General features: G+C 35.5%; 1 protein-coding gene and 1 long non-coding RNA gene across 2 annotated transcripts; one reads left to right on the forward strand and one right to left on the reverse strand.

Moving 5' to 3' along the window:
- The first annotated feature begins 17,943 nt into the window (after positions 1 to 17,943).
- Positions 17,944 to 21,649, forward strand: LOC121727257 (cell wall protein PRY3-like). The gene is made up of 5 exons (XM_042114983.1): positions 17,944 to 18,250; positions 18,880 to 19,001; positions 19,542 to 19,802; positions 20,253 to 20,448; positions 20,553 to 21,649. Exons 1-5 carry the CDS (start codon positions 18,175 to 18,177, stop codon positions 21,239 to 21,241), a joined length of 1,344 nt encoding a protein of 447 aa, XP_041970917.1. The 5' UTR covers positions 17,944 to 18,174; the 3' UTR covers positions 21,242 to 21,649.
- Positions 21,650 to 43,963: 22,314 nt separating this feature from the next.
- Positions 43,964 to 44,500, reverse strand: LOC121727347. The gene is made up of 2 exons (XR_006035653.1): positions 44,275 to 44,500; positions 43,964 to 44,060 (listed from the first exon to the last, which is right to left on the reverse strand). It is a non-coding gene; the product is annotated as an uncharacterized LOC121727347 (long non-coding RNA).
- Between the last annotated feature and the right edge of the window lie 27,589 nt (positions 44,501 to 72,089).

The raw sequence follows: 72,089 nt of genomic DNA on the forward strand, positions 1-72,089 counted from the left end.
TATTGTTTAGAACGGATGTTCCAATTGCGTTCTACTGAAGTCTGAAATGCATTTATTGCCTGGGAACTTTACTTACCGGGACAAAACCATCCCATATCCTTTCCTTTGACGACTTCTCATGACTCATGTTGCACGTTTTCCGAAACGATTTTAAAATAGCACCATATCAGTACCCTTTTAATGTATTAAGAAATACTAAAAGCACATTAAAATGTTGCTATCAACAGAATATAGTATCCAATTGATACCTTTAACTGCCTTTAAGTAAATCAATTAACGATGTCTTTAATAATTTGCACCTTTTAAAAGTCCTACATTAAACACTCTAAAGCCATTGTCTCTCAGATGCTACTATGTCATATTCTGTTAGCCAGTTCTTGGCAATATAAATATTTTTAAAAAATCGGGATCCTTATGTAAGCTACTATTGGCCTACATCATGATCACTGTTTTTTTATCACAGGCAGAGTATACTTCAAAGTGATCAAACATATTACAGAGATGAGAAGTGAGGATTTAAATCTGCATTTTTAAAACATTACATCGTCATAAATTATTATCTGCCTACCTACTTATAAATACATGTTTTTGCATTCTTATTTGTTGATATTATTATAACTCGTTTAATCGATTAAAGCGTAATTAAATTTAATTATAAAGTGTGTTTTTTATAATTTTGCATATTATTATATTTCTCATTACTAGCATTTCAAGTATTTAATATTTATTTGTTATCAAATTATGTTAATTTGCAGATTTGAAAATAACCTTTTGGCTCCATTTAGATAACGCCGAAAGTATACACGAGGCCACCATTAAAACCCTTTCGTATTTGTTTATTTTTAGGTTAAATTATCACAATTTTACATCTAAATTGTTTATTAATAAGTTTTATTAATACATTTATTGTAACCTCAATTTTCTTTAGCTTACAATTAATACAAAAGACAAAATACCTAAGGCAACAAATATACAATTTCTATATGATACTGTTTGTTTAATTAATACCCAGTACTTTTAAAAGGAAAAAGTTAGGAAAAGTGGTGGCACGTCACACGGACACACGGACAGCAGAGAGTAATTTATGCGGAAGTCGTCCGGAGTTCCGCGGAAACCGTGAGGATATCATTAGGGCTGTCATCCCGCAAATATGTGACATAAATATTAACCTCAAGTACTGCCAACACACGTCGCTTTTATAAACAAGCAAGGTCATATAATTGAAGAAAAATGAAAAGATAAACATTAAACAAGTTACACAATTTATTTGTTTTGTTTCTTTGCTTTTTCCCGCGACTTAGTTCGTCTCGTGTCGCAACACGTCATAATAACAAACAAGAATAAAATTTATTTTTCCCCGTTTGTTGTCAAATTTTCCCCTCATGGTTCGCTGCTATTGATCGCAGCCTTCCTTGATAAATGGAGTATCCAACAGAAAAAGAAATTCGAACCAGTAGTTCCTCAGATTAGCGCGTACGACGTTGTATCAAACAAACTCTTCAGCTTTATAATATTAGTATTTTAAACAAACGTCAATTCTGTATTTGCATGTGTTAAATACTTAATCATAACTTTATCGCTTTGTAAAGTTCAGATTTGACTAACGATAAGGCGTGTTAGATGTTATCTCTGACACGGCGCTGATAGCTTCGCTGCTCATTTATTATGAGGCTCTGACGTCGGCCGCGGGCGTCAAGTTAGACGTGTTAATTTTACACTGATGTCCCACAAGTAGCACCTTACATTTTTAACGAATAAGCAAACAGCGTACGCACGTGTACATTATGGACGAACCTATGTTTACAAGCCGGGGTCTTGCAAATAAACTTAAATGAGCAACAGTAAATATTTTTAAACGGAAGCCCACTTGTATCGTTAAAACCTTTTCATGTTTTCTGCTCGAATAGAACGATATATACGAATAGATCGAATAGAACGCTAGATTTTGGAATCATTTACCTAGTAACTTATGAGTAAAAATATACTTTAGAGAACATACTTATACATTTTAGAATTTTTAGATACAGAATAACTAGTACTTACATCATTTACAATTACAAACTTAATTTACTTTGTAAGTAAGATCAAAAGATCTTACGTTGACAAATCGTGGGTAGGGCAGCGGCGTAGCACTTCCGTTTTACGCGTGACACGCAAATATACAGCAACTAGTACAAAATTAAATTGTATGAACTTCACGTTACTTTAAGGGTGTCACACACAGAGCAGGTAATGTAAAGATGTATATTATCTCGATATATCATTACACTGTGAAATTCAATTGTCATTAGAAAAGGCTCATTCTAGAACTTCGAATTTTACACTTTTGGTAAAAGCTGAGAATCGAATAGAGAGATGCGATAATTAGTTATGAAGAAATAAATATTATGTAGGACAAATAATTTTATTGACAAACTATATCTCCTTCCTTAATATAATATATTAGTAACAAAGTGTTTAATAATAAATCGTATAATTTGTCGTCGTAGACATAACCGACGCTAGCACGTAATAGATCAATTTTGAGGAACATCTATAATTCATTTTGTGAAGTTCTGCCTTGCGCTCCCCGCTGCTTAATAGCCGCGAGGACCCTGACACAGCTCCCTCGGCCGTTTATTCTATGATCCAAACCACGCGACCACGAGACCAAACTTCATATAAAATATCAAAATTTTATTTGTTCTGTTTGTTTCAACATCGAGCGAACATAGCAGCACTTTTATTCAAACATTCTAACCTATTTGATATCGTGTAGTAAGTGGGTATATTATATTGTTCTCTACTAGCTGACGTATTAAGATATAAATTTCTTCAGCGCATTTTAACCAAATGCCTCCAAATACTACTACTTTCTTTAAGTCTACAATTCTTGACTATCAAGACTTGACTATCATGCTTAACTGGTTGCGGCTTCGAGACGTTATACCATTAAGGGTCAATTCAGACCGCAACGCGACGCGTAGATGCGTTTCTACAGTATGGATTTGACAGATTTGCAAGGCGTTTCACACAATTGAAATCTGTCAATTCAGAAAAATTTAAAAATGCATATTCTACGCGTCGCGTTGCGGTCTGAATTGACCCTAACTGCGATGATATTACGTCTCGACTCTCGACGTAAGCCTACTCGTAGATGGCACTGTGCATTCAATCATTTTAAGATATTTTCTGATTTTTTCGCAGTTTGGAGTCATACGTGACTAGATCCTCGTCGTTGGTTTTTTATAATTCGTCAATAAATCAATACTATTTAATATCATTGAAATTCCTAATTATAATAATTTATAATGACACTAATGCAATTAAAATTTGGATAATAATAGAAGTAATAAATTGTGCCGTACGGATATAATATGTAGACACTCGAAGGCTACATTAAATAAATAAGGAAAAATAATCCCTTAGATGTGTCAAGGCTCATATATAAAGTATTTAACTTTATCGCTCTAAGGTAATTCGCAGTATCAAAAATCAATTGCAGGAATCACAAACCTTTACACGATTTTTTTCATTAGATCTGATTCATTGATCAAAGTGATTTATTTAAATTAAATTGATGCATATTATCACAGTATGGGCAACTTTATACTTTCGACTCTACAACTAGCACTACACTCTCTAAATTACAATAGGTATATAATATTTAGAGTCTAATATCATACAGATAAGATACTATTTATACAATGTAATAAAAATACTAGAAATAAAAAGCTTTTTCGACATTCGGCGCTATAAAATAAATTTTCTTTATTCTCAATTCAACAATATTAGTTTGGTATATACCTACCCGTGTTATTGGCAATAAAAAGGACGTTGACTGTTGAACTGATTCTTAACAGAAACTATTATGAAAAGTGCTTCATTTACAAAAATTTTACTGGTTAAAAATATACGCACAGTATTTTTCATGATTCATTTGCATTTTTAGATTTAGGTAAATATATTTTATATTAAGGCTTCCTATATTCTTACTGCAATAACGAAAATGATTATTAATTAAGGTCTTGTGTTATTTTTGTCGCCCATTTTTTAAAGGTTTTATTTTATTTAGTGTAAATGTTTGTTTTTATGAACCTTACCTACTACTAACTTAAAATAAGTCAAGCTAAATGCGAATGTAACGCATATTATATCCCGTATTAAATAAAACATGGTACAAAAAATTTCCGTGTATATTAAAAAAACAGGAACCATCCATTCGCTACATCTGGATGTGTACGTTTACGTACTTATTCAGATTTTTATGGACGAACTTAACAGCTCACAAGCATCTTATATGTAGTGTTGGAAGGAAGTTTGCTTTATAAAAATCGATCCTTAACCAATTATTATTTATTACATTTAAAGTTTCATTACTGTTTGGAATTTAAAACACGACTGATGAATGTGGTAAAAACCAAATTTTATGCTGTCAATTTAAAAATCAGGTGAGAATTAAGTCATTTAGTTGACGAATACTCCAAGTAGCATTTTACTGCATTTAAGAGTTCACATTTAGTTTCACGTGTACTTTTAGCATTAATGTAGTGTTATTGTAGATCATCCGTGATGTGTATACTGTATTATTGCGATAAATTCACCTAAACCTGTCTGTGTAAAGATACATTTAAACTACTATTGGAAATATAATGCACTATAAATACTCCATTAGTCAGCTGCCGGCTGACTAAGAGCATTATAGAGGGGTAGATGTGACCTAATAGAATATGTTTAGCATTCCACTTGTTCTTTAATATAAAACTAGCAATTTAAATGGTGGTGAATATTTATAAAGAAAAAAGCTGTCATGTTTACTTGTTATACAGATCACTGCGTTAAATTAAAGTAACAATGGTTGACATAGCCGTACTTATTACATTTCCACCATAATTGTTTGCTAACCTAATAATCAAATTATTTATTTAATAGTTGTATAATAAAAAAAAATCGTAGCTTTTAGTTTTTGTTAGACGTTACAACTTACAATTATTAATTAAGCTACTTTTTGAACTTTTTTCATGCCTAATATTATCAAAAATTTCAAATTGTATATTTCGCCTCATATTTATCACTAATTATTTTAAAATGAATGTAATGTTTTTACCAAAGCGCTTAAATATTTTAGCAGTAAATATGAATATATTTCATAGTATACTTGCATTCCCCATTCACTAACACTATTTATAAAGTAAAACAGTCACATAACATGTTTTATTACAATTAAGGCTGTGTTTCCACTGAAGCGGAGCGGAGCTTAGCGGTGCCGAATTGACCAATCACCTTGCTCGAAATCTTCGCTGTCATTCCGCTAGAATAGCACGATTGGTCAATTCGGGCACCGCTAAGCTCCGCTCCGCTTCAGTGGAAACGCAGCCTTAACCTAAAGTAATGTCCGCCAGAGATTAAAATAGTTTTCGTAATGACACATGAACGATGCACGCGCCATCTTGATGCAAGTGTACAATGAGTCACTTGTTACTCTAATAGGACAGCCTTAAGTTCAATAGTTACTACTTACATTGCTGATTTACTACTAATATACTGCTGTTGTACGGCGAGAGTGAACTTAGAGCTGACTAATTTCTGCCCAAGCCACGTATTATATATTCTGTGCCCAAACTGGTAGTTTAAGAGCATTATATCCGGATATAATGTTATTGTATGTATGGCCGAGTTAAACATCTTGTGGAGTATATGTGAACCATTAAACTTACGATACTTATTGATCCTAAAATGCTTCTTGGGACGTTACTGTTAAATATTTAAATCATAAGATATTTGCAATAAAATTTTATACATTTTTATTAATTAACGAGAATATTAAGTATCACCATGGAAGCATTATGATGTATTCGATAGCTTAGCTAATCATAATTTCAAATCACAAAAATAATAATTAAACCTAATCTATATTATTGCATACTTTAAATTCTAAAACGTGACTGTGAACTGTGAAGAAACATGAAATAATCATGAAAAACTGAACAATCATACTCAGAGAAATAGCCACTTTGGTTCATAATAAATAGTACAAAATAATAATATCTCAAAGAAAATAAAAAGCTTTGTTCGAATCATTCGTTTCTTATAAAATTATGGATAACTTAGGTTATAATTATTATGACTAACTTAGGTTAGCCCCAGGAAAATAAATCATAATATTGTGGTTAGTGTTTTATATAATATTGTATCCCTAATCCCCATTGGTTTTCCTACAATTGCAAAGCGGTGTCCTTATTAGTTTTATAAGAAATCTGACTCGTAACCACCAGTGAATGAGTTATTTCCGATATTTAATAAAAAACTTCTTTAGAAGGAAGGTTCATTTACATTATTATTATAATACACCAAATTATTCCACTCTTTCGCTTCCTTTAACTTTCATCGGTTATCATAGCTAAACTTAGTGTAGTGCACTACACTAAGTTTAGCTATGATAACCAATGAAAGTTAAAGGAAGCGAAAAACTGGAATAATTTCTTCCAGTATGAAATTGACTGTAAACTTCGCCCATAACAATAATTACTGTATTAAAATAACAAGGAACTGATATTTTACAATACTTTATTTTAATGAAATAAAATAACACAGCATGGATACAGACAAAAAGCGGTAAAACACTTTAGTTTAGCTTACACGCGGTATGCTAAATAAGGATCTACCAATATTGACACTACCATAATAACATTAAACCTTATATGTTACTTTGGTCGAATGACTATGATTTTTGATATAAAATAGAGCCCACATGCTCTATTTCAAATGCCAACAAAGCCCTCCTTTTGCCTACAAATGCCTACAAAACACTTTACATATTAAGTTCCTAGATAATTAGTAGTCGCAGTACAGACAACGGTAAAATCAAAGAAATTAAAAGAACTTGAGCTCAATAATAAAATAAATCAGTTTATAGTTACATAAAAAGAAGAAAACTTGAATATTCAATACAATAAGAAACAAATACGACTAAATTATTAGAGTAAAGTCTAGTAAACGTGACTGACATGTCATCATATTTTGCAAATTGCAATTCATTTCTCAGAAGTTAAATAAAGTAATTTTAAAGTACTTCAATACCGGCCAGCGAAGCGATCGCTAGTCAATAATTCAATTGAAAGTCGAAAGCTTGTCTTCGACTGACCTTATGTTTTCCTGTCATGTACGGTGCGACCGCCTGAGTCACTCCCTTCGCCCGTGTGCCCATGTGCATGTGGGTCACACAGACGGCAGACCTGTGGTCAGTTGTAACTAATGAAACTTTACACGGGACAAATGACAATGCATCGTGTGGTTATCGACCCTATGAATAATAAACGAATGAGTCATTATCGATTTGTTATGCCGTCGTCTTCCGACCATCTAATGCCAATTTTAAAATAAATTTTGACATCATTAGTGAGATGGATCGATTTTATTCCGACATTAAATTTTATTTCTCTCATAAAACCGTATCACGGTCGTAATGTTTTAAACACGTGGATTCGAGATTAAAACGATGATAAATTAATGTAGAAAAACTTTCAGATAAGGATTTTAGCAATTAAGAACTTAAACATTTAACAGTTCTACATAAACAAGTTTAGCTACACTCTAAACCGCTCTTCGGATTCAGCAAGCTGATATGATATTGAATGTACTGTCACTTGGTGGAAATTCATCTTCAATGAAATAATTATACACTTTCCTTGCACTGAAAATAAAACCTGATGATGATTTTTTCGAAACCGGTCTTGTATTTAACAATTTTGTAATAAATATCTTAAAATAAAGTGGAATAAGAGCAAGGAAAGTGCATAAAATATTATTTCATCAGCATGCTGAGTACTTTTTGAATCCACATAATCGTCTATAGTTCTATACTCAATATGAGTGAATTTGAAATTATAGAGTATATCATGACTAAAAGAGTATGACGTGAAAAATATATTATAAGTAAAACCAAACTTGTTCGGGATAATTAAACATAGTACAAGAAATTAACAAAACTTTAACATTTTATTCGGAAGCTGGTATGGGTATTCTTTAATAATACCAGACAATTTTACCTTGATCTATATTCAGACTCTGAAACTAGCACTAGTTAATTAGTTATTCTCGTTTCGTACTTGGTTTAAATAAGTTATGCTTAATACATTTGAAAGTAGCATAACTCATAAGTTAAATGTCAAATTTCTAATGCTCGAAAATTGAGATGCTGCTCATTTGCAATTCAATGTCGTGTTGTGACTCAGTACAATAGCATTGAGATAGATAGCATCTAGAGAAAGCAATAAATTATACCTCGACTTTGTTACTTGTGATTGAAAGTAATTCTACGAAGCTTAAAGTCAAAGCTTCTATGTGGGTTATAGAAAAGTGATACTTTCGTTTTCATCGTGTTGCTCGTACGATTGGCACCCAGTGAAAAAATTGCATCTGCAGAGCAATAAAAATCATAGCAATTATTAAAGATCAGATTCCGTCGTAAAATTATATTAATATCAGTTAGCATTTAACATATTTCATGCAGCAAAATAAACATATTTTGTAAAAAGTTATGGTTCACGTCCAAATAAGGATGTGCATTGACAAATATAGATGTAAGTCGAATTATTATTGTGATGACATTTGCCAAATTAGGAGGGGTGTAAGCACTAAATGGTCTAAACTAATATAGCAGACACAAAATTTTATTTTAATTATATTATCAAAATTCTAGAATTTACCCACAAATTTTCAGTCTAGACTGACAAGTGACAACTGATAAGAAAACGTAAGTCTACTGCAGACGTCAGTATAACTGAAAATAAAAAGGTTTAGCAAAAAATTTCATGAAGTGTCTAAGAAACAGGTGTCAGAGTTCGATGAAATAGACACAAATGCTAATCATTTTTCTCATTAATATAAACTGATTCATTTAAATAAACATTTTTGCTACTTGATAGATTGACTTTTACATAATTTAAGATTAATCTTATTTTGTCACAAAATGTTTCGTTAACTGTATTTTTAAAAGTAGCTCAACCCTTTACCTTTATAGTTAAAGTGTTGGATACTTTTGTTGTAATTTGTGAACTAAAACTGTACAGTACTTTATATTATTATAAGGTACAGTTTTTGTTCACAAATCATAACATTTACTTAATTACATAATATTATGTAATGCAGTTTTGATTAAACTGGTATGTAATATATATTGTATGTAGGTATATAACCCTTATCCGAGAATAATAATAATTAGTATTATAACATTATCAGACATAAAATTAAAATACATGATAATGCTATGATAATTTATTTATGAAAAAAGTAGCTCCATTCATAAAACTTAAGCGGGTATTAATTTTACATAATTATTGTCAAGGACACCTTTGATATCAAAGTGCTTGTATGCTGCTTTCAGTTGGATTTATGTGATTTCTTTTATATTATACCTAAGTGTCCTATACGTATACTATAATGGAAATAAAAGCAAACATAATATTATAAGGCTTGCAATTTTTTGTGCAATAAATTATATTTTGAAAGCTGTTTATTTCGATACAGGTTAGTTATATATAACTATACTGTAGATTCGATATAGGTACCTATACTATATACTATCTGTAGTTGTTGTTGCCCTCCTCCGAATTTTCACTGAATCCAGCAACCAAGTATGTCCAATGATAATGAAATTTTGTATATTTTCCGCGTAATAAGATTATATCTGTCATTTATAGTCTATGGCGAATGAAAATGCGAAAATTCAAGGAGCTACAATATTTTCATTAGCAAAAACAAAGTTGCGAACAACAGCATTATATAATTATTGAAGTATCTTCAATCATTAAATGTATAAATTAATCTTAAATTATTTAAATACCGTAAAGATAACATACTTGCATAAATATTCAATTGTAATTTAGCGTTCAAAAAACGTTTATGGGTCGATAAAGAAATTATGATATTGGCTATTTTTATTAACATACAAATTCGTTTTTATTATAATTCAATATTTATTGAAGTTTAAGTAAAAAGGCGTACGCAATATTAAATCTAATATGTAAAGTTCTCGTGTCACATTTTTTGTGCGTGAACTCCTCCAAAACAGCTCAACCGCTTTTAATGTAATTTTGTATGTACATTCGTTAGGCCTGAGAATAGGTTTTTAGCTACTGGGCAGTTCCATGTAAAAGTCTACCATAAACTAAGAAAATAAATACTTTATTTTGGTATTAAATATACTTAATTATAGTCACAACATTATGGTACTATTAAGATTTTATAGAAGCAACAATTTCTAAGCATTACTTTTCTAGCAAAGCTGCCATTTAGGAGATGATGTCGTGAGCTCGGCTGAGTGTGGTTTTGTGTGATGAAGTTCTGACTTATTTTTGACGTTATCTATTTTAAATTCTCGTCATATTTTGTTACACACTGATTGTTTACACAGTTAAATACCGATATAGCTTTTGAGATTCGGGAAAATTCATTTTAAAAAGATATAATAGGCTTGTAAGATCACAGTGTCGAGTTGTAGTGTCTGTCACATAAAAAACATTACTTTTGTCTTTAACTACAGTAAAATTACTTTTACATCAATAAAATTAGAAACTTTCCTACGTGACGCCGTTGCTCAAATGATACCGGCATTAAAAATTTGTCATCTTTTTTTATAACACCTAAACTCTAAAAAATATTTTTGTAGTGTCGGTCACATTATAGAGTTGATCACGCCCAAAAGTAGCGTTTTGGTTGTTAGTTTTGGTGATAGATGGCGAAAATAGCTATAGAAAGCAGAGAGAGAGAGAAGCAGAAAGCTAAATTATTATTTTAAGAACCTGCCAGACCACCTCAAAGTCAAATATAATCCAAAATTTAGCGATGTCCGGAAACGGGAAGCAATTGTCACAAAAATTTGGCAGTAGAACATGAGATTCTTACAGATATCGCAAGAAAATTAGATAAAATTATTGATTTTTAAACTTTATTGAACGTAAGGTAGACCTGCAGAACTGGAAACCTTCTAAAGTAATAGCGACCGAAACTCCATAGTGTCTGGTCGTTCTTGCCTCTATAGGGCTCATATAAAGGAAAATTTTTAGCTTAAAAAAAGGCCGAAAGTCTGCCTATCGCTGGCTCTTGGGTTTATTATATTAATAGTTTTTTAGAAGATTTCGTGTTAAGTTATTTTTTGACAAATTATTAGTGATTTCGGTTTTGTGATGTTTAAGTTCAAAAAAAGCATTTTAATGAATTATCTAATTACTGATTTGCTTTTATATTATTTTAGAGTTCATATTGTACGTGCTAAGATACATAAATTTTAAGGTGTCATGTAAAACTACCGACTTTTACCTGCACAAAGTGAGTGTAGTGTCGGTCACGTTTTGGGATGTAGTGTCGGTCACAATTTCTTTTGCTAATAAATATTTTTTTAAATAACTTACAGGTTACTATTATAAAGGTAACCATTTTATAATAGTTTGTTTCATGCACTTTCCATAAAAATACAAAGTAGAGTTATTTTAGTACACAGAGAGGAAGATTATTGGTGTTTACAAACATTTTTTCTACATAAGTTAACTTGTTTAATCTGCTACAAAGCCATCTTAAAATTGATATTAACAACATGATAGTAACCATAATATATGACAAAATAAAACACAAGTCGTATCAAATGTAGAGTCAGTCACATATAGAATTGTCCTACTTGTAATATTGATACTAGAAATAATTTATAAGGCAAAACAACGTTGCCGGGTCAGGTTTGCAACTTGCAAGTGGAAAAGCTTCCCAAAGGTTTCTTTTAACATATTTAATATAATGTATGGCATAATCAATGTAAGTTTTGAAGTAAACTGTTCGGTTGAGGCACTAGACAACAAGGCTGCGGTGAAAATGTCCATTCATGTTATACAAGGTAAAGCTATAATGTGGCCATCGACATCCGCAGCTATTCACAGATCGACGTATTAAACCGACTTGTTTTGATGACTTTTTCTTTGTCGCGCTGTGATGGTGTGTGACCAGTTTTTGTTTGGTTTTCGCGAAAAGTTTGTTTGTTCACTTCTTATTTTAGCACCCTTTTAAGTTTTAGGGTTCCTCCTTGTGAGTGCTGATAGTTCTATGTGGGTGCGGTTTATGCACGTATAATTACTAAACTCAAGTGACGTAAAAGCTCACTTGAATAGCAAACAATTCCAGATGTTAACTAAATAAGATTTTCTGCGAGGAGAAAAAGATAGAGAAGAGCTGGTGATCATAAAGTAACTTTGACTAGTCTAATTACCAATCATACAATCAAATTAAATTATTTTCTAAATACACAAAAATTTACAATAAATCATAGGTATACAATTTATAGCGCTTTCGGCATCTAGAACTGCCCCAGGGCAGGGCAGGCAGGGCAGGACGAATGGACACGGAAATAGCCGAACAAAACCGATGATCCACGAAGCACATTTAGACACTAATGTCTAAACATACCATGCCGAAGTCCCGCGGCGGAAATTCCGCATGATTACGTCAGCAATATCAAACGTGTACAATATAACGCGACGGAATTTCGGCATGGTGTGTCATCGGTAATTTAAAATACATTGCAGGCGGAATGAAGCCGAACTTCCACCGTGGAAATTCGGTTAGTGTGTTTAGACACTGAGACTAGTGCAATGTAGTTTATGTACTTAATTTAAACTTCGGCTATTTTCGTATCCGTTCGGGCCGCCATGCCTGCCCTGCCCGGGGCAGTTCTAGATGCCGAAAACGCTATCACTCAGAATTAAAAAAATAGTTAAGTAGTAGGTGTATTTATTATTAAAATTAATTTTAAGTTTTATGGAACACGTGGCTTGACTTGTGCTACACCAACTCATAAAATTTTTCTTTTTTCTCTTCCTATATTGATGTCATATAAAAAACACCAACGATTTCTTGTAGTATTCGTCTATATCACGAAATCTGTAAAATGTATGTGATAATACTTGGGCTATAAATTAAGAAGGTGTCGATGCGAACGTTTATTATAAATCGTGACTTCACTCCATTAGGAATAATCATCAATGCATTTGTTCACCTCGATACCGAGTGTTGACAACCTTATTATAATAAATGTTGAGACAAAGGTTTTCTTCAATTATAAAACAAATTCTTCAATTATAAAATAATTTTAAATAGTAGCTGCTCCAGCAAACGTTGTTTTGCCATATGCGCCTTGGGAATATGCTTGTAGCGTCAAAGAAAAATGAAAATCTTCCGACCAAGCGAAGACTTTTCATTTCAAACATTCAGGATTTTCATTTCAAACGTTTACAAATATAAATTATATTCATGTATTTTGTTGTCATTTTTTATTTCTCTGTATTCTTATATGGTCAGGACAAGTTCGACACTTTGAACTCGTCTTACCCACATAAGATGAAACAAAGTCACACCTTTAGAACATTTTGCGTAGAGTATCTAACACTTTCATAAAATATTTAAAAATGATTTTAGCAGGATGTTAAATAAGTTTTTCATTAGTCAATATTATGAGCTAAAATTAAACAAAAGTACCACATTAATATGAGTCGCCAAGCAAAGTTAATTTTACTTACTCAAGAAATACATATTAGTAATAACGGGAACCAAAAAATGTATTAATCCCGGCACTAATATTTTCTTGTAACGTTCATTATAATATTTAAGGTAGTGATGGATATGTCACTGATTCTGTGGGACAGTTAATCATCTGACATCAGCTCAGAGTCATCATCTCAGAGAGAGTAAAAACTCTTTGTTATTCTTCGTACGCTGGCTGCATGATGGCCACCATTTATATACATATACGTTTTCCCACTATTGCTAGTTGTTTTTAATAAAGCCATCCGCCACCACTAAACTTCGTGAAGTCGCTTTTGTGGCTTGACTATTGATAGAGAACCAGTAAGAATATCTGCGGGGTAAACATTAAACGTGTTTTTAACAATTTGAAGCTTTTTGGCTTTGACTTTTGATCTTACTTAGCGGACATATTTTCACACTTTCCCCCGCGGTTGGATTAACTGTTGGCATGAAAGACCAGAAATATACAAGTGATAACAAGTGGATATGTTTAGATTTTAATCTGGCTACCATCAAAAGCTCGCCACTGACAAGTTCGAAAATTGAGAGCATAATTTTCCGACTCATCAAAACAAGTCGGGTTCCTGCGCAATTATATTTAATAAGAATTAATTAATATAAAAACAATGACCCGATGTCGCAGCATTCAATTCTCGGTTTTAATGGGCCAAAAGTCCTTATGGGTTGATATTTAAAATAAAAGCCATCGCAGAAGCGGCGGCACATCAAACAACGCGGAACACGAGGGCAGACACATATCGCATTTAAAAAAAAGTAGAAATAATAACTTACCTTGCACTTACATTATCCATACTTCCATACTAATATTATAAATGCGAAAGTGTGTCTGTCTGTCTGTCTGCCTGTTATAGTCTGTCAAAAAAGTGAAGAAATTAAAAAGTGGCAACATCGTAGTGTCGTCCCGTTTCAAATAAATCTAAGGGTATGACACTACGATGATGCCACTTTTTAATTCCTTAGCTTCTTTGACAGACTATACCTCTTCACGCTTAAAGCGCTGAACCGATTTTGCTGAAATTTGGCATGGGACCTTGGGACCTTGAGTCCCGGGAAAGGACATAAAATAGTTTTTATCCCGGAAAAATGTACGGTGCCCGCGCGTTAAACATATTTTGGCGCAACGGAGTTGCGGGCGTCCTCTAGTACTTATTTTATATATTTTGTTTTTATTGTCGATTTAATCATCCCCGTAACATCCATCATCGTTTCCTGATGCGATGGTATCAAATGCACTTCCTAAAGTGCCAGCTAACATCGCAGCATGTATCGTTTGCATGATACCGATAATTATCTCAAAAATATCTTAAATAGGTGCAAGAAACAATAAATTGTATATTTAAAAGGTTATAAAAATACTAATGACTTTTTATAGGTACAGAGTGTCCGAAATAAAGGCTAATTAGAAAAGTTGTGCACTCACTTATGACATTAAATTTGTGAGTTACTTATTAATTAAATTATGAAAATTATCGAATGTAATATAAAAATAATTAATGTTCATCGTATATCAATATTCACTAGAATACATACTGTACTCCTGAACAACGATAACAAAATACGTTCTAATTCTATGCTCCTGAAGAGGTTTCGTTATAATATCCGATTGTCTTGTATTTTTATTATACTTACGGTCGCTAACACACGGTTGTATTTTTGTGGATTTTTATGGCATGGAGACATGCTGTATACATCTAAAATTAGCTCTTAAACATGATTTTTATATTAGCAACCAATATCAGCGGGGAGTAGGTTACTTTACCACTTTATGATATGACATACAGGTTTTTTAATTTCACATATTGGTATTAAATACCGATTGACATAATTAATATGCATTTGAAATAGCTTTTAAATATCATATCACGCGACAGCACACAACAAGAAAAAGAAATCAAAGGTTATATTTTATAAAGCATTTTATTGTATAAGGTTTTTTAAACTTTTTACAATTTCAGTTATTAAAATATTGTTGAGAGATGAAAGTAAAACGATAGTTCACAGCAGACGCCATCTTTTTGCTAGGTATAAAATGTATGTAGTATGTAGTTATTCATCTTAAAGCGTCAAGTTGCCAAATGTGTTTTTTGTATACAAAACACACATTTGACAAATTGACGCTCCGCTTTGCAGTCGCCTGGTCGCGTAGGTTTGGCCTAAGCTTAATTTTTGTATAATAGAAACGGAAAGTACTTAGGGTCGGTCTAGACTTACTAGAAGACGTTCCTATTTTCCTTATTAAATGAAATTTTATATACCTAGAAAGGACATAAAATTCTCGTAAGGCCGTTCAGTTAACTCTGCGCTTGCCGATCCAAAAACCTGTATAAGTGATAAATGGCTAGCGTTGATGACCCCTAGTAATAAATTTATAACGTCATGTTCCGATGATTATGAGATTCAGTCAAAAAAATTTTACCTGCCTACTGTGACATTTCAGAGGCGGTTAAAAATGGCTTATCGGAATAGTTTTATTAATTTTATATATTGTTTAGCTGAAAAAAAAATAATTAACAGGAAAACTTAGTTTGACGTCAATATTATAGCCACATAATATTATGTCACTAAGGGGGCGTCCATTAATTACGTGAGGTGTTCTACGGGAGGCTCTCCTCCCGACCCTCAAGCCCCTTTTCAAATCTCTTTTCAAATCTCTCTTGGGGGAGGGGAAGGGTCGTAGCAAATATCACGTAATTTTTTCCAGCAAAAACTGTGTAAAATTGTGTGAAAATTACTTATTTAAATTAAATTATTTTTAGTACATACTTGACAATAATATTATAATAGGTCTACTAGAATCTGATGGCAAATTTTGACAGCAGATTTTCAAAAAATATCATTTTTTATCATGTGATAAATGTATATATTATTTGCATGTTTCACACACAGAATCAGCCGCTATAGGGAAAAAAAAGGATTAAAAATGTTTTATTCCAATCACCCCGGTATTGCTAGAGTCAATTTGCTTTCGCACTTTTTGCCATCAGATTTTGGTAGACTTATAAATTATAATATTCTCAAGTACTAGTTTTTGCTAGTCTTAAAATATGAAAGTAATAGAACAAATGAATAGAAAATCTCGCGTGAGGTTTGGGAAAATCTTACAAAATCTCTCCAAGGGGCGGAGGGGGTCAAAATGTTGAGGCATTTTCGAGGATTTTCTGACCCACGCGATTCCATAAAACGTTTCATTGTACTCTCTTCTTGTACGCTTTAAAATTAAAAAGAACTCAACTGTTTTTCAACATAAACTTTAGTGAATAGATGAAATTTACATTGGAGGAACTCCTTTATTAAGCATATAATATTTTTAACAATTTCGTACGTTACGTACATAGCTTTAGGTTTTCGTTTACATAAGAAAACACAATATTATCATTATGTTGAAAATTCATAAGAATGAAATGTTACAGCGATGAGCTCATAACAAAAATTCTTTTCAATTTCTAGTGATAAAGCTAAGTTCTGTCAGAGTTTCTTTGATAAATAATATGTAATAATATTTTATTTGACTCACAAGCTAACAACATTTCATTCAGAGATAAAAAGCGTCAGGTGTTTATATAAACAACCAGTTCTTAAAACATAAAAAAAATACTTGACTTTGGCAAAGGATGAAATTTGGCGCTGAATCCATTACCTAGATGATATCAAATACTGATATTAATATGCAAATTAATGAACCACGAGCAAAAATTATGCTCAGGTGAAAAACCGGATTGGTTGGTAACAGACAAGATGTCTCCTCGGTATGAGCGAATTTAATTTTATTCACATAATTATTTAAATTTTTCTTTATAGATCAGATTCGAATCGTAATGGCCTTACGTAGTTTTATTAGCGGGATAGTAACTAATGCAAACTTCAAATGAGGCTTCTACCGAAACTTACGATTTTCACTATGTTCGGGTCCAAAACGTCTTTCTTCTCGATCTTTTGTTCTCGAAAAGCCATAAAATGAAGTAGCCTTAAAAAGAAAAAAGGTTCCTCGTTTTTAGCTGTCTATAATTTTGCTTAAAGACCACTTCCGTTGCGACCAATATCTGTCAACATATTTCCACGTTTGGGCTCGGACACATCACAAGAACTGGATTTCATTGAAAGCCACCGGGTGCAGGATAATGAGTTTTAAATTATTACTTCAGATAAAAAGTGGCCGAACGATGGACTTTTAACCTTTCTGCGTTTCGTAACTGAGTACACTAGACGAGCGGTAATACGCGTCGATCGCACTCGCGACCGGCGGTTATCACAGCGTTGCAGTGAAAATTATGCAATTTTCGAATGAGTTAAATAATTTTTGGAACGAATATTATGTATTGTGTTATGAGGACGTGAGAGCGATTGAAAATGAGCATTTGGAATTGCAGGCGGGCCCGGACGATAGTGGCGTCTCGGCGTCTCCGTGGTAACGCGTAGCGGGTACATAAGAGCGCGCGCCTCCTCCATCCGTGCATTTTGCTAAACTCCGGAGAGCGCGACGCACGAAGTGTGGCGGATCACCGGCAGTACTGAAGTTTGACGTTTCGTAAATATTAGTCGATGCTTTTGTTACGAATCTCAACTTAGATTGTGTATTTTCGTTAAGTGCTAAAATCAATAAATTGCAAAATGATTACCCTAGTGTTGTTTGTTATGGGAAGTCTACTAGCAGCAGAGGGTTGCGGACCTGGGAAACAATTGATAAGTAAGTAATGATTTTACATCCCTTAATTTTTTTTTGTGCTTTCTCAAAACTCACCTAATTTTTTACTGTCACCTTGAACTATGAAAATAGTTCTGAATAATTAATTTTTAATTATTAAGAAAATTTGTAAAATAAGTAGTGTAAATTAAAACATAATATATAATATATTTTAAAGTTTCATCGTCTCATCAAATACAACAGTGATCAAATATGATTCACTCGCAATAAAAGTAGTACCTATTAATATTTATTAATCATAAATTTACTATACATGGTGCACACTTGAAAAATATTCTTCTAACTATGATAGATGAGACGACTGAGGCGAATCATGGAGAATTATAATACTTGTAACCATTTCACCTTGACACTTTGTTTGAACGACCAAGATCATGACCACGACCATGTTTGATTTTATATTTTGTCAATATTACCTAATGTCTCAAGAGAATCTTACAATCTTAGAATCATATTTCATGGTTGTTTCAAAGATTTATAATTATGTAACTGCCATTTCTAAAAAGAAGTAATTCTCTCGAAGACGTTTTGACTTTATTTGCTTTTTTTAAGAATGAGTTAGAAGTATATAAGAAAAAATAAGAAAGTAACAGAGATGTGTCTCGTTATAGAGTCAGGAGGGTTGACCGCGTTCGAGAAACAGGCGATCGTCGACGCTCATAATCGTCTGAGGCAATCCGTGGCTTTGGGACAAGTGTCGAGCCAGCCGCCCGCAGCTAACATGATGGAAATGGTAAATGAGATATTAAGAAACTTAATAAAATTAAACTATGAAGCTCAAAGAATATCAATAGTTCTGCATGCTTTAAATCAGGCAAATTAACAATTTTTTTGAGAATAAAATACGTTTAATATCCCAATAATGACATGATTAAAGGTGGATGTCACAAAAGTCAAAATAATAAATGTGATTCTAGATTCTAATTTAACTTTAATATTAAGCTTGGCCTTAACGGGTGGTAATAAATCAGATTATTATTATTAATTACTCAAAAGTATATGGCTATATATTATATAGTTATTATAAAATTATGATAACTCTCCGATTTTATCACTGTGTAATGTGACGAAGTCATAATATTTTATCAGTTACATAACAGCAGAACAGCTAAAAAGCTTCTTCACACAAATTATTTAAGATGACGAAGTTATTTTGGTCAATAATTTAATTATCATAATGTTATTATTGGGCCGTAAAATAGACGATACAATAATACTCCTTATTTGTAACAAAATAGCGGTAATTATAATGCATTGAACTCTTGGATTCCAGGTGTGGGACGACGAACTTGCAGCGCGGGCGCAGCAGTGGTCCGACCAGTGCACGCCGCAGCATGACAGAGCGGCGCAGCGCGACGTGGGCCGCTTTCCCGTGGGCCAGAACCTAGCGGCAACATGGACCACCCGCCCCCCATCCTCCCCCGCCGACCAGCAGCCCGACTTCATGAAGCAGATCAAAGCCTGGTTCGATGAAGTCAGCATCTTTGGCTTCAAGCCCATCAACGGCGCGCACGGAACGGGACATTACTCACAGGTGCGTATGATAAAAATATTTGTAAACAAAGGCCTATAAAATTAAGGCTGATATGAGGCGGCACAACTGATATATGGACTAGCCTGCTAGTGTTAATTGCCCTTTAATGTTTTAACATTGTCATGTAGCGGAATTTAAGAAAAAAATAAGCTTTGAAAAATTCATTCTGTTACATAACACAACGTCATTAAAGAGAGAAACCACAATCATTCCATGAAAAATTACTCGAGATGTTGGCAAATAAATCTAACTCAAGGTTCCAAAACAGATTATTGAGGATCGACTATTAGATACGACAGGGATTTAGATTAAGATTATATCTTACGAAATCGGTGCTCGTTACATAATATATTTAAATATTATATATGGATTTTTATGAGCCGTTGATTTAACTGATCGTTGAAACTAGTTTGCGACTAAACAACCTAACAATACAACATCAATTTTCAGTTGGTTTGGGGTGAGACCTCTCACGTGGGATGTGGCTTCACGTACTACCACGACAACGTGAAAGGCTACACCAAGCTGTACGTGTGCAACTACGGGCCCGGAGGCAACGTCATCGGAGCCAGTCCCTACGAAAAAGGAAGTCCACGGTGCAGCGCTTTCGGCCTATCTGAATCTGTCAAATACTCTGGCTTGTGTGGTACGTATAGAGTCCTACTTTTTATCGAAACGATTTTAGTGAATAATACAATCATTTTAACGTGGTGTTTTCATACAAATATTAATGACATGTATTTCTTACAGCTGGCAGTTTCACGAGAACTACGAGCTATCAGTCTGTGAATAACTACAATAACAATGGCTACATATCGAATACCATCCCCGGCAGTACTGGAGAATCCAAGGGATACAACTACCACTTCTTCAAGGAGTACAACAACCAATATCAGTACCAATACCAGCAGCCGCAGCAGCAAACCACCTCATTATTCGACGAATCATCTATCAAAGCTCTACAAGAATCTGCGTTGAAATCTTTCACACAGCAGGCGCATACCTTCTTGCCCGCCGATTCTTCGGCCTTCAAACCTACTCAATCTCGTACCTTCCTGCCCGCCGACTCGTCGTCCTTCAAGCCTGTCCAATCTCATACTTTCTTGCCCGCTGATTCTTCAGCCTTCAAACCTGCCCAATCTCGTACATTCCTGCCTGCCAACTCCTCACCAACAAAATCTCGTACCTTCTTGCCCGTAGAATCATCTTACTCGGCATCGCAACCACCTCGTTTCTTACCTGTCGAGTCTACCCTGAGATCTTTCCAACCTAAGACTTTCCTCCCCGTGGACTCGTCTTCCATTAAATCTTTCAATCAAGATCAACCTCTGTTGACCTCTGACTCAGACACTCTGAAGCCTCTCATCGATATTCTTACAACAAAACTGTTCTCCAAGCAAAAACAAAACGGCTACTCAATAGACACAATTTATCTGTAAGCAAAAATGTTAACGTATGAAATAATTTAGCAGTATTTAAAACTTGGTGACAGAAATGTTGCTTGACTGAATTTTCGGAACTGTTCAACGCAGACTTCGGAATATTGTAAATAATTATGTCCTTGGTTTTACAAGGAGCTTAGGATCTACTATAAATTGTATGATTGACTATTGTTATTCATACCTTAAATTTTTATAAATTTTGTCTATTTTTATACAATCTAATTTTCAATACTTTTGTACATTTTTTTTTGAAGATGTTTAGGCATGACATTTGGAAGTAACTCTCGAAGAACTTGTGTCAACACGTAGATCAACATAATATTTTAATAATATTAAATTGAAAAGAAAATAATGCTGTCGGTGATGTTTTAATATGCTATTTGTAGATACATTATTATTGTTGTTATTTCTGCTGTTTATATATTGTAATACATACATTATATAATGTAATATAATTTATTTTTATTCAATGTTACATCTTTCAATATATAGAGTGTTTGATTTATGAAAATATGTTTTATTTACTTTTCTTTCGAGACCCATAAAATATGCCTTTCGTAATTAACTGTTACTTAAAAAATTAAATCCATGCTGTTAAAATTTTGAAATGCAAAAGGCACAGGTGTAAATCGGCCAAGTGCGAGTGGAACTCGCGCATGAAGAGTTCCGATCCGTTATAGAGCAAAATAGGCCAAAAATTTGATTGTTTTTTATTGGGATATATCCCTAAAATATATTTTTTAATTTTATTATAAAAACCTATATAAATTGAGTATTTCGTGAAAATTTCACCTGTATTTTGTGATTATTGATATCAATCAAAAAAAGACAAAAAATCACGTTTGTTGTATGGTAGCCTTAAATATTAATTTTATTTTGTTTTGTATTTGTTGATAGCAACACACAATCTGTGAAAATTTCACAAGTCTAGTTATAGCGTTCTTGAGATACAGCCTGGAGACAGACAGACAGCTGACGGACAGACAACGAAGTCTTATTAATAGGGTCCCGTTTTTACCCTTTGGGTATGGAACCCCAAAAAATGACTAACACGGCAATGTTTTCATAGCCCCAATACAAATTTATACAGAAGCGTAACTAAGCCGTGTCCATGTAAGCAAATTGATGCAATACATAATATTTTTTGCTGTCATTATTATAATTCACGCTTAAATGTGCCTGCCATTAGTAGTATTGTATAAAGTTGATCTACTGTACATTATTTATACTGTAGCCTTGACCCGGCACGCTCTACGAGGGTTGAGGACACAGTGTCGCTTAAAATATTCCTATTTGAATATAATTATAGGTGTCAAAGTCAATGTCTCCTAATTTAACACTTACTATATAAACAGTGAGTTTAAAAGCCTTGCTAACGGCGCGGCAGGTATAATCGTTCATCAAACATACACCTTCTTGCCCTTGAAGCTGTGTCGCACTACTGTGCCAAAATTATATTCTATTAGAAGGCACCTACCATATTCTTCGTCAAAGGGCGGTTGAGATTTTAAGGCTTCAGTAAGAAAATGTTTCATAAATTTTTTTAGTTTGTAGTTCTACCAAAAATTGAACTATTTTAAGCATTCAAATTTTAAACAATCCCATCAAGTTTCCTTTTATTGACGTTGTGCTTCCCCTTAACTTTTTTCTACCTTTTGGTCATTGTAGCTTCGTGTTGTCTCCCGATTTATTATCGGGGTGATAAATTGGAATATGAATTTCCTACTCCTTCCCACCTTTCTTCTTTTGTCTCAAGAAAGCTTGTCCCTCGGGCTCTCTGACATAATAACGAAGTGTTTTCGCGGTCTAGTGGGTCAATGCCATAAAGTTAATATACCTAGCGTAATAGAGAAACAAAGGCCTGAGCAAGAGAGATGTCACTATCAGTAACACTGCGTGGTAAAAAGAGACGTGTAATACATGACAGCAGCACTCTTTTTTTGACGTCCAGTCGGCACGTGCCGTACATTGACAATATAATCATTAATCTCATAGAATTCATTTTCAATCATGCTTGTGAAGTGTATACGTAGATTACGTACACATATTTTTCACACAAATGAAAACCAATTTTGGTTACGTTTGACAGCTTGAGATTGTTGCTCTATTCCGCTAGGTATATTATCTTTATGGTCAATGCCCTTTCACCCACATTGACATAATAATTTCATGGTACATCTCGCACCTTCGGTGACGAAATTGATTTCGTAATGGAAGACTTCTAATAAATTAGGAAGCTAATTATAATGTCTAGTAACTTTTTTACACAAACAATCATAATATACGTAATGACGGTAATATTTTAGACGCTACATGTAAATTGATCGATTTAAATAAATATTAAACAAATAAAAAAAGACACTTCGTAATCGATACTAAATAAATTATCGAGATAGCAACAGCGAAAGGAGTGATAATTTAATGAAAACGGCGACCTAAGAAGCAAATAGAAAAACTAACATGGTTGTGCTAATACGATCGTCAGATTGTTTGATTTGTGACTAAAACGGGAAGATCGTATTAGAAAAAAAATCATTTATAGGCATAATGACTGTTTTGGATATGAAACTACCATCCACGCTTAGTATTATAAATGCTCTTCACGCCCAAACCGCTAAACCAATTTTGCTGAAATTTAGTATAGAGATACTTTAAATCCCGGGAAAGGACGTAGGATACTTTTTATGAAAAATGAAATTAATAAAAACCATAGTTTTTATCATTCCTAGCCTAATTCCTAGTTTCTCATACTTCGAATGTGGTTCAATCTCAGACTGTTTTTTAGACTATTCAGCAACGAGTATGTTTTTTTTATGAAATAAGGGGGCAAACGAGCAAATCAGAAGAGCTGCAGGTGCGTTGCCGGCTTTTTAAGGGGGTACACTCTCTGTTCTTGAAGGTTTGCAGGTCGTATAGTTCCGAAAATACTGCTGGTGACAGTTCGTTCCAGAGTTTTACAGTGCGCGGCAGAAAGTTACGCGAGAAACGCACTGTGGAAGACTGCCACTCATCAAGATGATGAGGATGGTATGTTTTTCGCGTGGGACGATGGCGAAAAGTTGCAGGAGGTATGATTCCGAACAATTCCTCAGAGCACTCCCCGTGATACAACCGATAGAGGATGCAGAGTGAAGCTACATCTCGGCGTAACGGCGTGTCTGGAATAGCTACTTAAGGCCGTCCCCCAAACAAACGACCTTGGCCATACATTTGCCGCGTTGCCGAAATCGCACCAAAACCCTATTTTTTTTACTTAACTTAGTTCAAAATTGTCGTAAAAAAATTTAAAACGGGGAATATGTAGTATATGATATTGTCGATCTATTGGCGTGTGTTTCAAATAAAAGTAATTTATAAATCCTAAGGAGATACTGAATGTATGCTTGAATTTTGATAAATTGGTTTTACTTTGGAAGCTGATATCATGAGTATAATAAACAAAATTAGAACATTTAAAACGGGGAAGAGAATGTTGATATACTGAAGATTATTGCTGTATTTTTATTATAACTTTGTAGCTTTCAAATTGTGAGTATATTATAAGGCTTTAAATACGGTAAATTACGGAATCTCCGTAGGGAAGGCCATTAACTAAAAGCCGAGCTTTGTGAGGGCTCGCGCGTCGTTTTTCTGCGTGGTAATTATCTTTAAGGCAGTTTTTTTTATATATTTTAAGAGGATACAACAGGGGCTAGAGAAATGAAAAAAAAGTACGTGTAATATCTATAGCTGTCTCCCTTACCTCAAGCCTATACCACAGAACGCGATAGAGACAACTGCAGAAAATCCAGAAAATCAACGATTCGTTGTCCCCTGATTCCTTCTCCAAAACTTAACCGATTTAAGTACTTTGTTCATTAAAGATTAAAAAAACGCTTGAGCTGTGTTCCTATGTTTTGCTTTTTTTGTATAATCTAGCCAAATCTGTTTTCTGAACCTTTGAACACAGCGGAAAATCTGGCCATTTTTTTGGGTTTTTGAATGTTCATATCTTATTTAATAATTAAATTATGAAAAAAAAGAAAACATAGGGACATTGTATTAGTGGCCGTAGATATTCAGGAAAAAAATTATAACTCTACTAGCATTATCCAGGGAGGAAACAGGGGACAACGTTTGTATGGAAAAAAGGGCGGTGTGGAATCCTCTTAAGAGCTCACCTGACTCTAAAAATCAAACATCGTCCTTCTCTCTTCACACTCACGCCCGTCATTCATATGCCAGGTGACAAAGGACGACGCGGAATCATCGCCGAGTTAGTTTTACTTGAATAAAAGACGAACTATAATGATTATGAAAAAAGTATTTTGAGCAAATTTAGGTTTTATCAATACCTTTTTAGATATTAAAAAATATTAAAGAAAAGACAGCAAACTTCGGAGATCCAAGCAAAAATGTGTCTAAAACAAGGTTTTTTGTAAAAAAGAAACTATCGAGCATTTTTTGAGTAATCGTGTTTTCGTCTTGAGCATTTAATCTTTATGAACTGAAGTTACTTGTGTCAAAAATCAGTTTTCTAGTACGTACAGATTTTAAGATCTAGGTTAAAGTATGTAGTCAAGTTAGGGTCATATGGGCTCTTAATAGTAAACCTTGACTGAACTGAAAAAAAGAAGTGTGTCTGCTTGTCTGTCTGCCTGTCTGTCTGTATGTCTGTCTGTCTGTCCTTTGTCTCTTCACGAAACCACTGAACCGAGATTTTTCTGAAAGGCGGGGAGATACTTTGGGTCCCGGATAGTTTTTATCCCGGAAAAATGTACGGTTTCCGCGCGATAAACTACTGTATAATAATAATATTTCAGCCCACAATATCAGTATCACTATTCAAATATTATCCAGGTTATTCGGGTTATTGTAATATGTTCACTTTGAAAATAAAAAACTGGTATGTAGCACCATCTATACACCGATCGGTTTACTAATTCAACGCTTGCCGAACAACCTTACTAGCACTGCGCCTGGTTACAACTTTTGTCAATAGAGGGCACCACCATCTTGAGTAGAGCCTTTAATTTCGTAGAGCTAGGTAGAGCAAATTAACTAGACAGTACATTCAGCAACTGAAGCTTTTGTCAATAGATGTCTATCATAGAGTCGTGTAACGTACTATATATAATTATTATTTTCTAAATTGATATTAAAATGTAAAAAGTTTTTTTTTGTTAACATTGTTCTTTCATTTGATATAATAATACTTTCAATTAGTACAAATACAATTTACAAGTTAAAATACTGAAAGTATAAAATTTATGTTTCAAACATTCCGTGAGAATTTTGAAAAGGGACAGACTGTCACTTTTGAACATTCTAAGGGCCTATTTCACAACTTCCTGATAACGTGCCGGATAGGCTATCCACAACTTATTTGACAGATGCTCCATACTCTGTCTGTCAAGTTAAGTTGTAGATAGCCTATCCGGCACTTATCAGGAAGTGGTGAAACAGGCCAAGTAAAAAAATTTAATGGTACAAATAATAATTATTATTCTTTTACAATAATGATTATTAATAATGATACTTATTTGTAGTTCAATGTTTACTTTTTATCCTTTTAATATAACATTAGTTTAACCAATAACTTAGTTAAATGAAAATATACAATGTATTCTAAACACTAGAGCATCTTTTATAAAGTCAGTCAAAAGAGAAATTTTGGCATAGCAATGATTAATTTCAGGCTTCTAAAACTCTGCCGCATAGGACTGGATTAAATTCCAGATTTCCGGTAGCTTGTATTTTTAATACGGAACCCTAACCTAAAAAGGGTAAAACGTAATACTTTACATTCATAGCATTTTAATTTGCATGTACGATCTTCTCGTAATCTACCATGTATGGATTAGACCTTTTATAATAGTAACAACCAAAGGCAAGATGATTCCATAAGACAGCAATATAGGTATTAAATAATAAAACAAATGGATTATATTAGACGAGTACAAAAATGAGTAATATTATTTAGATCAAAGAGCAATCCCAACCAATAACCATAGCTTCTATTAATGATAGTACGTTTGTTTGCTGTAACACAAATTGCTTGTCTCTAGCTAGAGTATGGGGGTCCAATAATATTAATCAATATTATGTTTATTGTTATGTTTATAATATGTACTTATAAGTATATTGTCTATGTCATTAAAATATTAGTGAGTAAAGAAAATTATTATAGCTGTTTTTTTTTTTTTATAATACATAAAAGGTAACTACTGCATGCTTACTTATTAGAGGACTTTACTTTTTCAAGCATAATATTATAGGAAATATGCGATAATTTTCTAGATATTTAACTGTATCACAAGGAATAAATTTTTAGCAGTTTGCGATACTTTCCCAAATTTTTTATTGTTAGATAACACAAAAGGAAAAGGGTTGGAATGATGACACAAGATATGGAAGCAAATATGTCCCCGGTTTTAACATAATTTTAGTTCAAACATTTGCCGTGGATGGTCACGCCATACCTATGTCAGCAATCGTGGATTATAAAAACATTTTAACGTCAATCCTCTGCAAGATGTGCACGCCCAAAACGTATGCTTCGGGTCTTCCTCGACCTTTTAAAGGCGGGTTCAATAAGTAATAAAACTTCAGTGATTTTTTTGTATGTGGGAGAAACAACCACCTTTTCGTACTACGAGTACGCTAGTAGTAGCTTATTATATTAATAATAATATAATTTTAATAAATTATACACGATCGCGATAAAATATAAAGGTAAAATATAGCTGAAGCAATACGGTCCTTAACGTTTGTACCGTAATTAGAATACTTTATGCATAATCTGATTTAATAAACCCCGTTAGGCTTCGAAGGTATACTTCACGTTAAATATGTACTCACTTTATTCTCTTTAGACTTCATAATAAGCCCTTGTTAAGGTAACACGAGGAATAAATAATAAGGTGGATAAAAGAATGCGGTTTTGTAATAACGCCGCGCCCTCTTAGTTTCGTTTAGGAATTTAATGTGGAAAATGTTGAATTATTTACTGTACGACCAACTGGCGTAGTGGTTACGTGATTTATCGCGTCACATTTTCACTTCAGACACCTTTTTTTCTGAGTACGAGATGTTAAACAATGTAATATTCAAATTTCATTATCAGCTGGAGCAAGTGATAACTTTTGCATTTACCTACTGTAAATAAATTAAAATCTTATGAAATAATAAAAACTTAAAAGAAAAATTAATACCTATTATTACAAGAAATCAATAATCATTTTTGAGCCCAAATACATAATATTTTGGATAACTTTGTGGGTTAGATAATTTTAACTCAATATTGTGTACTTACATAAAAATAAGAGCAAAAGCGAACAAATCATAAAACATATTGGAAGGGCTATTACTTTTTATATTATTATCGTGCAGCAAAAGATTTTCTTTTGACTGTTCGAGATGTAACATAACAAGCTTATTGATAAAGCAGTGTATTCAAATATACGTTATTAATATTGCTTATTAATAGGCGTTGTACAGTGTAACACATATTGGGATGGGTAAAAATTAAACTCGCTTTGAGTTTCAGAACTCATGACAAGCTGCCTTACTCCCGACAAAATCAGAATCGAATCGAGAATCGAATCAACTCGATCTCAAAGCTTTCGCTACTTCGAACACAGCTATATTATTTTATATTATTATCATAATTTGGAACTAAATCGATCTCAACGGCTTTTCCCACTGACAGCTACACTAGCGCAAGATCGTGCTGCTCAATTAATTAATCAGACTATGTAAATCAAATCATTTAAGGGATAGACTGCAGATCGAAAAATCGTAAGATGGAGGAAGATTAGAACGGCGTGGCGTAGGAGAAGTAGTAAAATGTTCTATAATAGACCAATACTTTATGATAGATTACCTATTCATCTATGATCACCCATTGTTCAACGTCAATTATGCATGTTATAGATATCTTCATTATCATTGTGGCAATAATGGTATTTTATTTTGGCCCAACGTGGAGAGGAGCCTTAAAGCACAACCTCAATCTTGTATTGTGGCTGAATGTAAATGAGCCTGGTTCAATTGCTGTAATAGGTTCCAAATTCTGATGAATTACTATGTAATTTAACAGGTACTTTACCTGTACCTCGATTCTACTAATGCGATATAAAACAGCTTAGTTTTTAAAAGTTTTGGTCCGTTACCTATTAAACTACAAAATGTCATTATTTTTCCGTATTCCCATGAAAATGCTAACCAACGCAGGTAGGTCTATATTCTATAATGTTTGTTTGACGTTTATGAGAATACGATTTTGTTTTTAATAGAAGTCGGAGTATATAATATTATAATAAGGTGTATTAATGTTACAAAAGTAGAATCAGGGTACAGGCTTCTCGTAATTTCTGTAATTACAAGGTCAAATTGCCAATCGTCTTTATTGAGGGATTGCATGATCTAAGGCATACATGTCCATACTAATAATATAATAATATAAATGAGAAAGTGTGCCATGTATTTCTCCCTATAGTGTCTCCACGCTCCAACTCAGTATGGTTTTAGATCATTCAAATACCTTAAATCCCGTAAAAGGACATTGAAATTTGAATATACTAAATTACGGAGAAATGTACGGTTTCCCGCATGATAAACGAATTGCTCCGAAGCTACAACTAACATCTCGTAATGTACTATCAGAGAAGTTGATTCCTATGCAAATCGGGGACCTAAGTAGTTTGGTTGCGTTACGTCAAACCCAGCTGACAGATCACAATTAACATTGAATTGACATATTCGACCAAATAACGTTGGTCTGTCAATTGCATAGGAATCAACTTCCTCGATGGTACATAACTATTAAAGTGAAAATTGACATGTCATTTAGTCAGAATCAATAAAGATTTGCCGAGCACGCAGTAGTGGAGTCAACACAAAATAATTACTTCTGGAAGCGTAAACGACTGCGACGCACGCGACCTCTACTGATTATTCAGTAGTTACACGGATCACAGAGTTATTTAACAAGCTTCGGACGAAAATTACTTTGTAATGGAAGATATTATTACTGCAATTTTTTCTCGCTAAAGGCAGCACCAGCACAGACAGTAAATAAAAAGATTTGTTCTACGTTTGTTTCTGACAATATTCTGATTACTTGCCAAATTGTTATTTGCCAAATAACAGATTCTGGTCGGATTATTTACTGTATGTGTTAGTAGCGCCCTCCGCTTTCACCTTCTCGCAGTTTGTTCTCATCTAAAACAAAATCACAGTATGTAGAGCACAGTTTTTTTCCTTTATTTTGGCATCAAACAGTCGTATACAAAAGCAGTACAATATTTATATATTTATAACAAGATGACGCCCGCAACTCCGTTGCGCCAAAATTCGTTTATCGTGTGTGAACCGTAAATTTTTCCGGGATAAAAAGTATCCTATGTCCTTTCCCGGGACTTCAAGTATCTCCATGCCAAATTTCAACAGAATCGGTTTAGCGATTTGAGCGTGAAGACGTAACAGACAGACACACTTTCGCAATTACAATATTAGTATGGATTTTTACAATAGTGCCTAATACCCTTATAGTGCCGAATTTTGAAAATTTTTGATTAATTCTATTTCCTCGCTAACATTAAATACGATCACAGGATATTAAAAACAGCCTACTTTATTCTGAACTCTACACATCATCGAACCAAATTTCATAAAAAGTCAGCCAAGTGCGAGTTGGACTCGCCCATGAAGGGTTTCGCAGCAGCAATAATGTTTATTTTTATGGAATTAAAAGGTCGTACGGCCGGACGGACGGACAGACGGACAGGCGGACAGACGTACAGACGGACAGACGAACAGACCGACAGACGGACAGACGGAAAGATGGACAAGACGGACAGACAGACAGACAAACATGACGAATCTATAAGGGTTCCGTTTTTGCCATTTGGCTACGGAACCCTAAAAATCCGTTAGTTAGGTTAGAATTGCATAAATACATACATAATATTCTGAGAAACTTTCGCCCTTATTATAAGAATGGGGTGTGAAGCTATAAATAGAAATAGCGTATAAATGTCCAATTAAGCAGGCACCTAATGCAATAAGAAGTTGTAACTACATGTAGTATAAGTTACAGGGTGTTACAATCCCTAATCACATCTGTTTGTATTGACTTGCAACTCGGTAGGAAAATTCCCGGTGTCCTTAACACACAACGCACGTATTAGCAAGCAGCCGAACATAAATAACAAGCAAAACAATTTACCTACGAGCGGGCGCCGGTATTCTTACTGTTTAGTTTGTTTCATACACCACATTTACGTGCCCTGAATCCCCTCAAAGCTTGCTTTATGATGCGTTGAGTGTGGTTACGGCCTTTTCGTGTTTCATTTTCAGTTCCGATACGAGTTAAAAAAATACTATTTTTAAAACACTCCGTAGGTACCATCCTTTTAAAACACTGCATTATAATATTATTACCTTTCATAATGTAACATTACCTACTATACGTGGGAGAGCCATGCTTCGGCACGAATGGGCTGGCTCGACCGGAGAAATACCACGTTCTCACAGAAAACCGGCGTGAAACAGCGCTTGCGCTGTGTTTCGCCGAGTGAGTGATTTTACCGGAGGCCCAATCCCCTACCCTATTTCCTTCCCTACCCTCCCATATTCCCTTCCCTTCCCATCCCTACCCTCCCCTATTACCCTATTGCCTCTTAAAAGGCCGGCAACGCACCTGCAGCTCTTCTGATGCTGCGAATGTCCATGGGCGACGGAAGTTGCTTTCCATCAGGTAACCCGTTTGCTCGTTTGCCCCCATATTTCATTAAAAAAAACCTTTACATTTCTCATGGTCGATAACGATTCCTAGTATTTACCTATGATATAATGCGCTTGATTTATTATTAAGCCTGTATATAATTAAAGACAGACGATATTCTTTGAATTTTATGCAAAAGCAGCATAAAATTCAAAGAAATATGTTGCAGAACCTTACCAATTTACACGAGTATCAATTTCACGAAATTAATTATTAAGTGTTTAATAAAATATAATTAATGGTAAAGTTAAAATATTAAAGTGTGCGCACACCGATACCACCATTTAATGAATAAATATATTTCGCGGACCGGCAAATCCCACTAAATCCTAGCTTAGAATCGAACTGAAAACGGGTAATAAGGCAATTTCCTTGAAAATCCCTAAAGTAATAATGTGCCGAAAACGTTTTCTAAATTTACACATATTGTGTTCGCGGGCGAATCACCGATGTCCTACACTGCTGGAATACATAATGCTCGGGGAAAATTTATTCTACAGTTTCCTAATAAAGTAATAAGAAAAGCTATTTGCCAATATTTATAAATTAAATCATATTCAAATTTAAAATATTTGTTATTAACCACTAAGAGTCATGTCACCTTGAAATGAAGCGAAACGATGCGTAACGTGAATTTCAGTGTGAACTGTATTTTTTTTTGTAATTTTTTTTTATATGTTTTTCACCCCTAAGAGTCATGTCACCCTTAAATGAAGCGAGACGATGTGTAACGTGAATTTCAGTGTGAACTGTATTTTTTTTGTAAATTTTTTTTATTTGTTTTTCACCACTAAGAGTCATGTCACCCTGAAATGAAGCGAGACGATTTGTAACGTGAATTTCAGTGTGAACTGTAAGTTTTTTGTAAATTTTTTATATTTGTTTTTCACCACTAAGAGTCATATCACCCTGAAATGAAGCGAGACGATGTGTAACGTGAATTTCAGTGTGAACTGTAATTTTTTTGTAAATTTTTTTTATTTGTTTTTCACCACTGAGAGTCATGTCACCCTGAAATGAAGCGAGACGATTTTTAACGTGAATTTCAGTGTAAACTGTAAGTTTTTTGTAATTTTTTTTTATTTGTTTTTCACCACTAAGAGTCATATCACCCTGAAATGAAGCGAGACGATGTGTAACGCGAATTTCAGTGTGAACTGTAATTTTTTTGCAATTTTTTTTATTTGTTTTTCACCACTAAGAGTCATGTCACCCTGAAATGAAGCGAGACGATGTGTAACGTAAATTTCAGTGTGAACTAACAATTTCTATCGAGAGTTGCAAAAATGGAATAACGGGTTGAAAAAGTGATGAGAGGATGAGAAAGAAAAGATTATAATATAAGAAAAAAATAACTAGAAACCTACCTGATGAGAAAGAAAAGAGTATAATATAAGAAAAAAATTACTAGAAACCTACCTGTAATTATTATTTACTAGCTATTTGACCGAGCTTTGCTCGGTCTCCGATGAAAATGACATTTTCTAAAAATGATTCCTAGCTAGATCGATTTATCGCCCCTGAAACCCCCTATATGCTAAATTTCATGAAAATCGTTGGAGCCGATTCCGAGATTCCAATTATATATTTATATACAAGAATTGCTCGTTTAAAGATATAAGATTAGATAAGAAAATTTTATCAACCTGTAAAATACTGAAAAGCTTTCACAAATCAAAAATGGTCTTCCTGAATTATAGCTGACACCTAAAACTATAAACCCCTTACAAAATATGGAAATTTAATTTTCTTTGACAAAAACATTTAAGCTTTATTTATTTTATGAAAGTCGCTGAAAAAGGTGCCTTTTAGGTGGCTTAATAATTTTGTTAAGAAGAATATTTGGAGTGTAGAACATAGCGAATTTATTATGTCGACGCCGGGAACGGACAAAAGGATTCGGTTCCCGAATTATGCAAATAAATTCACCATTTTGAAACATTTGTTGGGAATGTCTTTATTTCGACAGATTTCTTTAAATATCCTTAATTTTAATTCCATTAGGCCCCATTTTAATGAATTATACTTCGCTATAATATTACACGTGAAATAACATCTAGAAAGTTAAATCAAAAACTGAATGTTGGTCAAGCTGTTGCTTTTTCATGATTTTCATATTGGTAAATGGTAAACCTGTGCAGTAACCTAAAGTATTATTACCAAATTACATCAAAATGATTTCTGCATTCATGTGTGAGGTAAGTCTATCTCCTAATATAAACACACCTTTTCGTTAATAATTAATAACGATTAAAATGGTAATGATTCCATTATTTTAAAGAAGTACACATTCAGCAAATCATCAGCTAAATACGAGCACTAGTGCGCCATTAAATTCTCAATGATGTTTAATTATTCATTGAATATATAATGAAGCAAACAATAATGGAAGTGCAAACACAGCTGATATGCTTCAGACAACAATAGGTTTAGTTGTCACAAGAATGGTGTGAAATCTGGATAGCTTTGTAAACCACCCGCTCTCCAATCAACGCCTGCCGGGTCCTGCCGATTTTCACGTCTATGCTATAATATAACAACCGAAAGGTACTATTTCCTAGGGGTGTTATAGGGGTGTTATGTTTTGAGTGTACGTATAGAATGCAATTACTTTATAATCTTTAAAATATATTTAAAAAATTAGTGTTACTATTTATCTATCACTCGTTAATAGTATTATTGAGATTACATTGACATACATATTTTGCACGCTCTATGTTGTTTTTTTGTAATTATATAAAAATTGGTTTTGCTCGCTTACTCTAGATTTGAAATAAATATAATAGAATTGTACGAAAAAGGTATATAATATGGAATACCTGTACATAATTATGTAGTAACATTAAATCAGGGCAACGCTCATTTTAAAATTCAAATTCATGTCTAAGAGAAACCATAGTAGGGAAGCGTACCTAATGAAGTAAAGTTCATCGCTCTTTCACCTGGTTCTAAAAAATAAAATTATAATACTTTACTTTCATCATAAAATTAGATAAGAGCATCTCTTTGACAAAAATACATTATTATTTATTATTGAATATTAGCTTCGATTATTATGTACGGCCTCGCATTTTCGTTACAACTTTAGACTAATATCTATACGTATTTTCTTCCAATTTAGACACGAAAAAGATGTGAATTTAAACGAGTTTTGAGGTGTTTCGCTGACAAACCCGGTGGAGTTAAGGTCTTAATCCATTGAAATAGAGTTCAGCTCAAGAGGCGCCCTTGGAGTACCTTACAGCTTAATTATTTAGTACTACCGTTTTATTTAAATATAAATGTGGCAACGAGAGCGGCTACGAATCTTCGATTTTTTGTGTAAAATTATGCGTACCTATTTAAATATCAGAGAACATTATTCTATATACGTACCTCTATCTGAAGGCCTCTAATCTCCTTTGGCAATTAATTGTAACTAGGATTGTAAAACTGTCTAGATTTCATACATAACCGGTGTTGATCACGGGCAATATCAGAGAATATGGTCGTCTTTACATTATTAATTAAATACTGCCCACTTGCGCAGCAATCATACTAAATTCATTCTCGCTCCACTTTTTCTTGTAACAATTTTCTATAAAGATTGCTTCTTGGAGTTTCTTTGGAACCAAAAAAGTACCAACGAGTATTCGTTTTCAATTCGCTTGCCGCGTTCGATTTCAATTTCTGGATAATCGAGATCTTGCTCAATTGAACACTCGATTACTCGTTTACGAGGACAGCCTCAGTGTTTGAGTTTGCCGAGTTTGATTGCGTTTGCACTGCGCGGGGATATTATCGCAGAATATTAATGCTCGTCGAATTAGAACATGTCCTACGGCTTCCTTCGCGTACTAATCGTTTATTACGAGTGTGATTTGTATAATATATTATTTAAATTGTTGATTGAGCAGACGAGTGATAGAGTGAGACCACAGTAAGACAAACCTGCGACATGCGGCTCAATGGAGATGCTTACGGGCAGCCCAAAATTAGGTCGGCAGGCACTCGTTGGGAGACGCTTACGATAATAATGATGATGAGAACTTTCTGCTAATTTTAAGGTCTAATCATACTAAATTTCGAGTAGCAACCGGCAGGAATGGCCTTTCCATGTTCAGAAGCTGCAGCCACTCGCCTTCTAGCTAATAAAGCTAAACTAAGAAGTACAAGGGCCCTCGAGGGGCACAGTCGCTCTAATTAGCAATGCGTATCACAATAATATTGAACGTCTGACAACCCTGTAATATGGTTGCAGGTTTGCAGTCGTTTTGTAGTGCACTAGACTGTTCGAGTGGCCGTTCCCGGATGGAAGTTGTCTAATTAACAAACCGCTGAGCATTCCGAATTACGTTGTTTTTATTGCCCACGTCTGACCTGTTTCATTAGCGGGAGTTATCAGCTTATATCGTTATATTAACGACGTTGGCACCGTCTGTGCTGCCTACTATTTAACACTTATTTAAATAAATTTTATTGGGGCGTACCTTACAATTTTCCATTGCAAGTAAAAAAGTTGTGTCATGTTATTTTTAACCTTTTTAAATACACTTGGTAACAATTTTATGTTATGTTCTAAAATGTATTCTTTTTTAAGACTTATAGAACTTATTTTAGTTAGAAATATTCGTCAACCCAGAGAATTTCCTTCCAAATGGAGAGTCGAATTCAAACCACTTTTTAATGCAGATTTTAATGCAGATTTGAGAGAAATTAATGCAGACTGTTACAAAATTAGACAACTTAAGTAGTTTTACTAATCCGGCTTAGAGCGGAGTATTAAATCCTAATTGTATGTCCAAGTTTCAATTTAACGCTTCGAGACAGCTACCTAATGTTTCAAACATTGGGTCGTGTCCACTCTGGTGAGCTTTCAGCGGTGTTAAGCACGACCCCGACATTTACAAAAATTTTTGTGAACAGTTATTTTTATATTGTTTTTTTTTACAGAGAAAACTCACAGCGTAAATCCGTAAAGACTTGTTCTACAAATCCGCTTTAGTAATTTTTTTTTTTTTTTTCTATGGACGCTTCACACCACGTCAGTCTGGCCCCGTGCTAAGTACCTAAAGGACTTGTGTTACAGGTACCAGACAACGGAAATATATTTAATACTTTTATACTATACATATATTTAAGATTTTTATTATATCATACACATATTTAATACACATTCAGACCCAGGAACATTGAAAACCTTTTGTTCCGTCGGCGGGATTCGAACCCGCGACCCCCGGCTTGAGCTACCAACGCGCTCACCACTGAGCCACAGAGGTCGTCATTTAATTGTAACATTAAACATTTCACTGATAAGTTTGAAGTTAAAATTATATTAAGGGATGTGACGTATCGCAAGTGATAAAACGGATCAACAGCTATAATGATACCTAATTAAAGGCTTTTTTATTATTTTATTTAAAAAAAATTAACGTCTCAACGCATGTTCGCCGAATGTAGGGAACGTTATTTTGGAGTGCAGCGCTCGAATAATTTCACAAGTTCTTCTGTAACCGCGTGAACGTAACCTAACTTCTGCATTTTGACTAAATGGGTCCGTTACTTAAAGTATGAGGTAGATCGTGACATTCATACGATAGGGAATGGAGCTCAATAATAAAGGCGCTCTCTTCTGTAAGTTTTTCGTTCTTTGACTTTTCAAATTAGTAGAAGTGTCTACTGCCGAGTAGTGACTCGGCTTCATCGTGACATTTCTGAGAAACGGTAATCTTAAAGTGGTTTATTTAATGGAAAAGTAAAGAAAATGTAAAGTGATCGGGAAGATCCAGGAATCAATCAAGCGTCGCCCACGTGTCGCATTCACGGTTCCTGTCGGCTCCAATCATTTGCAATATGATGTGCAAAACGGTTATTTTCAGAATGGCAAATTATAAATAATATTATTATACTGAATACTATAAATAATAAAATACAAGGGAAATTGAATTCTAATGATACCTTAACTTTTTTGCTTTGGGTTAAACATTACAACTATGATCTTCTTTATCCTGAAAAATAAAATTATTGTGGTATATTATAGGGAACCACTCTAGAACATTTTTTTGACTTGATTACTATCAAGCAAATGTTTCGTGAGTAGCTAGAGTATTACATAGGTTATTATTTATATCATTTATTAGTAACATTGACCTACATTTAGAACAATCCATATTTTAGGATCGTTAAATTGAAATATTTAATCCTTTCTATCTCTATTAGCTACCACTATCGAGAATTTCCGCAGAGGTTTAACGTTGTTAGTGACGGCCGAAAAGGAAGATCTTCCGACCGAGCGAGATAGCATGCTCGGTCAGGCCGAAGCCCACTGATGTCATTTCAGACGTTGTTATATATCTTGCCGTTCTCCGAAACTTCGATAGCGCGATGCAGGAATGTTAGGCGAATTGTGGGCCACATCACTCCCCCCCGAAGACCGGAGGTCGAATCTTGAAGTCTTGTCGCTTGAGTCGCCAGCTCCAGTGAGTTCCAGTGAGTCGGAACTGTTGCAGTGAGTCCCAGTGAATCGGAACTGTAAGCTGCTGCACGGGATCCAGTGAGTCGGATAAGCTGCCGTGCGGGGCCGATGCTACGTGCTGACCAGGAGAGATGTGCTCTGCTTGCTGACCGGTCGGTATAGTGAGAAAGCCCGATGATGCCAATGCGGAGTCGCCCAGGCCGCGGTACATTGCGGCTAGTGGACGAGGTACCCGATGAGGCGGTGCTGGCTGGCGCGGTGCGGAGGGGCGAGGAGTGATGATGATGAAGGAGGCGTGTTCTGTCGAGGGTCACCAATGTGGGATATGCGTGGCCGCCACAAAGGAAGATCTTCCGACCGAGCGAGGTGTTATGCTCGGTCAGGCCGGAGCCCACGTGATACATTTCAGCTGTCGTATATATACCGATACGCTCAGAAAACTTCGATAGCGCGATGCAGGAATGTTAGGCGAATTGTGAGTACCGCCACAGAGGAAATAGTTGTTCGTCTTACCAAAATGAAGCTACTCACGAAAAATTAGCTTGATAGCTACGAATAATAAAAACGACTTGATAGTAATCATGTCAAAAAAATGTTCCAGATAACCTGTATAGTCCATTAGAGTTAGTTCAGCCTTGTATGGAATCTTAAATTAATTATTATAGTCAGTTTGTACCTATTTTTAGGGGGTCATAAATAGCTTAAATTCAAAAACTCGATCAAATTCGACTGGTGCGTTAGCCGCCATATTGGTTTGAAGATCAAATCTTTTTTTAAATATTATATCCACGGACGTAAAAAAAATTTTACGTCCGTGATTATATCCTTTATTTTTTATTTTGTTACGAAAGTAATAAGGACTAAATTTGTTGTAAATTTTATTTTCTACATTTTGAGTTCTTCTAGTTTTCGTTGTAAAATCAATATTTACGGAGATAAGTGCAAAAACAAGTCAAAGTTTAATTTCGCTTGTATGTCAATTATTATCGAATTTAGCAAAAATAATTGTAGAAACAAATGTAGGTGTAGGTGATAGATCATTAAATTTTCTACAGATCCTTATGAATTTTTTTGGAAATCAATATTCAAGCTCCTACACCTATGGTAAATGTACCGGGTTGAGTTCCGGCTGGATAAAACTGAATATTTCATATATGTTATTGATTGTATTGTCGGTTCTTGGTGGAAATTCATATTGAACACTAATAAAACACAACTTTTCGTGCACTTTTTCCACTATATTAAGATATTATTACAACTTTTAACAAATTACACGACCGGTTTCGAAACAAATCTGATGATGATTTGTTTCAAAACCGGTCGTGTAATTTGTTAAAAGTTGTAATAATATCTTAATATAGTGGAAAAAGTGCACGAAAAGTTGTGTTTTATTAATGTTCTGAATATTTCAGATCACGAATTAGACCCTATAACAATTACAGCACAACCTACACCTGAATCATTGTTAAAAAATTGGCCAAGTGCGAGTCGGACTCGCTAATGAAGGGTTCCGTACCATTATAAGGCAAAGATAGACAAAATTTTGTGCTTTTTGTATGGGAGCCCCCCCTAAATATTTGTATTATTTTAATTTTATTATTAATTATGAAAGTACAAATATAATTAAATATTTTATGCTTATTTTAATTGTCTTAGTGCTGATATTTTTGATAAAAAGCAAAAAAGGCCACTAAAATCCTGTTTGTTATAACGGAACCCCATCAAATATTAAATATAATATTATTATGTTTTCAGTATTTGTTGTTATAGCGGGAAACATTAAACAAAATACATAATATCTGAAAATTTTAAGTCTATCTGTCACCGTTCTTTTGCGACAGATTTGATTTGCGACAAATTTGATCCTTATCATTTTCTTAAAAAAATAAAAAATAAAGGAGATATAGCTAAAAAAAGGTTGGACCCTCAAACCAATATGGCGGCTAACGCACACGTCGTATTTGGTCGTTTTTTTTTAATTTAAACTCTTTGTGACTTCCTCTAAACACTGGTACAAAAAATTTCTGTCTATAATTTTAAAAATTAAATTTAAAAAAATCTTACTCTACTGGGCTAGTACTATTATGATTGTATTGTCTTATAACGTAGTTGTTTCTCTAAACTCTAGAATTTGGAGTTTTGACCTAATGGAAAACATTTCATAATGATACTATTTTCTGGTTCTCCTAAACCAAAATACATCAAAACTGTATTAATGTTGGCATAGCAGAATCTGGGTGCTTCTTGAAACAATGTATTTTATAATAGTACAAAATGAACCTTATTTAGGTAATGCAAATAGAGGTTTGTTTAATCTATGAGGGCTTTATTAGTTTGAAAGAATGAACCTGGTTCCGAAATCGCAACAAAGTTCAATTATAAAGAGCTAATTGGTACCGAGAACCTAATTTCCATATCCCGCTACGAGGTGATGACCTCATTCCACGATTCAAATCTTTTACAGTTTTCTCTATCGATCTCTCGTCTAAAGAGAGGTGCAGTATGGTGCAGTTTGACAATAAAATATTTAAACAGGAAAACACCATTGAAAAAAGAGGGATTATAGAATTATTTAATTAGTAATGATAAATTGAAAATTATTTATTTGAGAGCTGTTGTATTTTACACAATTTTCATTACTTGACTGAAGAATGACTGTCAAGATTGACCCATTTGGTTTCTGACCATTTCGTTCGAAAACAAAATGTACGACTAGGGTTATGATAATATTGGATCAATTATTTTGACACATCACACAAGCGGCTGATGACTTTGTGATGATCAAACATTCCTAAATTCAAACATTACTATCGAAATATTCAAGTGCATCTTGTAACTCGTTGAATATGCTACGCTACTATCCTTAAGGATAAAATTTTGTTTGTAGACATTAATGTCTACAAAAAAAATTTTGCTTGTGTTTATTGGTCGTATAAAGTGATTACGGGGTAATTATACTAAATAACAACTGTGGAGGTAAGGATTATTTGGAAGACAAAGTGAAGCAATATTTCATTAGAGGTAGTTTGAATAATGGAATAAATTTAGTATCAATGAGATTTGAATAATCAACAGTATCTCGTGTCTGAGCTATTAGTTTTGGGGCTTATCCGCTTAAACCGTTAATAGTTGGAGCGCTTATATGGAACTAATCGACGAAGTGTACTCACTGCCGCTTACACCAGCTTAATGCTACGTTTAAGTGAAGATGTGAACTGAAAATAAAGGTCTCGCTAACCATTCGTTAGTAACGTAATAGTCAAAAGATAATCCTACTTAGCATTAATTGAGAAGTTTTGCTCGTAAGTACTTAATAGTACTCACAATTATAATTGTTATATTATAAATGCGAAGGAGTCAGGAGTCCCGGAAATAGAGTTGTTATGACAGTTTTATCCCAGAAAAAAATATGGTAGCCGAGAACGTCTAGTACTTACTTATGTTAAAAAATATAACTAATATTATGAGCTTAAAATTAAAAAAAAATATTCAATGATCAAGAATATTTTTTGAAAATCTGCCATCAACATTTGCCATCAGATTCTGGTTAATCTATAATATTCCGAAGTTCTTCTCACTAAAAGCCAAGTAGTTTATTACTAAATATATAAGGTTATTTCTTAGAATTTTCGACGATTTTGTAGAAAATAATAACACAATTGGGTTTCTGGAAAAAACAAAGTTTTTAATTTAGTAATGTAGATCCACATAACATAAACCTTAAATTATTACATTTAAATTATAAGTAAGAAAAATCTTACCTGGAAAAAACAAAGAAACGACATTTAGTGTTATTAAATTAATAATCGCCGAAACCAAAAAAAATTAAAAATGCTTTTTAGTTTTTAGTCAATTCGGCCATCATTTCTTTTTATAGATTACATAGAAGTCGTAGAACAGAAGGATCTGTCAATTATAACCTAAATGGCGGCAAAATTCAAATAAAGAAAAATACATTTTTCTTTACATCTCCCTCCCAAAAGTAAATACAATCAGGTACCTATTTAGTCACGCAAACTCTCAGAATAAATGCCATCAGGAGCTGGTGTTAGTTTCGAGATGTGAAAAAAATTGGACTCCGACTTCTTATGATCCGTATTTATCTTGTAGATTGTGTTCGATATTTTTTCTATAATCTTATAAGGTCCGAGTTTCAATTCATCCAGTTTTTTCCTATTAAGTTTGTTACCATTCTCCACAAAGACAATATCACCAACTTTAAAGTCTATGCATATTCGATTCTTATCATAGATTTCTTTGTTGTAATTGTGAGATTTTATTGTGGTTTCTAAAGCTTTTTTCCTGTCTTTTACTAAATCATTCTCAGTCTTTTTTAGCTTTATCTCATTCGGCAAAAGAGAAACATCTGTGCCATATAGTAGGTACTTTGGAGCATATCCAGTAACCGAGTGTTTCGTCTCATTGTAGTTTTTTACACAGTTTTGTGCAATGGTTGTCCATGCACCTTTTTTAGCATGTTCATTTGCTTTGCATCGGATTTTGTTGACTAATGTCTGATTAAGTCTTTCATTTAGGCCATTTGAGTAAGGCGAGTTTACTGCTGTAAAGATTATACAAATATTTTTTTGGTCCAAAAATCCTTTAAATTCCTTAGAATTAATACCTGGATACTGATCTGATAGGATCAATTCAATATTGTGAATTTCTCCACAGTTTTTTATGAGTTTGATGAAATCATTTGAGTTTTGTGTACTTGAAGTTAAAATATGTGCATACCTAGTAAAATGGTCCACCAGCAGATGTAAATACTTCTTCGTCGACCGTGTGACCGTCGGACCGTGAACCTCCAAAGCCTCCAATTGTATCAATAGAACATATTTGAAACGGTTTTGTGGCAGGTCCCAAATGTGACATTAATCCATATTTGTTCTGTCCTCTTGATTTGTTTTTTAAACACACTAAGCAATTTTCACAAATTCTTTTTATGTTCTTTGTGATGTTTTTCGCTGTATACAATGAACTAATCATACTTTGCATCTGCCTAATTCCTAAGTGACCCATGTCTTTATGAATTTTATTTATGAATTCTATGCTAAATTTTTCACATAAAATTATTTTTTCTTTGTTCTTTACTCTCTTATAATAAATGTTGTCTTTTGATATTAATTTATCTTTCTTGCACTGTATATTTTCATTTTTTTCTTGATCTTCTAATATTTCTTGCAGTTTTACTGTGTTTACTATTTTTAATTGTTCATCTTGGTTTTCATTTGGTCCAAGGACAGGGTTTCTACTTAGACAATCAGCTTCAATGTTGTATCTGCCGGGCGAGTACTTAATTTGAAAATCATATTGTGACAGATAGAATGTAAGTTCACCCAATTCCTCATCTGTCCTTGATTTAATGTTCATAGTTTCTAACGGTTTGTGGTCAGAAAATACAGTAAATTTTCTACCTATCAATAAATGCTGCCAATACTTGACACATTCCTTAATTGCTAGGCATTCCAGATATATTGCTTTCTTCCTTTTTTTAACTTCATTTAGCTTTTTAGAGAAGTATGCAACAGGTTTTTCTTCATTATTGTCTTGTGGCTGCTTCAAGACTGCTCCCAGTCCCTGTATACTGGCATCTGTATATATGTGAATAGGCAGATTAGGATCAAAGATTGTTAATATTGGTTGAGAACATAAAATTTGTTTCATTTCATCGAATGACTGTTGACATTTCTCAGTCCAGTTAAATATTTGTCCTTTTCTTAAAAGATTATGCAAAGGCTCTAGTTTTATTGCTATATTTGGCACATACTTATGGTAAAAGTTTATTTTCCCTAAAAATTGTCTTACCTGTTTCTGTGTTTTTGGAATTGGGAAATTTTGTATTGATATCAAATTATCCTTCAATGGTTTGACTGAGTTATTTTGTATTATATGACCCAAGTATTTGACTGATTGTGCTGCAAACATACATTTAGAAAATTTGAGTTTTAGGCCTTCATTTTTTATGGCTTCAAATAATTGTTTTAGGTGTCTTATATGGTCTAAAAATGTTTTTGAAAATACTAATATGTCATCGATGAAACTTACTGCAAATTCTCCTAGATTATTTTTTCGTATTATGCTACACATTATTCTTTGAAAAATGGCTGGTGCTGTCTTTAGACCGAACGGCAAACAGGTCCATTGGTAGTGGCCCTCCTGTGTGACGAATGCAGTTTTGTATCTGTCAGTAACACGCAATGGTATAGACCAAAAGGCAGAGTTCAAATCTAGCGTAGAGAAAAATTTGCAATCTCTTGTTTTCACTATAAGGTCTTCAATAAGAGGGAATGGTTGCGATTGTGGAACAACTATCTTATTAAGTTCTCGAAAATCTATGCATAATCTGGACTTTTTATTTTCATCTCTTTTGTAAGCGAGTGTAACAGGCGCTGAAAAAGGGCTATATGATTCCTCGATTATATTTTTTTCCAATAACTTTGCAACCTGTTTTTCTATTTCCTTCTTATCTTGAATAGTGCAACGATATGGTATTTTACTGCAATATTTTTCCACTTGTAAATCAATGTGTGCCTCATAACCCGTTACTCTTCCTATGTCATATTTATCTTTTGCAAATACAGATTTATATTTTGATATCAACTCCTCAATCTGTGCTTGATCCTTGAAATCTAGATGATTTATATAAATTTGAAGGTTTTCTTCACAGAAGTGTTCATTAAAGTTTATTATATTTGAATTATTTTGTTCTTCAAAAAACGGTTTAGAACCAGGCAATTTCTGATGTACTTTCAAATTTTCATCTTGACACAAGTAAAATTCTTTTATGCAGTCTAGTCCTATTAAAAAGTCATAGTCAAAATTCTTTCTGTCTATCACAAAAACATTCATTTCCTTTTCCATATCAAAAATGTTTATATTAACTTTAATTATGCCATTTGCTTTTTTAACGCCATTAATTGTTTTCAAATTAGCATTGTGACTAAAGTTGGAATCTTTATTATTCATCTTTAATAACTTTGAATTGATTAATGATACATTAGAACCAGAGTCATAGATTCCAAATATCTCAATATTGTTATTAAGAAGTAATTTTACTTTAATTAATGGCGGCACAGTTGGTTTTTTTTATCTTCACACTGTAGTTCACATTCCAACTCTGAATTATTGATGAGTTTTATTTGTTTTTTATCCTTTTCATTATTTATCTTAGGATTAAACCAACAAAAATCTTCCGAGTGGTAACGTACACCTTTTTTTAATTTTTCACAAATGCTACACTTTTCTTTTATTATATTTGGTTTAGTATCTTCTCTCTTTTTGAAAATTCTTCTTTTTAAAACTAGATGCTCTAACTTTCTCAGTTCATTAAATAAATCTTTTACATACACAACTTCCTCCTTGTTTATTCTGTCCGTTATAAAGTCTGGCAAGCCCGTAGCTATTATATCAATTAATGTCCCTTCATCAATTGTTTTTCTTACTTCTAGCAATAGTTTTTCTTTTCTTACAGCATAGTCCAACAAAGAGCCTGATTGATACTTAAAAGACAAAGCATACTTGCTTGTCGACCAACCTTTAATGGCATAGGTTTGTAAAAAACTTGACTTCCATTCAGACCACTCTGATTGTAAGCTGTGTTTAATCATCATGGCAGCATACCAATCTGTGCAAGATTTTTCAAGAAATAATCTGAAAATTTTAATTTTTTCATCATCGTTTACTAATCCAAATCTTTCACATTCCTTTTCAAACGTCTCCATCCAATAAGATGCACTTGTATTTCGTCCATCAAACTTTTCAATAACGAATTTGTCAGCCACTTTTCTCACACTTTGTTTTTCTTTTCTTTCTTGACTTTCAATCAATTTTTCCAAAATCTTTACAATTGGATCTTCTGTAACTTTTGTATTGCTTTTAGAAAATTGTTCTAGACTTATCTCCTCGAGAAATTGGTCCTGGAAAATCATATTTTTATCCTCATCCACATAAGTTCTTAAAATATCCTCCGTAGTTTTTATCCAAACGTTTCTGGATTGATATCTTTTTTTCAATGTATTTTTCATTGTACTAAAGGTTTTAGTGGATTGTATATGTTTGTGGAGTGACGCTGCTTGATATTCTTCAGGAATAAGAAAAATCCTGTCATCTTGTGTACTGATTGAGGTTATGGCAATGTGGTTCGACTTTCCGTCTGATGTTGGTTTTACTTGAAATGCGAATTTCAATCTTTCCATATTTTCTTTTCTTGACAATAAATGTCGTTTTATAAGGTTATTTCTTAGAATTTTCGACGATTTTGTAGAAAATAATAACACAATTGGGTTTCTGGAAAAAACAAAGTTTTTAATTTAGTAATGTAGATCCACATAACATAAACCTTAAATTATTACATTTAAATTATAAGTAAGAAAAATCTTACCTGGAAAAAACAAAGAAACGACATTTAGTGTTATTAAATTAATAATCGCCGAAACCAAAAAAATTTAAAAATGCTTTTTAGTTTTTAGTCAATTCGGCCATCATTTCTTTTTATAGATTACATAGAAGTCGTAGAACAGAAGGATCTGTCAATTATAACCTAAATGGCGGCAAAATTCAAATAAAGAAAAATACATTTTTCTTTACAAATATAAAAAAATCACTGCTTGGTACTATACTAAACAGGAAATTGGAAAGAATAAATATAGTTTAATTAGCAGACATTACTTATGTATTCTTATAGTTTGCCAAAATTCCTACCTTTGATTCAGTTTACATAATATTTTGAAGAGACCACTCAAAGCGAAGTAGCGAGTGGAGATTACAACAACAGATGCAAAATAAATGGCAGGTAGGAATCAATATTTCTGACCCCACACACAATAAAATACTAAGGGTACATCCCTAAATTTTTGTGACTATTATATTGAATTTTAAACAGTAAGCCAATGGTAAAAGCACAATACAAATAATATGTACAGTAGAGTAACCACCGCCATGCCCAGCGGTGCTAAAATAGTCGCTTTGAAGAATCATGATATAAATCATAATATGATTAATTTTTCTAAAATCGCAAAATGCAACTCTGCTTGCAATTCATTTCTGTATTTTTGTACCGATTTGACATTTGTCAGTTTGACAGTTTTGACTATTCATTTGCTGAATTGTTTGAGAGGAATTGCTAAATGTGACCATTTAAGCCCCGCTGAAATCAAATTCGAATCATACATAATATTATACAAGTTTAACGCACACGGCGAAACTGGATTATTTTGCTCTCTAAAGTTTTGTCGTGTCTTTCTTTATTTAATTAATTAAGTATACGTATAATACTCTTGAACCGCAGCACCCGTATATTATATAAAGATATTATATAAGTATCAGTGTAGCTTAAACATTCATACATTTTTAAATTATTGTTTACTAGCTGACCCGACAGACGTTGTCCTGTCATATCGATGATTATTTAATTCGAATTGGTTTATTGTATTAAAAAAAGTATGTTTATTTTAGTGATATCGGTCCAGTCGTTCAGGCGTGATGGCGTGACCAAGGTTATCCCTTCCTAAGATAGTAACGAGTATGTCATGTCATACATGTAACATGTGTGCTTGCGCTCGATTTGTTCGTATAATAGACTCATAGAAATATGCTCTACTGTATGTTATGTGTACTGTAGTAATAGTTTCGGTGAACGCGATCCATCTCGGCGGATATCCCAACAAATCTCTTCACCGAACTGCAAGATCGATACCGTCTCATCAACAATGCCACATGCTGGGTGATTCCCGAAGATTGATACGTTGCCTCATAAATATTACCCTCCCTTGAATATTGATATAACGTAAATTGATAAGTATGGATATTATTTTTGAATTAGAGAAAAATAGGCAAGATCACAGACATAGATCAAGATATATGTACCTATAATATGTCCCTCATTTTGTATGAAAACGAGCGTGCCACTTTTTTCCTACCTACTGTGACGTACCGATGATAAGAAACGCGTCCTAATGGACAGTGGACTGGTTTCTACAATAGATAATTCTAGGCCAACGTTTCTTATTTATATAAGACATTTAGGCCTTTTTTAAACTTCCGATTGACGTCCGATTCCGATAGCAGTCTAAAGAACAGACTTTCAAAAGACGAGCATTGCTCGTCGTTTGGGAACGCGATATGGCACGCGAAGTACATGCGGTATCTATCTTGATCTATGTCTGTGGGCAAGATGTTGTTTGGATATGCTCTTCTTTATTCTTAAAACAGGTTACATCGTTAGGTCATATTCGAGTATGAGCTCATTTCCAACAAAACGTCCCTACTATCTTGGGAAAGTAGATTTTTCCCTCAATATTGTCCACAAATATGATACTTCCGTTGGTGGTTGACTCAAGTTGGACTTAACCGATCTAAATAATTTGTGTTAAATAATCCAGACTACACAAACGCAAACTGTCTGTAAATTAATTTCCTGTGAATACAATATTCAAAGCGTTAAATAGTTGGTAATATTATTACCAATCCGTCTGGAATATTATTAGTGCCAATAAATATTTTATAATTGCAGCCTATTGATATGGTAATTCTAAATGAATCCGTAATACGGTAACGTTCACGCGTTAGCTCAAATCCGGTGTATTAATTTATAGCTGGATTATAACAATATTATAAAATAATTTGCGCAACTAATTCGTATTAACATATTATAATGTTATTGTTATAATTAAAAGTTACTCAAGTGAATAACCTTTTTTTAAAAGAAAAATTACGAATCGTACAGAAGGTCATATTTGACCTTCTATACGTTCTATAGACTTATTGTCTTTTCTATAGACAGAACTTTGCAATCGTCTCCCAATGTTATAGGAAGCGACCTTTATGACTCTGTCTGTTAAGAGGAGTCCACATCGCTACGCTCGGTCAAACAGCTAGTTTAATTATTAAATGAGATATGAACGTTCAAAAACCCAAAAAATGGCCAGATTTTGCGAATGGCCAGGCTAGATTATACAAAAAATAACCTTAGGAACACAGCTCAAGCCTTTCTTTAATCTTTAATGAAAAAAGTACTTAAATCGGTTAAGTTTTGGAGAAGGAATCAGGGGACAACGAATCGTTGATTTTCTGCAGTTGTCTCTATCGCGTTCTGTGGTATAGGCTTGAGGTAATGGAGACAGCTATAGATATTACACGTACTTTTTTTTCATTTATCTAGCCCCTGGTGTATCCTCTTAAGGAACTGGTATGCAGTGGTTCCTAATATATTTTTTGTGTTTGCTTTCTTAGAAAAAAGTCCACACCAGTTCATTTTCGATCGATTGAAACGATCAATCGCTAATAAGCAGCCGCCCTAATTAAGTTATTTGATATAAGTAGACTGTAGACATAACATTTCATCTTGTCAGGCACCTAATCGAACTAAGGTATTTAAAACTTTATAGAAATCTATTTTAAAGCACCACCGTCAAAGGAACATCAGCCATGATAGCGATCATGGCCGAACATAATTTTGGTACAACAGTAATTACGAGTACACGATCAAAATGGCTGCGTAATATTTTACAGTAAAAAGTTTTCATAGGTTCATTTATATCCTGCAAATCTTAATTAAAATAGTTGTAAAAAGTTCGTCGTCGCCGTTAGGCGGGCAAGCGGGCCGAGTCGCAGAACTATTATGGGTTTCTCGGAACGCGCGCGGTGCCCGGCCGGCGGGAGGCGTGCCCACTCGCCGGCACGTCAGTAAACCCCCATATGATTATTTTAGCTCTATTTGTGCAATCATTTATGCTAATTCCACCTAACGACTCCCAGAAAGGTAGGTTTTTTAATAAGTTGGGTATTGATGTTTGTTGCTGACTTTATGGGAAGGGACAGCTTTACCCTTCATTTGAGTCCGTTGTCAAATTGATTACATTTTGTTTCGTAGAATACACTTCTTTAGCTACACGTTTTTCATCATTTAACGTTTATTTAGCATATAATATATAATACTAAACCGAATTAATGGATCTAAACTAGATTGAAGCTGTATTTATGTCGGATTAAAATAGCCGGTACCGGTTGCTTTACATTGAGTATTCACCCCTTTCTTGGACATTCAACGATGGGCATTGATAGCCAATAAAATTGTTCATATTAAAACTTCTGAAGCGTAAATTCTTATCTGAAAAATTCATTTCTTGTATAAAAAAGTCTGGCAAAGTTGCGCCCTAAGGTCAATAAATAATTCCACGCGAGCAGCTCAAGTTTGAAATGCTTAGATGTTGGTCATCTTCCGTCCAGCAAAATTTACAGATTTTTCGAAATAATCAGATTTTTCTTTTATTGCTTATATTGCTCAGCAAAATTTGTTTATAATCACGTAACAAATATCCCGGTGAAGCTGTAGTAATAGAGTGGCTGTAGTAGCTGTAGTCTGAAACTTTTACTACTACAGTAATTCTACTAAAGTTTCAGAAATTGACTTTTTTATGCCAGCGGGTGTTAAAATTTTTTGTCCATTTATACTATGGCTCTTTATAGACCTCTATGCATAAAAATAAACTGTTTTTGTGGGACGGATAATTTTAGGTTTAACGTTTGTATTTAGGTTGAAATTAAAACATTAAAACTAAAACATTAAAATGGGAGTTATTTAATATACGTAATTTAAATTCGTTCCCAATTGTTTATCTAGAGATCAAGATTTTTTCACGTTATTATAAGAATTTCCATTAATTTTTAGCTATCGTGTTTATTTCGTGATCTGATTTTCCAAGTAATACACCAATAACCATGTAAATGGCAACACGAAACTTCTTTTAAAACATGCATTGAAATACCTTAGTAAATTGCTGCTGTATTGCTATAGAGAGAATTTCTATATGTAAGTACCAACGAAGAAATTGATTCATAGGCAGTTGACAGACCTAGTTGGTCAGGTTATGTCAAATTAATATTATTCGTGATCTGATGGCTGGGTTGAGGTAACGCGACCAAATTACGTAGGTCCGCCAACTTCTCTGATAGTACTTTGTATTTGCTTTAACTGGCTATAATATAGTTTTTTTAATATAAAAGCAAACGGCAAACTAGCAAACGGGTCACCTAATGGAAAGCAACTACGTCCATGGACACTTGCAATATAAGAAGAGTTGCAGGTGCTTTGCCGGCCGTTTTACAGGCGCATAATTTCAAGAAGAGAACGTATTACCTCACACGTTCTCTTCTTGAAATTATGCGCTCGTAAAACGACCTAGTTTTGGTCTGGAAATACTGCTGGTGACAGTTCATTCCAGATTCCTACTTTAATAGGATGCCCACAACTTTAAAGACTAAATCTATAATTTTAATTATAAGTTCATAGCTTTACAAGTTCTAATGAAAGTGTATCTGCGGCGAGGATAAACCCCAATTTGTTATTCCGTGACTCCCGGTTTACCTAGTTCCAATATAGTAACGAAGTATTAAAAAATATGAGATATAAAGCACAATATTTAAAATACCTTAAACCATAAACATTTTAATAAAACGTAATACTTTGCCTGTAATTAATTTACAAACTCACATCCGATAAAAATCTATTTCATCGAAATATAAGTATTAACTAGGATAATTATACATTTTATTTGAATAAATTGTTAGTAAATCGATATTAAAATGCCCTTAACCGAACAATTTTGTTTCTTAATGTTTATTTTCAAAGATATTTTAAAAAAACATGAAAAATAGAGAAGATCCGCCCGAGAACCTACAGTTTTATGCTAAGCTAAAATGAATCTTATTGCGATACGCTTGGTCTTTGGTTGTGTGCAAGGTTATCGTTTTGGATTGAGATTAATCCCCGCCTTAAGCGCGATCTTCGTAGCGTACTAAATGTATGCTACGAGTATGCTACGAGTCACGCTTTAAGTGGTCAGAGTATAATTACTAATTAGTAATTAGGTACTTTAATATCAGCCAACGACTTGCGATTAATTCACGTTTAATAATAATAATAATATCTATGGACGCTTCACACCACGTCAGTCTGGCCCCGTGCTAAGTACCTAAAGGACTTGTGTTACAGGTACCAGACAACGGAAATATATTTAATACTTTATACTATACATATATTTAAGATTTTTATTATATCATACATATATTTAATACACATCCAGACCCGGGAACATTGAAAAATTTTTGTTCCGTCGGCGGGATCCGAACCCGCGACCCCCGGCTTGAGCTACCGACGCGCTCATCACTGAGCCACAGAGGTCGTCAAAGTTTATAAATTGGCTTTTTATGAATTTCTAAATCCTAATAGTACTAGCGGAATTTGTTTAAGTATGTCATCAAAATTCAGGGATCAATTAGAGAGGCAGCGAAGTGCCTTTGATCTTCACAAAAGAGCTTCTAAACGCAGCGGCTTCTTAATTCGCCGGACACCCAACAGATTAGCCGGTTTTCTTCGCCGGCTTTAGCATATTTAACGAGAGGATTCCCAATGTTTTAATATTCAGGTAAAGGTAACGTGATTAGTTTAATCGTACTTTTAACTTCTGCGTAAATTTATGCAATAAGAGTCCGCAAAATGACCAAGTTTAAACAGTAATTTTAATGAAGAATTATGTATGTAATAATTCCGGGGATTAAATTCTCTCGTGAGGACGCCGAGGCCTTATAATGATTTAAATTGTTATCATAAAAAATATTAACGACTCACAATTTACTTAATGGGTCCAAGATTATTTTACTGTCTTCTTTTTAATGAATTAAGTTGTTAGATGAGTGTCTCAGATCAGTTTTCAGACCTTTTTTAATGATTTTATTAATAATATCTTTTCTTTTTTTTTGACTGACAACTTTCTGTTGCTTTGTTACAATACAATTCTTTGAGAAAATAAGTTTGTGGAATATTATCATTACATGTTTAAAAATATCAGTTTTATGGTTCACAATCGAGGCATATGAAATGGAAACGTTTCAGTAACGGAACGATACAAAGAATCGACGAATCAGCTGCACAGGATGTTGTACAACTGTTGAACACGACTCGGGGAATCCCCGGGATGTCATCCGTGCTTTGTATGAAATTAGAATTCCGCGACGAATTTCGCAAGTTAGCGCAGCGTGAAATTGTATCTGACTCGCAGCGACGCCTGACGTGGATATATCTCAGTTGGACAGACATCATAGGTTTCGCATATGTGAGATTTATTGTCCCTTTGTTACTCCAGTTACATAATGGCTTGTAACCTAACTACTTATGTGATTGATTTCACGTGCTCAACGAAAAAATTTTTAACTACACGTTTTATCTACACGTCCCACGTGTAGATAAAACGTGTAGTTAAAAATTTTATACGTGGGAGAGCCCTGCTTCGGCACGAATGGGCCGGCTCGACCGGAGAAATACCACGTTCTCACAGAAAGCCGGCGTGAAACAGCGCTTGCGCTGTGTTTCGCCGAGTGAGTGAGTTTACCGGAGGCCCAATCCCCTACCCTATTCCCTTCCCTTCCCTCCCCTATTCCCTTCCCATCTTCAAGTTGCTTTCCATCAGGTGACCCGTTTGCTCGTTTGCCCCCTTATTTCATTAAAAAAAACTGTATCACAACATTGGAGCTTTTTTTAATCAATGAATTTATGTACAGATTTGTAGACCGTGAGGATAAAAAAGCAAAAAATATCTCACACAAAGCGATTCGGTAAGTAGAAACGAAATCTTGTAGCAGTAATGCAGGCATCGCGTGACCACGTGGCGTGATACGGGGCACGGGCGTAGAGCACAACACTAGCTCGCCCACAGATACTGTACTATTGAATCCTAGAAAACGCAGTAACAATTCGATGTTATTATAATGCATATAATTACTATTATTATAAATGCACTAGTCAATTCATCGAATTGCAGATTAAACCAGATGGCTGTGACATATTATTATGTAACATTCATCTTTTAAATATATTTTTTTGATTATGCCGATGAATTACTTAATGACGTCCACAATTCCGTTGCGCCACAATTCGTTTATCGCGCGGGAACTGTGCATTTTTCCGGGATAAAAAGTATTTCCATGCCAAATTTCAGCGAAATCGGTTCAGCGGTTTGGGCGTGAACACCTTAACAGAAGAAAGACAGTCAGAAATACTTTCGCATTTATAATAATATTACCACTGCACTCGAGAGATTAAAAATTAAATAACATTAATTTAATAAAGTGTTTGACAGAAAATATTTGGAGCTTGTGTAAAAATCTTCAAGTTAAGTAATTGTTAAAATATATTTTGAGCGCAACAGCTAATATTTTAAATAAATCAGCTTGAACTACCACTTTTAGGATATTAGGTCTAGGAAAGATGTGTCACTCATTAATCACTGATTATATTATTACCTACTTAGGACGTCGAGGATAATGACTGTAATCTATTAGCACTGTCATCCCTAACCGAAGGTTTTGCTTTCAGAAATAGATGGAAATGAGTGATGAGGTTCGCGTAATCAAACGGTAAAGACTTGTAACACGCGAGCTGCGGTATGTGGCCTCATGTGCAGCGTCATATCGCCCGATATAATCGCGCCTTATCGTCTCTAAGTTTAGTTCCGATTTAATTGCAAGATATAACCTTCATATCCTTGGAGCCAATTCACATCGCAGCGAGGCGTTGTGATACATCCATACTAATGGATTATAAATGCGAAAGTGTGTCTGTCTGTCTGTCTATCTGTCTGTCTGTCTGTTACCACTTCACGCCCAAACCGCTGAACCAATTTTGCTGAAATTTCGTATGGATCTACTTTGAGTCCCGGGAAAGGACATAGGATACTTTTTATCCCGGGAAAATGTACGGTTCTTGCGCGATAAACGATTTTTGGCGCAACGGAGTTGCGGGCGTCATCTAGTCTATCTATAAATAAGCCGTTCTGAAATAGGCAGCCCGACATTTCCCTCACCGTCCATAATAGGGCCCAGCTGCGAAGAGCGCAGCGGGTCATATCGGTAAGGGTTATCAGGGGGTACCGTACGGTCTCCAGGGCGGCAGCCACTGCTCTGGCTGGAGATCCCCCGTGGGAGCTCGTGGCTTTGGTGCTCGCCGAGGTGCGCCTATTTGTTTCGCAGAGGAGGTCACTTTTCAGTGAGTCACCGAATTGGGAGGAGCTCTCGCGGGTACGAAAGCTGGAGCAAGAGTGGTTGCTACGAAGGTGGGTCGAGGATCTGGCGCAGACCCGGTACGGAAAACGTACCGCCGAGGCTCTGCGTCCAGTTCTTGCGGCGTGGATGCGCCGCAAGAAGAAACCCCTCACCTTCCGCCTTACACAGGTTCTCACCGGGCATGGGTGCTTCGGTGAGTACCTGTGTAGGGTTGCCAGGAGAGAGCCAACGCCAGCCTGCCATAAATGTGGCGCTGCGGAGGACACGGCCCAGCATACCCTTGAGGTGTGCGATCGTTGGGCCGTGCAGCGCCACGATCTCGTGGCAATGATAGGTGGAAACCTCTCGCTCCCGAGCATGGTACGCTGCATGCTCGAGAGCGATGAGGCCTGGCAGGCGGCGGTTTCTTTCTGTGAAACTGTCCTTTCGCAGAAAGAGGCCGCGGAGCGGAACAGAGAGGATGATCCATCCTCCTTAGCTTAGCTAGTCCCGGCGCCGAGGGGAACGCTTTAGTTTGCCTAAGCGTTCCCTAACTTTGGTGGAAGTCCGGTCCCTTTTGAGGTAGACCGGCCGGTCGTGGAGGGAGTCCTGTGTTAGACAGATCCAGGATATCCCTCCGTATACGGCTGAAGGCAAACCGCAGGTGGTTTTAGTGGGTAAGAGTCCCACATACCCCCGGGGTGCTTCAGCTAACTGAGGCATATACCCAACCCGGGGCACCCATGATGGGTTTCCCCTGCGCATCAAAAAAAAAAAAGGCAGCCCGACAACGCAAACGGCTAGTAGGTATGTCAATTCCATTATACTGTTTAATAAATAAAGTTTAGTTTTGAATGGGTGATTTCACCATACATTATTAATGGGAATTGATGCTATTTTCTATTAATTTCATTATCGTGCTAATTTTCATGGCATAACATGCTACGTGCTATTGATATGCTATTTGCTAAAGTTGTGGCATCGTGAACTCTCAGTTTGCATCGCACCGTTCGCATCGAGTGAAATATAGTAAGTACTAGCAGTTAGCACCGCGGTGCGTAACAGCGCTGACGTGACTTTTTTCATAATCGCAGACTATTGCTGCGCACGATAATATTATAATTTTTAAGCAATCTTATTTTTAGCACGTAGGATTAATTTAATTTTTGCTAATGGGCATTTGGAAATTAATTATTATTGCTAATACTATTTTCACCAACACTACTATACATTGCATCGACGCAATGTAAACTAACCTGCTTGAGTTCTAGTTTTAATAGTTTTATCTGCTTTTAAATCGTCTGTACGTATTACACAGATTATATTTTTGGTACCATAATGAATGATCGCAAGCAAAGAAGATGCTTAAGTTATTCGTTATAGCTTAAAGTTACGCCATAGCATCGTAAAGTTAGCTTAATGGCACATGTATTGCAAATGCTGATCCAGCTTACCTATCTTTAAACTCTTGCCATATGAATAGACCCGCTAATTATTGCTTGCTTATAAAATATTTTTATCTTATTATTTATATACTCTTAATACTTTTAACGTCATTCGTCAAAATCAAAAACTATATAATAATAAGATTAATGTATTAAAGTAAAAATATAAAACAAAAAACATTGTAATTAGAGGTTCTAATTGTTGTGTCTAGTCGACTGTGACTGCGGTTCCGTGGTCCTGCGAGTTAATTAGTATCTAAATCGAGATAGCAAAGATACATTTCATGATAAAAATAAATACTGACAGCCTTTTTACCATCGAAACATAATACTCGTATTATACTATAGAACAACAACTCTCATACATTTGACCGCTCAAATATGGCTCCATTTACTGTCATAAAATCTTAGGCAATATGAACATTACTAGTAAAAATAATCGGCCAAGCTGCTATAGATTAACATAATATACAAAAACTGGACAGTTCTGGAAATATTTCATACATACGCGTCGAATTGAAAACCTCCTTTTTTTGAAGTCGGTTAAAAATGCACGCCTAGCAATTCGTGTATTTATTATTCGTAGTTTTGAATGAATAGTAGAATGCATATCTCTTAAGATATAAAATTCTCATGTCACAAGTTAGTTACCCTACTCCTCCGAAACGGCTTTACTGATTTTTACCAAATTTTATATGCATATTCAGTAGGTCTGAGAATCGGCTACCATGGCTACTTTTTATATTGATAAGTACATTTGTTGAATAAATAATAGTAAATTATTACTTACAACTTGAGACCAACGGCGACCATTGTTTGTGCGACGGGTTAGCGATGGACGTTGCCAAGGTGCCATACTTATTTAGTCACTTCAATAATATAATATGGGTGAAATACTTTTTATATGACAAAACAACATTTGCCGGGACAGCTTGTAATATAATATCTTAATAAGAAAATGTTCAATTTGTAGACAAACCTTATTTTTCTGCCAAATAAAATTTCTTTGTCATTGAATTCATGAAATAGTAGCAGTAAAACAGAATAATTAATGTATTTATTAATTTGGGCGAGTATAAGTATGAAATCGAATAAAAAGAAATTTTAATATAAGATTCAATATTAATTTCAGTAAACTTTAATTGTTTTCCACGGAGATTGCATGGGCATTGAGCTTTTTCCGTCGACCTATTATAAATTGTGAGAAATATACAATTTTTAACAAACAATTCGACAGTGGTATAAATTTCATTTATAAAATAAATAATAATCATGGTCAGTCAGCGGTTTTTAAGACTGTGACTAAATATTATACTATTATAATATAATATTTATTATACTACAGAATGTAGCTTCGTTACTTAAATGAGATATAATAATATTTTAGATATTTCCAAATCTAAGTGGTTGTAGTCGTTGACAATAAGGTAAAAGGTAAGGTATAAGTAATATTTGAAATTCGTCGACTTAATTCAATATTATAATGATGGTTTTACGTAGTTCGGATAGGTTCCCAATTATGCATCCTCTATCGGTTGTATCACGGGGAGTGCTCTGAGGAATTGTTCGGAATCATACCACCTGCAACTTTTCGCTATCGTCCCACGCGAAAAACATACCATCCTCATCACCTTGATGAGTGGCAGTCTTCCACAGTGCGTTTTTCGCGTAACTTTCTGCCGCGCACTGTAAAACTCTGGAATGAACTGTCCCCAGCAGTATTTCCGGACCGATACGACCTGCAAACCTTCAAGAAAAGAGCGTATTCCCTCTTAAAAGGCCGGCAACGCACCTGTAGCTCTACTGATGCTGCGAGTGTCCACGGGTGACGCAAGTTGCTTTCCATCAGGTGACCCGTTTGCTCGTTTTCCCCCTTATTTCATAAAAAAAAAACAGGCTAACGGCCCATAAAAAATTTTGTAAATGTAGAGGCCCTGGACGAATGCTCTGTTCGTCCTAACTCCTACACTAAATACGGTCCTGTTCTAGAGTCTACTTTGATTCTGGCACATAGAAACTCGGTTGCTTTGTACCGTCTTACATCAAATAAGATTCAAGTATAATCTAATTACTTGTAGGCTACTAGAATCTACTACTTGTAAGTAGAGCCTGTAATAACTATTTATTAAAAAAAATGTAGTGGTAAATAATTTAATTAAATAACATTAATAAGTCGAGTTGACATAGTCCAGATTGTAACAAAGTAATTATTTAAGTCGTTAATAATATTAGTATAAATCACATATTATGTGATCTATACTAATATTATTATAAATGCGAAAGTTTGACTGCTACGTTTTTACAACTCCTGGCAAACGTTGTTTTCCATATTAATTATTTCTAGTATCAACATAAAAAGTAGATAAAAACCTGTTCTCAGGCCTAACGAATGCGCATATAACATTCCATAAAAAATCGGTTGAGCCGTTTTGAGGGATTTCACACACAAACACTGGGACACGAGAAGTATAATATTAGATTTGGCTAAACTTTGATTTCTAAAATCGAAGATAGGATATCGATCAAATTGATGGTTCCGTACAAACTGTAATAATAATATTAATAAAAATCGGCCAAGTGCGAGTTGGAGTCGCGCACAAAGGGTTCCGTACCACAATAGCGCAAAAATACGTATATAATAAATAAAATTGTGTTTTTTGTATGGGAGCCCCCCTTGAATATTTCATTTATTTAAATATTATTATAAATTATTAAATTACATATACAAATGAGTATTTTGTGAAAAATTCAAGTGCCTATGTATTGCCGTTACTGATATCGAGCAAAAAATATCAAAAAAATCACGTTTATTGTATGGGAGCCACCCTTAAATATTTAATTTTTAGTATTTATTGTTATAGCGGCAACAGATATACACAATCTGTGAAAATTTCAGAAGTCTAGCTATAGCTAGACTTCTGAAATTTTCTGTGTGTCTCCAGGCGGTTCTAGAGTTACAGCCTGGAGACACACAGACAGACAGACAGACAGACGGACAGACATCGAAGTCTTAGTAATAGGGTACCGTTTAACCCTTTGGGTACGGAACCCTAAAAATTATGATAACCTATACCTTGCAGTTGATATCTTCAGGCAAAATATGATGGCACTGTGATAGGTATTCTGTTAGAGTATACTGCATGCTGTGCACTGTGTGACTTGTGCAGAAATAATATTATACTACTAGTATAATATTATTATTTCTGCACAAGTTATAAAAATATAAGCAGTATCTAACAAGGAAATAAAAATTGTATTAAAATTAACTTGGACGGGAAAATTGTTTGTTAGCAGCGATAGGTAAATTTCCTACGGAGAACTAATTTGGACGACACACTTAAAAGCGTAATAATTATAATAAAAGTTAACGGTGCTCGCCTCCTTGGTTTCTGGCGAGGGCTTATTTAGCCGGGCGCTTTTTCCTTGTTAATTAGCATTTTGGCACTGTTGTTCCGAACAACTGTTCATTTAGACAAAATAAGGAGCTGCTATTAGCCTTATAACTAAAGCGGAAAACGAGTGAGAACTAGATGTAACCCACTACTTGAGACTGTTTTTATCGAAACCTGTCAGATAATATAATATGAAAATTGTGAAAATTATACATTAAAATATCATCATCATAATATTAATACGCGAACGAAAAACTTTGTAACCCTTTTTACGAAAAATGGGGAAACGTAGGTGCATGAAATTTTGCACAGTTATAGTTTATATGGTGAAGGAGTGCATCGAACTATTATTATTTTGAAATTATGCTTTTATCATACATTTTTTTAACAAATAAAACATTACACACACTACAACACACACTCATGAGAAATGACAGATTTTTGAGTGACAAGCCTATACATACGAATTATACTTTTTTATTTATGGTTGAAGTCTGTTGACAACAAGTTGACAAATTGAAAATGGATCATAGTTTTTTTTTTTATTGAATCTAATATACTATTAGACAATGCTTACACGGCCATTCTGAGATCAGCTGAGTCCCAGAGACAAGAGTTGAAATAAAATATGATAAAGTCAATATTTTTTTTGCAAAATATAGGTAGTAGTCCTAATATCGTTGAAATTAAGGTCGAATTTCGACAATTGGGCGATCTCTAGTATTATAAAAAGTGGATGACATATTAGTGTAAAATAATTGCAAAAAAGTTACTGCCGCACACAGAGACAAATATTTATTACTTAACAGTAATTTAGTGAAGATTTTGACATAAGCCCCATACATTATCTGTAAAACTTTTAATTAAATTTGAGTTTAATCATCATTAAATGTCCGGTCGTTAGAGATGAACACTACGGATGAACATAAATTAATTTAAGTTTAGTAAAGGATTCAGAAAATTAAAATCTAACACCCGCATGAATAGTTAAGCTTAAATATTTGTTTGGAATCGCTTTCGGTGCGAAGCTGCGGCCGTCGCCGGTTGTAATCGAATGTGTAATGTATTCAGTGTGGTCAATTTTCCATTTGCGGTATCTACGTTGATCTAACCATGAAATATAAATATAAATCGAACCGAATCGAGCACTAACGGTAAATCACATTCGCCGAAACATTCAATTTCCGTAATTCCGCGCCCATAATATACTCTATTCTATGTTTATTATGACTCTATTCGTCGCTAAATACTTTACTGCCATACTCAAAGACAAAATTGGTATTTGAGTACGGCAATAAAGTATTTAGCGTCGATTACGGGTAATTACAGGTAATTATCAATATTTAATACTAAAAAATATTACCTGTATTTAAATGAAAATTTTGACTAACACCCCATACACTATCTGTCAAACTCTTAATTTAATTACAGTTAAGTTATTAATATTCGTCACTAACTGTCGCACTCAGAGTGGAACATTAATTACTTAAATGTAATTAATTTAAAAATTTGACACAAGCATCATTTTCTGTCAAACTCTTCATTAAATTGAAGGTTAATCATAATTACATGTTTTTTTTAATGAAATGAGGGGGCAAACGAGCAAACGGGTCACCTGATGGAAAGCAACTTACGTCGCCCATGGACACTCACAGCATCAGAAGAGCTGCAGGTGCGTTGCCGGCCTTTTAAGAGAGAATAGCGCCTCCGCGGTCTAGTGGTATAGAGCGCGGCTCTTGACTCGGAGGTCGTGGGTTCGATTCCCGCGTTGGAAACATGTTATTTCCAAGTTTGGTTAGGACAATGCAGGCTGATCACCTGATTGTCTGACAAGTAAGATGATCCATTCGTCAGATGGGCATGTAAAAAGTCGGTCCTGCGCCTGATCTCTCGCCAGTCGTGTCGGTCTTCCGTCCCACTGGGTTATGAGAGTAAAGGAATAGAGAGTGCTCTTGTGTACTGCGCACATACTTGGGCACTATAAAATTACTCCTGCGTAGCTGGCCTGGTTTCAATGAAACCGGCCACCGTCACTGAAACCGGTGTGGGAGCTATTATTATTATTATAGGGTAACAGGGGAGGGTAGGGCTATCCCTAACCTCCCTATTCCCTTCCCTACCTATGTAGGGAAGGGAATAGGGGAGGGTAGGGAAGGGAATAGGGTACGGGATTGGGCCTCCGGTAAACTTACTCACTCGGGGAAACACAGCGCAAGCGCTGTTTCACGCCGGTTTTCTGTGAGAACGTGGTATTTCTCCGGTCAAGCCGGCCCATTCGTGCCGAAGCATAGCTCTCCCACGTCTAATGTGTACGACTTACGAGTACATACTCGTCGTCGTCTCTCGTCTCTCGTCTCTCGTCGCACTTACATGAGTGCGACGGTAAGTGCGGCCGTTAGATTTTTGTACTGTATATTTTTTGTTTAATTTGGGGGTTTTGAAATTTTACCGCGTTGCTGTTGGTCATCGTTGGGCACGGCGATCATGATCCGTTACGCAAGAAAGTTGTAGAATCAAAGCCTGATTTAGCATTGTGAACCAGGTCACAGGTTTTGCTTGAACTTATTAAGTTAACTTAAAATAGTGAAGTTACCATATTTTTTTAAGATCTATAATAATTATAAGACTAGCACTATGTCGTACATGCATCAGCTTATCAAACCCTTAACCAATACAGGAAGTTATTCTGTCAAACAAAGATGTAGGATCTTAACGAACTCAAGAGGCAAAAAACAAACTTCTTACTTAGAAGAGTATCTCTCACGTAAGCTAATTTTGAAAGAGTCTCTTCTAAATAACGTTAAGCCATATGATAACGTATTTTATCTTATTTACTATATTATTGCACCGACTGTCTACCAAAAAACTTTTTACATACAAATAATTCTTGTACTATCACAGAGGTTGATTCATAATTGACCTAAGTATTTTGATTTTTGATCGCGTTTTGTCAAACCCAGCCGACAGAATACGACTGACAATAGCCCGGCCGCACATTATAAGACTACACCGCACACCTATCAGAAATTTCTGATAGATATAGATAGGGGTGTAGTACAAAATGTATAGAGTGTGCGGTCCAAATTTCTGATCAGAAACATTTCTGCCATCCGATCGACGGCGGACGTCAGACATGTCAGACACATCAGAATTTTGATAGTATGCGGGGTAAAACATGAGCAGAGTGCGTTCCGACGGGCGTCCGAATTTTTCTGATCAGAATCTTAATATGCGGCCGGCTGCCGGGCTAAAGTTGACATGATTCAACCAAATGACGTGGGTCCGTCAACTGGCTATGAATAAATTTCTTCGATGGTGCTATGAGAGAAAATGGGACATATCATGACTAACTTCAACTTGACATTAACCCACCAAATTACATAGGTACGCCATCTACATAAAAACCAAACTACAAACGCGCGTGTTCATCCCGGGACTAAGCAACTAAATACAAAATATGTAGATGGGCATCGAGTCACCGCCTCGTGGTCGTTCAGGAGTTCGTTCCATAAACAATACGGAGTTGTAGCGTTCACCCGGCGCGCAATCAACGAATCAACAGACCCATCGTCACGTAATTTAAAACTAATTAGGGAAAGCGCCAGCGGATACTTACGTTCGAATGAAATGGACTTTTAGAGAAATTTTTCGGATATTAAGTGACTCGGAGGATTTAACTTTTGTATCCAATTAAATAGAAAGCCCGAGATAATATGCGCAGCGGAAATAAATAGCCCTCGTAAATTTCGCCAATCTGTTTCTGGTTAAGCTCCCGACTTCAATAATACTACGTCGACATGTTTAATTTTAATTACTGCCTTAATTATCTTTTTTAAAATCATTAAATTTTATTGAAACTGTTTGGTGCTTGCCTTATATTTAAGCTCACTTTACGTAAATTCCTAATGTTTTCAAAAGAGCAGTCTTGGTATCTTGCGTTACAAAAGAAGCAGGAGTAGACTGAGCAATGTACTTGTATCCAGACAATTGTTACTAAAATATGTAAGCTCGGTGTAGATTAGATCTAGCCGTGCTATATTGCAATGACCTAAGTGGTTTAGTGGCTTAAGCGTCGGAGGTATCGGCGACACACCGTGTAATTAACAAGCCAGTAAATAAATTCAATCAAACTCGCACGAACTCACATTAGCAGTGCTCGCGGAATGCGCAAACTTCCACGAGATTAGTTGGCGACATAAATCCGCTTAGCTGGAACATAAAGTGGCGTTTTGGAGAGAGCTTCCGTGATACCTGGCGATAAGTGGCGCAGCTCTAAACACACTGCACAGATTACCCGGAGTTATACTGTCCGTGCTATTTGGAATTTCCACTTAAGGAATCCTTAGGTAATGCTTGAAAACCTGCAACGATATACATTATGTATTACCAAGGAAATAAGAATGGCGTTGGTAAATAAATCTCTGGTTTTTTTGGTAAAATTCATTTTTTATTTCGAAAATATTCGGAGCATGTGGCTACGCTGTGCTACGCTCGTAGTGGCTCTACGCTCGTAGCGCTGCTACGAGCTACGCTTTCGGGTTTGTAACTTTGTTTGCTCATTGCTGTACTTAACCAAAAATTATACATTACTACGGCTAGTAATGTACAATTTTTGGTTTTGTACAGAAATTAAAAAAAACTAAAAAAAATAATTATATTTTTATTTAAAAAAAATAATATTTTACTTTTATATTATATTTTATATCCCGGGAAATATCGGGATATAAAATAGAGTTTAATAAAAATCGGTCCAGCCGTTTCGGATGAGGGTTTTGATAACAGATACCATAATATTTCTGGCCAAAACTCAGAAGTTTATGTATATTACATCTATATTCTCTAAATAACCACGACCAACTGAACTGATATGAAATAATACGTGGCTGTGAAAGCGTTGAATTAAGCATAAAATGAAACTGAAAATATTTCTGATGAAGCTTGTTGATATTCGTGAAAGTATTAATTGCGTGACCGCCGAGCATATTTCAAAATATATAATTCTCAGATTACTTGATATTATGTCCTAAACGGCGCGATAACAACAATTAATGAAGACACACCGTATCGTGAAACGAATCAGTGTCTGCAACGTAGGTCTGTGTTTATAATTTTACAAAGCCTGAGTCTTTGGCACAAAAGTATGGTAGTCGGTAGAAAATCTGGCCTCCGTGACTTCCTACGCACAGAATATCCTTAAGGAACCGTGCTTTTTTGCTCAACAAAAGGAGGTTTTGTCCTTTCTTGTCATCCAGTGTATATATTCTGTGTCGAACGATCTCAAGTACATAATACGGACGCTCGTACGGTGAAGGAAAACATCGTGAGAAAACCCGCACATAGTTGGTCCCAGACGTATTGACTAGTTCTTTCCTCTGGACTAGGCCGACTATGATGCGAGAGTGCCGTATGCGCTTGGGCTACCACACGGACATTTAAAAATCTCATCCCAGGCACTACAGTATTGGAGTGGTTACTTCGCTCTGAAATATACTGTATAAATCATCCATAATGGATGTAAAGGCCTAGTTTTTTTTATCATAATATATTTAGATAAATTAAAATTTCAGTATGCTGTTTCTAGGTAGGTTATTTTCAATTTCACAATTTGAATAGATTATTATTAAATGTATTGTAAAACAACGCTTTTACAATACTCGGGCAAAAAGTGAATCTAAATGATGTTGTAATCATTTTTTTTTGTCCTAGATGTAGAACGACATTGTTGATGTCGTAGATGTAATAATTGTGCACACTGTACATACAACCACAAAACGTGTTTTTTGTAAAAAGGTTATTATTTTCCATTTCAGAGTAGATTATTATTATATTATTAAAAACAATTTTCAAATACTCGGGTGAAATAGTGCATCAAAAATGATGATGTAATCGTACATAGAACCACAAAACATGTTTTTTGTAAAAAGGCAACCAATTTCATGAAAAGTTACACAGGGGAGCCATACAAAAGTTTTTAGTCACGCGATCAAGTAGTATTTGTATTGACGCGAATTAGATACGAAAATTGTTTTCTAGTTTGATATATTGGCATGGCTCGGGACTTGGAAATGAAATGTTGTAAACGGTTTACGAGCAGAACGATCATTATCTCTAAACTACCTTACGTGTTATTCTTATACCTCGATGTATACGAAGCTAAAAGTTATAAGATGATAAATAAATATAAATTATTTAACACTAATAAAACACAATTTTTCGTGCACTTTGTCCACAATATTAAGATATTATTACAACTTTTAACTAATTACACGACCGGTTTCGAAACAAATCATCATCAGGTGTATAAGTTTATTTATCATCAGTTTAAAGAAATGTTTAGGTAGTAACACGCGTGAAGGCAGTAAATAAGAAATATCTTTAAACGAGCAATTCTTGTATATACATATATATATATATATATATATATATATATATATATATATATATATATATATATATATATATATATATATATATATATATATATATATATATATATATATATATATATATATATATATATATATATATATATATATATATATATATATATATATATATATATATATATATATATATATATATATATATATATATATATATATATATATATATATATATATATATATATATATATATATATATATATATATATATATATATATATATATATATATATATATATATATATATATATATATATATATATATATATATATATATTTATATATGTACATAGTTGGAATCTCGGAATCGGCTCCAACGATTTTCATGAAATTTAGTATATAGGGGGTTTCGGGGGCGATAAATCGATCTAGCTAGGAATCATTTTTAGAAAATGTCATTTTATTCGTGTTTTATCGAATACCGAGCAAAGCTCGGTCAAATAGCTAGTTATATAATTAATAGTTCTAAACTTACATCTATAACCTCATACAGAAAACTAGACATAAAATGAATATGGAACAATGCTTCGTTTTTTGTTTCAAGTTAAAAAAAATACAGATATTATGCAATGAAAATAAAGGTTTGTAGCGCGTGTGTTAATTATTATTATTGTTTGTATGTGCGCGTAATAATAGTTGTAATGACGCCCGCCGAATCGAGTCGATCTTGTTGCATCGGGGCTCGAGGTCAAGAGGCACCGCGGGGTGAAGCGTTCTGGAATGCACCGGCGAGCGCGGCACCCCCGCGCCAGTCGGGACGCGCGAGCGTAAGCTGCACTACTTGATTGTGTACTTTGTTGTTATTATACCTAATTATAGTTATTAGTGAGCCACACATGTATTTTAAGTGCATAAGTAAAGTGAATAAAAGTATTGCACCTTAAAAATTGCGCCCAACTTGTGGCCGGACCACAAAAATGCCGAAAACGCGACAACAAGAAAACGCGAGTGCAGAAGTAACTGACGCTAACATGGCGGCGCCCGCGCCCGTGAATACCGGCGCCACATTGTCAGAAGCCCAGTTCACCGCACTTCTAAGCGGCGTGATCCAAAGTCTTCAGTCACAGACACAAGCAGCACCCGCCCCGACTCCGGCGACAGCAACGGTAGGAAATTTCGTCGCGTGCACCGCCCGCTTCGACGGAAAGAAAAACGACGCCGACGCCGTAGAAGCATTTATCGATAACATAGTTACGTACAAAGAGTGTGCGAATGTACCGGACCACATCGCGCTCCGTGGTATGCCTATGCTGCTAACGGGAGAGGCTGCGGTATGGTGGCAAGGCATAAAAGCCACCGTACAAACGTGGGACGACGCAATAAAAAGGCTACGTAATATGTTCGGCGCACCACGTCCCGCCCATTGGATATTTCGCGAGATTTTCGCCCGAGAACAAGAGGACGAGCACGTCGATTCCTTCGTGTCGAAGATCCGTGCCCACTTCGCTCGACTCCCGTACGAGGTTCCCGAAAAAATGAAGATAGACATAATTTATGGACTGTTAAGTGATAGTATTAGGAAGTGCGTGCCGCGCGAGAATATAGATAGCATAGATTGTTTGTTAGAGCGCGCTAGATATGTACGGCACTCTGTTTATAATGTTAACCCGTTAAACGCGGATGGGGGTAAGTTTGTACCAAAAGCGCCCGTTGCCGATGTTTATTCTAATACCGTTAGTAATACGGATTGTAAAAATAATATCGTGTCTAAACGTGTTAGAACGCGTTGCGCGTCGTGTAGGAGAATTGGTCATACCACCGACGAATGTAGACGCAACGTAACGCCCAATGCCGACGAGGTGAAAGCTAAACCGATTTCTTGTTATGGTTGTGGTAAAGAAGGTGTGATTCGCTCCAAGTGCCCGACGTGCAGGAGCACCGCTTCGACCGACCATCAAGTAAGTTTTCAAACGGCCGTTACGCGCGACGCCGGGGTGGCGCGCGCGGTTATAAAGATTAAAGTGTTTTCGCAGGTTGGTGTCGCTGTGCTGGATACCGGCGCCACCGAGTCCTTGGCCAGCCCAGGACTTTATAAAATATTATTGAACAACGGAGTAAGTTTTAAGCAAGTTCGTCGTACGATTGGTCTCGCCGACGGGACACGACAGGTGAGCAACGTATTATTATGCGAGACTAAAGTTTATCTTAATAATCGTGAGTTTACGACTAAGTTTTTAGTAATCCCGGAAGCTAATAATAGGACCCTTCTAGGGCAAGATTTCATTGTGCAGGCAGGTATATTACTCGACCTGAAAAACGAATGTTGGCATTTTTCAGACGCACCTGGAGCGAAGTTCCAATTCTTCAAGGGGGAAGCACGAGTTAACGCCGGCTACACCTCGACTATGCAGCTGACGCTGGAAGAGAACACTCTGATGTTGAGGAACGACGAAGCGACGCAGCTGTCGACAGCTCAGAGGACCCAGCTCAACCAGCTGATCATCAGTCAAGCTGAGCGGTTTGCCGACCGGGGACCGCCGACCAGCTACGCGTCTCACCGCATTCGGGTCGATGAGAGACAGGAGCCTATAGCTTCACCACCGTACCGCTTGTCACAAGGTAAACGTGAATTATTAAATAACGAGCTGGAGAAGCTGCTGGAAGCAGACGTGATTGAGGAGTGCGAGTCGCCCTGGGCGGCAAACGTCGTACTGGTCACTAAGAAAGATGGCGGCGTACGACTATGCGTGGACTACCGGAAGCTCAATGCCGTGACGGAACCGGACCGATACCCGCTGCCGCGCATAGAAGACGTACTGCACGCTGCTAAGACCACTAGCTACATGACCACCCTCGACCTCCGCTCTGGATATTTTCAAGTAAGTGTCTACGATGAGGACAAGGACAAGACAGCATTTATAACACCAGCTGGTACTTACCGGTTCAAGAGGATGCCGATGGGCCTCCGCAACTCAGGCGCTACGTTCCAGAGATTAATCGATCAGTTTAAGTCAAACCTGAGCGTACCGATTGTGACAGATGAGACCGACGGGACCGAGATATCGCAGAGCCCACGTGGAAACAGACCCGTGACAATTTTAGGATACCTCGACGACCTCATCGTCTTGTCCCCAGATTTCAAACAGCACCTGGAAGACCTGGAAGCTGTCTTCAGGAGGCTGGAGGTGTTCAACCTGCGAGTCAACCGTGAGAAGAGTTGTTTCGCCAGAGACTCAGTAAAATTCCTTGGCCATATTATTGTTCCTGGCGGTTTACACGTTGACCCGGATAAGACTGCAGCTATTGCTGAAATGCCTGCTCCAAAGAACGAGAAGCAGCTCAAAGGATTTTTGGCGACGTCGAGCTGGTTCCGACGTTTTGTACCCAACTATGCTGCCTTGGCTAAGCCGTTGACTGACCTCTTAAAGAAGAGTAGTACCTGGAAATGGACTGATGGCCAGCAAGCTGCATTTGATCATATTAAAAGACTTTTAGTCACTGCCCCTATTCTTCGACAAGCTGATGAAGCTAAACCTTTTTCCCTCAGGACTGACAGTAGCGGCTACTGCCTCGGAGCTGTCCTGATGCAGGGGGAGGGCCCCGACGAACGGCCCGTGGAGTACGCCAGCAGACTGCTACAACCTGCGGAGAGAAACTACTCAACCACGGAAAGAGAAGCTTTGGCGGTCGTGTGGGCTGTGACGAAGTTCAGAGGTTATATAGAAGGTTCAGAGGTAATTGTTAAATCTGACCATCAGCCCTTGCGCTGGCTGATGAGCTTAAAGACACCGAGTGGCCGCCTAGCAAGGTGGGCCCTGACGCTGCAGTCATACAACCTGCAGATACAGTATACTCCTGGTAGAGTGAATGTCATAGCAGACACTCTCAGTCGCCCTCCCTGTTGCAACGGTGGAGCAGAAAGTTGCGAGGTGTGCTTTGTCACTGTAGACATACCGCACAAGACTCCTGCAGAGGTGCGTGAGAGCCAGCTTAAAGATACCGACTTGAAGAACATTATCGAAGATTTAGAGGCCACCGACGATCCCTTTAGGGGGAGGAATTGGTCAGAAAAAGGGTACCTGATGTCAGATGGTTTATTGTATAGATGTACCCCCGAAGCCGATGACGCTGATACTGCTTGCCTTGTGATTCCAGCACACGAGAGAGAGCAGGTGCTCGCCGAGTTTCACGACGCACCCACAGCGGGCCATTTCGGAGTGGAGAGAACCCTGCAACGCATCAGGACCCGGTACTTTTGGATAGGTATGAGAACATACGTTACCAATTATATAAAAGGATGTACTGCGTGCCAACGCTACAAGGCAGATAACAGGAAGCCTGCCGGCTTGCTCCAAACGCCTGCGACAAACCGACGCTTTGAGGTCATCGCTGTTGATTTGTTTGGGCCTTTGCCGAGAACAGCTAAAGGCAACCGCTGGATTTTGATAGTGGAGGATGTCTGTTCCCGATGGACAGAGCTGTTTGCCCTGGAGAACGCCACCAGCGTGGAATGTGCCGCTGCCCTGGTAAGCGAGGTATTCTTGAGATTCGGAGTACCACGGAGGATGATTAGCGATAATGGAGTGCAGTTTGTCGCTGAGGTGATGCAGCAAGTTTGCCACACCTTCGGCATCAAACAGTCGCTGACCCCTCTATATCATCCCGAGGCGAATCCCGTAGAGAGGAAGAACCGCGACCTAAAGCCGCAGCTTGCTATCCTAGTGGGGAGAGATCACGGCTCCTGGGACGAACACCTGCCCGCAATTAGGTTTGCGATGAACACGGCAACGACGGCGAGCACCGGTTCTACCCCGTCATTCCTTACCTTCGGAAGAGAGCTGCGAGCTCCTTCCGACGTGATATCAGATATGAGAGCTATTGTGGAAAACGATAATTTCGTTCCTAATGTTACTCCATACTTACGCAGGTTGTCGACAGTACTCGTAGACGCGCGAGAGGTTCACGAGCGTGCCCAGTCCATCCAGAAGAAGTACGCCGATAAAGGTAGGAGAGCACCACCGGATTACGAGGTAGGTAGTTTAGTCCTCTTAAACACTCACGGACCGAACAGTGTCGGATCCGGGCAGTCTGTTAAGTTTATTCCGAAGAGAGACGGTCCCTATCGTATCAGTGAAGTAGTTAGTCCCACGACGTATCTTCTAGAAGGCATTGGACGTTACCACGTGTCACAATTGACGCCATACGTTGGCAAATTAGAAGCACCTGTTAGGGTCAAACGTAAGCGGGGGCGACCTCGTAAGTGCTAGTCCGAACGCGGGACGCTAGTTCGAACTAGAGGGGGAGTTTGTAGCGCGTGTGTTAATTATTATTATTGTTTGTATGTGCGCGTAATAATAGTTGTAATG

This window comes from Aricia agestis, chromosome 5 (assembly GCF_905147365.1).
Source record: "Aricia agestis chromosome 5, ilAriAges1.1, whole genome shotgun sequence".
NCBI classification, from domain to species: domain Eukaryota; kingdom Metazoa; phylum Arthropoda; class Insecta; order Lepidoptera; family Lycaenidae; genus Aricia; species Aricia agestis.

Bases quoted from the DNA above. Each gene is read 5' to 3' on its own strand.
- LOC121727257 (XM_042114983.1), top strand. From the start codon at position 18,175: ATGATTACCCTAGTGTTGTTTGTTATGGGAAGTCTACTAGCAGCAGAG. The intron at 18,251-18,879 runs GTAAGTAATGAT...GTCTCGTTATAG, and splicing joins ACCTGGGAAACAATTGATAA to AGTCAGGAGGGTTGACCGCG. The intron at 19,803-20,252 runs GTGCGTATGATA...ATCAATTTTCAG, and splicing joins GAACGGGACATTACTCACAG to TTGGTTTGGGGTGAGACCTC.